We start from the raw sequence: 56,451 nt of genomic DNA on the forward strand, positions 1-56,451 counted from the left end.
AGAAAAACGTAGATCAAGCTGAATACTTGGGGTTATACCATTTGCCATTTTATGGAAATGTAGGAGATTCGCTTCTGTTCCTGACCAGATTCCAAATATGTCATCGATATATCTAACATAAAAAATGTTATATATTTATTTATACTTAAATATGTTTTATTGATTTAATCATACCATAAAGTTCACCATTTCCGTCTTTGTCAAATAAAATAAAAGTAAAATAGCCACTATCCGACAAATCTTGGAAATTGGGCATACAAAATACAACTTTGATAAGACCCCAGGAACAAACCAGGAAGTAAAAGGGTTTTTTATTTGATCATTTGATGCATTTTAGTAATAACTTTTATATGTAGAACAGAAAAAGAAATCCCTAGGGCAGGAGTTAAAAAAAAGGGTAAAATAATGTGCAAAATGAAAATGTGCAAAATTTCAAGCAAAATACCATAGGGTCCTATGTTAAAAATTAATCAACTTTGAGATGACCCCCTAAACAAATAATATGGCAAATGTCTGATTTTTTAACCTTAAAAAAAAATAATCATTTCAGTAGAAATTTATTTTTAAAAAATCATTAAAAAAAATCTAGGGCAGAACTAACCCAGGCCTCGTTAATATAAGTATGATACATAGTATCTAATGCAAATACTAATGCATTGGCAGTCTTCTGGATCCTAGGTTACCCTACATGATCCTCGAAGGCGGCTAAGAGAACTATTCCTTGGTTCCTGACTAAATGTAACTATAATAGCCTATGTTTTAAGCCTGCCTTAACGAGGTTAACTAAAATAAATTGTTAAAAGAAAAGTATATTTTTAAAGGACTAATTTTTGTGGCGGAAGGTTTATAAGAAGAAAATGAACAATTTTCATAACTGAATAGATTAAAGGGGAGTGGTCACGATTTAAGTCAAAAATTACCTTTCCGATTTTAATATTGACAATGCTTCAGTAAAGCAAGGCATTTTGATAGGCAACCAAAATTTGTCATTCGTTGAGTTATAAGCGAGTTACAGAGCTTGAAATTCTTTGTTATGTAAACAAAGCGCTTGTTATATTTACATGTTGTCAATTGGATTGTTGAAGTGAAAATTTCAGGATTAAATCTAATATAAATGTGTTAAACATTAGGAACTGTTTATTTATGCTTAAAATGAATAAAAAGATAGACAAATCAGTTTGAAAATTTATTTTACTGGTATGTTGAATCTATGTGAACATTAAGAGGGCACGAGCCTTGTTTTCATGACAAAGATGTGTGAGCCCTGTATCTTTCTTATAACTCCACAAATGACTCAGTCTCAAATTTAATTTGATCATTAGAAATTCATTTCTTTAGCATTGTGAATAATAATCAAAATCATGAAGTCCTGAAAGCCGGGCTCTTTTGGTGTGTCTTTATGCTTATTGTGTAGTAAAGACCGAAACTCTCTCTCTCTCTCTCTCTCTCTCTCTCTCTCTCTCTCTCTCTCTCTCTCTCTCTCTCTCTCTCTCTCTCTTATGCTTTTAATGTCGGCAAAGCATCAGAGAGCGACCACATTTTGTAAGCGGCTATAAACAAAAATATGTCTGTGTAGTGGAAAAAAAGTTCAACAGTTAAATTGCTGCCTTGAATTTTGCATCAAGCGTTATATATTCAATCCCTATTTCTTCAACGCGCAGCAAAGTAGTTCATGGAAATTCATGCGCATTGTATGTGTCCGAAATGCATAGTCTTGTTTTTAAAACACGTTATTAATTTAAAAAAAACTTAGACAATTCTCTTGAAATTAAAAAAAAAGAAACAAAATGCCAACACTTTTGACAAAACGTGGCTCTGTGTAACTATTTGGTATAGCGGAAGTTTTTACTCTGACGCTGTTCGGTTTTTTGTTTACTTTTTAAGTTGTGCTATTTTTATAGTATCATTGGCCTACAGCCAGGACTCTGCTTTTAGCAGACCCCGGCTAAAAACAGAAAAATACAATTTGACCAAAATCAGGACCTCTATAAGAGTACTGTTATTTTAGCCTTCTACTTTTCAGCGCAGACTAAACTTCCAGATAGTTTGTGTATTATGATACATTCATCCTGTTCTGAAAAACATTTTTTAACAATATTTTAATAATTATCCTATCGAGATATTTTGGTATATGTAGCTTATATTTCATAAAAGTCAAGAAAAAGTTACTTCAAATTTTTCCAAAAATTAGCTTATTTCATTTAATATCTCAATTTTTTTTTTAGATGTGACCCCCTACTTTTTTTTACTATATGAGACAATAAATGTATTTCTGTTTGTATGCAAGGTTTTGGAAAGTTGAAATTACTATTATTTTGTTTTTAATTTGATAGTTTGATTACTCCAAACGTTTTGAACAGTCTTTGCATATGCTGTTGTATTCATTTTATACTGGCATTTGAAGCTATCAGTAAGGCAAGTTTTTTTTTAGACTTTGACTTGGATTTTACTTTTTATAGTCGATCACTTCATGTGTCCAACTTCATACTATATTGAAATCATAACTATTTAATAGTTCAAACTACAAATATTTGTTTTATTTCTTCAAATAATCAATTTCCAAGCCAAATTTAAGCATTAATTTCAGGATAATTATCATTTTTGTTTGGGGCCCCATATTTCCAAAAATGGCACGTGACATAGGTAACAAATAAAAAAAGATGAACATCTTAGCCCCCCCCCCCCCCCAATCTCCAATGTCCAAGATGTTTTGGATGATTGACATTACTAGAAGTATTTCAGGTGCCAACCTCCTTAATTAGTTTCACTAAACTTATTGTTGCATTGTATTTTTTTTATGAAAGCAGAATCAAATTGAAAAGTGGGCTGCCCCTTTACTTCTCTTTGTGCGCATTCGCTCACTTAAAGCAGTTTTTGCATGTAAAATGCTGCACTAATCACACGCTAGAAATTTTGTCTCCCACACATTCATTTATTGTTGTAGAATTTCTTCTTACAGATACCACAAGGAACCTAAAAGCAGAAAAAAGAGAAATATATTCCCGGAAACTTTATTAATTCACTTTCAAAAGTTAAAGTACATGTAGCTGATATTAGAAAAGCAACAGTATACCATATTTACCAGATCACCTCAACGATCATCTACTTTAAATCGACAACAAGGACAACAATCAGCAATGTTCTCTGTATAACAAAAATATTCCTTTACTATCACAGTTTTCATGCTCATTAAATACATACAATGTTAAGAGGAATAAACAATAAAATCAAGTGTATTTTTAATCAAAGTACTGACGGGAGTTGATTTTATCGATTATCATTTATTTTAAAATCAGCGATATGTGATTTTACATGGCAAGTAGTATCAGTAATCGAAATATTTCTGAGAAATTGTATGGATCCAGGCAAGATTGAACTCGAGTTTTGTTCAACCAAACGCTTGACTGTCTCCGTTTATCTTAAAGATATTTTCCACGTTAGGTAAAAATCAAGCTTCTTTGCAAAACCCTCAAATTTCACAAAAATAACTACTTGCAAAAATTAAACGTATAACATGAATTAGTTTAATTGCTGTAAATCAAACAAAAGGGTTAACAAAAATGTCATGAAATTTCTTTGTTTCAACGTAATGCTTTGAGATCTTATTGACTGCTAATAAATGAATAAATTTCTTAATGAAAAACATCATCATATATACACGTACCCTAAAAAATTATTAAAAACAACTTGATAAAGTTTAATAAATTATAAGTACATTTCAATATTCGTCTTCTAAACACTTGTCTGTTATTCTTCGTTTTATTAACTAGTAAGAAGCGGTTTTGTTAAACTTCGTTTTTCAACGAGAAATGAAAACCCTGAATTGTTAATAATTTAAAACATGCAATATGTTCATTTTGTCCATGCATTTGTGTGGGTTTTTTTTTCTGTTGCTTTATATAAGCTGGGTTTGAACACAAGTGTATTTTCAGAGTTAACATGACTCCAAAACTTTAATATGCATGAACAATGTACTGTTGCCCACAGAAGTAGTCTATTTAGAAAAAAAAACAATTTGATTTCACACTAATTAGAAATGCTATCTTAATAAAAGCATGTAATTTGAAATGAATTACTCTATTTAAAAGCTTCCCCAAATTTATAGTAACTGAGATAAATGTACCTTTGCAAGTAGAATATATAAGAGTCAAAATTGTTTCCAGAATTGTGTGATAGAAGCAAAACATTTTCATTCCACATAGCAGAAATTTAAATAAAGTTGAACATTTTTTTCAAGAGGCTTTAACAATATGTTTCCCCCAAATTTTCGTTTGATCCATGGAAGTGCTTTTACTATACATGAACTTAAGATTTTTCAGGGCATTCGTTATTACTTTAATTGTTATGGCAGGAATAATATCATACTTTGTTTATATGTTTTAAAACATGAAATTGCAGGCACGTAGCATCATTTTTGAAAGGGGGGACAGACTCATCGAAAAAATATTGACAAGCAAAAAATAAAAAAAATTTAAAAAAAATAGAAAGGAAATTCCTAAATCCTAATCCTTGGAGGGGAGGGAGGAGGGGGAGCGAGGAGGGGGAGCGTAGTCTAGTTTATCTATAACTTCATTTCTGTCTTTATTTCGTTAATTCATTTCAATTTTTTGCATACTCCCAAAAAAGCGGGGGCCAACTCCATCATAATTCACATCTTTATATGTAAATTTAACAAAAGATCTTTGCTGCGACAAAAAGTGCCCCTCCCCCGATGCTACGTCCCTAAATTGTTTTAAAATATTGGGACAATGTTTCACAGGGACGATCAGAAGCGTTATGTACTTTCTGAATATTGTCCCATTTGTGTAACATTTTCCAAAATGTCCGGGGGATTATTAGGGGTTCATTGTTGTTAATTTTTATATATTGTATGTGTGAATAAGTTTTCTTCCCGTTTACAATGTCTTAATTCTGGTTTTCATCTATGAGTGTAAAATAATTCTTTTATTTAAAATTGAAGAGATTGGTTGAACAATTTTTCAGTAAAAAATGTTGTTTTCATATGAGGTTTGCTTTTGCAATTAAACTACTGTGTTGGAAACAAAAGTCATACGTCTTTTTAACAATTAACGTATTCCTGAAAAATCATCTGAATGTTAGACATACATGTACATGTAAAAATTTGATAAGGCCCAGCGCATGTTGCATGCAATTAATTTTGAAATTCATCACTACAATCTCTAATTGTTTCTCTACACTGTAAATTCATTGTAATTTTAAGTTTTAAATTTTAAATTCATTGTAGGGAAATAAAACCCCCGACAACATTAAACGGGAGACGCGATGTTTTGTTTGATACAAGTAAAATACCAACCAGTCGATTCAGTATCAGAATTGTTTTTCTGACTTAAACATTAAAAAACATGACTGAATCTTGGTTTGTTACAAAGAGAATAACAGAGAGCATTTAGTGAAAGTTAAACAACTGTTACCGATCATATATTTACATGTATGGTGTGCACTTTCAAAATGCGACCACTTAAAAAAGGATCTATTGCATATAGCAAAAGAATTAACCTATTATGGATAGGAATTATATTCAAAATTAAAAACTTTAATTTAATTAAATTTCTTGATGACTTATAATCAAAATTATTCATATTTCAAATACACTTTGACAAATGAATTGAAAACTACAATAATAGAGGAGATGGATTTCCCAGCAAAATATCACTTTTGAAAATCAAAGTTTTTTTGTTATTTTCTATCGTAAATATTTGTAAAATTTTCGAATAAGAAGTAAATAAGCAAAGAACTTATTTATCTGTTTTTGTGATTTTTTTTCTGACCTGATTTTCACCGTCTAATCAAAAAAAAATTGTCAATAAAGATGTTAAACGTCAGATGTTGCTGTGACTTTTGATTTTGCACATTTGCCTTGGGGTACTTAGGTATTAAAACAGTTTTCATATCATAATGGAGACTACTGGTGGATGGATTTGTAACAGAATCTATCAAAATGATAGTTTATGGACAACCCGACAATAAAATATGCTTATCATTTTTAGACTAATCAATGAAAAGATATTTTTTCGTAATCAAATGAATTTCATTTGCTTAGTACTTAGAATAAGATTCTTTTTTCAAAACATTTAATGAAAAATTGTCATGAACATGCTCAAATAAATTTTCATTTAATAATAACAAAAATAATTTCATCTTTTAGGAAAACTAACAACCCCCTACTTTATTTGCAAAAATTAAGCGTAGAACATGCATTTGTTTAATTGTTGTACGTCAAAGAAAGGGTTCATGAAAATTTAACGAAATTCTTCGTTTCAACAAAATGTTTTGAGGTCTTATTGAAATTCTTATAACAGCTGTATAAAGCAATTTAAAACTTGATTGGACACACCGTATTGCTAATCAATAAAAGATTATTACGCATGGGTGAAAATTTAGAATGATATATGAGTTTGGTTGTACATGTATAATAGTTATTGGGCTTGTATAATAGCACTTCCTCCTTAGGGATTACCTCGTCATGAAATTGCCATCAACATATTGTTAAAATTATTTTCCAATGAAATGAAACATTGTTTTAATGGAGTAGTAAAAACAGATGCAAATGCAGCTTCCTCTAACGTGTGGAAATGCTCATACATAAGTATCATATAACATATCCCTGTGTTTATTCGTTTCGAGAAACTTTCCCAATCAACAACGCTGGCAAAATGCAGTCTAAATTCCTCCAGAAAGTAATTGTTTGTATTCTCACTTGTCTCCAACTCTCGCGCAACCAACAGTCTAGATGTACAACCTATACCATGAATAAAAAGTTTATCGGGTCCCTAAGGGAAGATCGAGCAAAGCCTCTCTGGGAAATTGAGAAAGAATCTGTTGATTTGGTCATGCATTCATGTGTCCGTCGATGTGAGAGTGAGCAGCGATGCGTCGGGATCGAGATTTGCACGATACGGTCAGATTTGGCACGAGGCAGGGGATGCTGCGAGTGGTACGTGGAGGACAAAAATGGAGATCTCCCCAGAAACGCTACGGAAGGTTGCAAATATTTTGAGTTGGTATGTACATTTCATAAGTCAGTGCATCAAGCTCTTTAAAGTTAGGAAGGCTGGATGGTCGTGGCCATTTTTGGGCTCTATTAACCTCCTTAAAACAAAGAGCTCTGTATATATAAAGATGCAGGAAAATATTCAAATGTTCAAGCTAAAATACTTGGATTCTTTCTTTGCAAAATGATGGTTTATGGCTGAAAATCTCAAGGTAAATCTAATGAGTATAGATTTATTGACCTGTTTATATATACATGTACACATGTATTACAAATGCAAAATTCACTTTTTGATACAAAAGTTTAAATGCACGTTTTAATTTTGAAATTTAGAAAGGGTTTTATTATATATCCATAGTATATTCTCTCACAATATAATGTACACACGTCTTCAATTATGCATGCATTAATATGAATTATTATACTTTCATGTTAAATACTGTAATCTGATTGGTTAAGACGCAGTTGATAATCCGTTCTATTACCCTCAGCGTTAGCAACACACTTAGCAACGGGTAACACAACGAATTGTTACATGCGCGTACGGTTCGCCGTGAAATTCACGTCATTTCTATATAAAAGCAGTAAAAAAAATCTCTAAAATTAAGACATTCAGTATAATAAAATAAATAGTGCCTGTTTGGGAGGATAACAGTTGAAATTGACAACCCTCGAAAACCATTGTCAACCTCCGCTTCGCGTCGGTTGACAATGGTTTCCTTGGGTGTCAATTTCAACTGTTACCCTCCCAAACAGGCACTATTTATATATTATATATTCTTTATTGAGCGACTGCTTCTTTTTTCGACACTACATACATGTATATATTATCACAGCCTTACAAAAAATTTCAACAAACATATAGTTGTACATAAGTTTCAATATGATTGAACAATAAAATGTGTAAAGGTAGCGACATTGCAAGAAAAATATATAATCCGCGTTGGGTAGTGCATTTTTTTCTGCAATGATCGCTACCATTATAACCCGGATGGATCCTTGAAGAAAGTATTTTATATTGTTTATACTGACATCGTTCCTTTAACAAGTTCGTGATGTTATCGTAAAAAGTAGGTGAAATGTCCTAAAGTATTGTTCATGTACTCAGTACGTTGGATTAACTCGTCTTATATAGGAATTTTAGTCTGACATCATCATGTTTTTTGGTGCAGTCTGTAATTTTTCCTTAGTTGCTGAAGGTTTTGGTTGATCGGTAAACTATAGTGTTAGAACTGAATCGGGCAGATTTTAGCTTTGTCATTATCAACAGTGTTGTGGATGACAATCGGTTTCCTGAGAAATAGAGGAGAAAATACTCGATATATTTAAATATTTAAACAATGAGATGTGTTCTTTAGCGATTCATACAGTATATAAAGGTAGATATATTATAGAAAAGCTCACGTTAGCGGGTTATGTAATTTTTTTTCTGCAATGATCGCTACCATCATAGTCCGGTTGAATCATCAAAATAGCATTTTATTGTTTATATTTATACCTTTTTTATAATAAATTTTGAATTAATCTTAAATAGTACTTTTGATAAAAATCAGTACTTTTGATAAAAGAAATGGCCAAGTCTTCATACATGAGAATTTTAATTTGGCATTATGCCATTATCATAATTATTTCGTGTAGTCCATTTTTTTTAAGGTTGCTAAAGGTTTCGAAAATTTAGACCAAGCGATAAACTGGTTAGAATTTGATCGTGTAGATTTTAGACTTTTCAGTTTCAGCAGCGTTGTGAATTAAAATCGCGGTTTCCTGAACAAATTTAGGAGAAAATACACAGTGATGGTAAATATATACAGAAAACACAATATTGGTACAAGTCGATAATAAAATATGCAACAATTGCACTGATATATTGTACATTATATTGTATATTGATTATAAACAGTCAAACTTTACTTCCACACGGTAATTTGTACTAGGGGCTATCAAAAAGTTCGTGGACTGACGTTAAAAAAGAATATTTTGCAGTTAATATTATAGTGACTTCTGTTACAAATATTTTATACATGTTAGCATTGGAACTTTTTTCAAATTAGTAACCACTTCAGTGAATGTCATGCGACATAATTGCGAAAAGTAATATGATTATACATGTTGAGTTTTCTCTCTTGACATCCAACCATTTCTGATGCCATGAAGCACGGAACAGAATCGATCAAATCGCCACAAATAATTAATCTCTCCCTGTAGTTGTGACAATTAACAATTAGACATAGACGATAAAATGAAACAATAATATTACAATTTAAAATCGAGTTTAATTCAATATATTTATTCTTACCGGGACACAATACAATGTACCTAAAAGTATATCGCTATACAAAATATTGGTCTGACCCGCGTAAGGGTATGGCGTGGAGTGCCAGTCCTGTGTAAAGTTTTGGCGGAGTGCTGAATTAGTCGTGTGAATGAGTTGACGAGTCTCGTCATTGTCCAATTTAAAGATTTTAAACTCTCATACGTAAACAGTTACTCTATACATGTATACAATCGAAAACGCACATGTACGCTAGCGCTGTGATGCACAAATCATATAACTGGTTACATGATTATGCATAAAACATATTGCATGTATATATTGTTGTATGCAACACATTTTTTATATATCCACAGAACAAAGATGATTTGAAAAACAAAGGTACCAAAGGCAAGTCAATAATATGTAAATGCTATATATATATATATATATATATATATATATATATATATATATATATATATATATATATATATATATATATATATATGTATGTATGTATGTGTGTGTGTGTGTGTGTGTGTGTGTGTGTGTGTGTGTGTGTGTGTGTGTGTGTGTGTGTGTGTACATTAATATAAAAAAAAATCAATATAACAATTCAATTGTTATAATAATTGGTAAATAAATATTTGTCACTTTTAAAATTCAGTTTAATAACTTTAAATTGTATATCTTATTTGTAAGTATCTTACTTTTTTTCAGTGAATGTGCAACAAGTTATGGCGAGTTCAGTATTACAAAGTAGATATTTCCCAAACTATACAGTAGACGGTGTGAACGGTGGAAACTGCAATAATCTGAAAAGTATTTTCATCACAAACCAGGAACAAGACCCATGGCTTAGAATTGACTTGTCAAGAAATATCGTGATTTGGAGGATTTTAATCTTTAACCGTTTCGATTGCTGTGGTAAGTAGCTTTGTGAATAGAACTTATTGTTGAGTCGACTTTACAAGGCGTTTTTGAAGAGAGGTATGTTACTCCAGTTGACTCTGTCGTTCCCTAATTTGATTTTTTCTTTTAAAAATCATTTTTTGGGGGGTTTTAAATCCCAAAATCATTTCTGAATTCTAACTGAGATTAACATGTAATAAAGATACACTATAGTGTATTTCTGAAGTGACGTGACTGTCCCTTGCCTGCTGTCAATGTACACAGAAATATTATTATTTAAAAGTAGCCTAGATTTGTTTACAAATACTAAGAGCTAGACCTTGAAAGGACGAGGCCGAAGTTACAATGGTGTTGGGTTCAACAATGAACTTTACACAAAATGGCCAAGTCAAATTTCCCTCTGTACGTAGTCTAGTATTTTCAAAACAAATTTTGATTATCATAATTACTCTCGACAACAAACATAGGTTGCTGTGTGGTCTGATTCAACTAATTATATATAGTAGAAAATATTGTTAATTTCTTGTACACTTTTAGCATTAGTTCATATAAGTTATGCATGAAAATTCTGTTATTACAAATTTCAAAAGTTAATATACATGTATTGTGTATATGGTATATATATGTATATGAGAAGAGTTACATAATCTTAGAGCTTAAAAGTGGTCGAATCGATATTGTTTTGTTTAAGAAAAAATCGAAACAATTTTCATAGAAGAAAATTTTAATGGTAAATTTAGGTACAACCTGGAGTTGGTTTTTTTTTTTTTTTTTTGTAAATAAAGGTTTATATCAACAAGGATTTTATAAATTAGAGCTAATATTTGAATTATATACATGTATGGTCTGTTTTTCCTCCTAATGATTTGCAGATCGACTGTTTTTACGCTTGATAATCCTTTTAGCACGGCGAAATAGGATAAAATGCTTGAACATCAAATCGGGCCATAGAGCATTACGGACCCACTATGCAAAGATGAATATTTTTTTTGACTTAGAGAAATTTATAAGACATTAAGGTGTATGTATATTGAGAGTTTCAGTTCATTCTTAATTCAACATAGGACATGTGCTTTGTTTTATCCAGATAACAACTTTGAAAATATTCAAGGCGACAAAGTATCGATAAATAAATATTTGCTTACTATGTACATATTGAGAAATCACATTCAACTGTTCGTTTTAAATCCCATGATTCTGGAGTAAAGATAATTAGATAATGTGTGTTTGAAATGATCACAAACTAAGTCATATACTATAGATTGCAATTCGTTTTTGTCTTCTTAACTACCGTTAAAACATAAAGACTAGCAGGTAGTGTACAGTTTGTAATATTCTCCTTTACTTTTACAGGCGAACGTTTGGTCAACTTAAACGTCACGTATAGTGACATTGCGGGGGTCAGCAACATCTGTGGTTTTTATCCTGGCATCTCGTCACGTGCCGGGGATCTTATTCTGTTCCAGTGTCCACCAGAAGCTCGAACCACTTCAGTAAAAATCCAAATCGAATCGCAGCCGGGAAGCAATAATGAATTGAGTCTTTGTGAAGTTGAAATTTACGAGAAAAGTTAAGAACACTATTACGCATATCATCTTTTTTCAGGTATTTAGCAATTATACATAGTTTTGTAGTGTTATGATAAATAATGACCTATTCCATAACGCAAGCGTTTTCTACAGAGTGCGCAATTGCATGTACATGTACTAGTATTTACATTCAGTGTATATGTATGCATTTGAAATCTTCTGTAACATTTCAATATGGCTGTTCCATGTATGTTTCGTATCCCTGACTAAGAGCGTGTTTATGGCTTTAAAGCGACGATAGTTCATCAATATTAATACACGTGTAAATATAAGCACTGAATGCTTAGATATATTTCTATGGTGGCATATTTCTGCCCCTACATTTCTGCCCCCTAAATGCAAGATAAATTATGTCAACATGTAAGAAAATTATGTCAACATGCAAGATAATTATGTTGACATGCAAGTTTTTATAATTATATTATCGTATGATAATTTACAATAATCTATGATACAATATCATATCTTTTCATATGATATTTTCAAAATTAGAACATGAATCATGATATATCATATATCAACAATCACATCTATCAAGCAAGTTTAAGTGAGGTTGGACAATGTTTTCTTGGCATCCTTGATAATGGATATCAGGCTCTGCATCTGAACCTAGCCTTATGTTTCAAATCCAAAGTTAATTAAATGAACCATGAAGGTTAGTCAGGAAAGCATGCGCATTTTTACCAACATTCAAACATGTATTGAACTAATAAAAAACTAAAAAAATATGTGATGCGGTATGAACAGATTTCACTTTATTTTGTAACCAGCTCCAAGACCCTAACACAATTTATGCTGTTAAAATGAAAAGAGTCTAGTTTTTGACTTGTTAAAATATCGAAAGGACATTTTCATTAAACGTTTATTTAATTAAGATGAAAGGAAATTAAATGATCACATTTTTCTTTCTTTCTTACTATATACATTTTGGCATAGAAATAGTATGCAAAGTTTAAAATCTTACAAGGACTATATTTTTGGCGGAACACTGCCTGGCGAAGGAAAATGTCACTTGTTTTTTCAATTCAGAATAAAAGTAGATAAATGAACCTTATTAATATTTTCAAAACATTAACGCTGGATTTGTAGATTAATGTGAACTACTACAAAGAGAATTTTTATAATGTGTTTTTAAAAAATGACTTTCTAATCCAATTGCATTTTTATTAGCGCTTTAAAGTTTTCATTATTTAAATATATTTGTACAATAAAAATAACTAAAACCGGATTTTATCTCTTACTTAATGATTAATACATGTACATTAGTTCTTCTGTCAATTTATATTTTTATATCAAAGTCTTCATAATATTAAAAAATCAGAAACATTTCAATATTGGAAGCATAGGAAAATAATCAAAATATCTTCAAAATTTAAAAAAATTAGAGGAAATGCAAACTACATGTATATCAATTTTGGTTTAAACATGTACTTCAATTAAACAGTATAGATTGAAAGACATTATTAAGATATTTTATCATTTCAGGAACTTAGAAACTTCATATCTTATATAGATGTCTACATAACATGTACATCTATTTTTAGCATCATTTAAGTTGAGAAAAAAGATAGTGATCTTGACCTGACATTGGGGTGAAAACAAGATGGTCAAATTTAATTTTACTACTGTGATTCATTCACATAAATAAATTTTCTCTTTATATTCCTATGTAAAACTTGATCCCCCTACTGTGGCCCAACCCTACCCCCGGGGACCATGATTTGCACAAACCAGAATCTACACAATCTGAGGATGCTTTCAATTTAATTTGAGTTTTCCTGGTGTCATAGTTTTGGAGAAGAAAGATTAAAAATTTTCTCTATATATTCCTATGTAAAACTTGATCCCCCTACTGTGGCCCAACCCTACCCCCGGGGACCATGATTTGCACAACCTTTACCTCCTCATGCATCCAAAACCCATGACTCAGATTCAGCATCGGAGCCTTTGGAGTATATAAGTATCACAAGATGCATCATCAATCCAAATTAAGATAGAAGCAATAATAACTTAGATTTGTCTATCAAAAGTCAACTGCTCCACAAATTTAAAACTCCTCCAGCATCCGAAAGCTAGCATCAAAGCCGGTGAAGTGCATCAGTATTGCAAGATGCATCAACTATGCACGTTTAGTGAAAATAGGAACATAATAACGTTATCTTATATAATATAATTATTATATAATATATATTATGCTCTTCACAAGGCACCTGCTCCAAAACTTCAACTTGCTCCAATTCAAGAACAACTTCTTCCAGCATATGAAACCTACTGTTCAGATTCAGCATGACAGTTGTATATGTATCAAACGATGCAGCAGCCATGAAAGTTCGAAGAAGTAAGCACAATTAGTAACTTACATGTAGATATGGTCATCAGAGAGCACCTGCTCCAAAAACATTAACCTGCTCCAAAAACCTTATCCTCCTCCAGCATCTGAAACCTATAGCTCAGATTCAGCGTTAAAGCCCGGCAAGTGCGTCAGTATCGTAAGACGCATCCATCCATGCAAGCTTGATAAGATATATATATAAGGACCTGTGGTAACTTAGATATGTCCATCAAAGGGCACCTGCTCCAAGAACCTTCACCTCCTCCAGCATCTGAAATATATATATGGCTCAGATTCAGCATCCAAGCCTTTTAAGTCCATAAACAGGTCTAGATGTCTAGATGCACCATCCATACAAGTGGTGAAGACAGGACAAATAATTACTTAGATACAGGACCTGCAACAAAAAGTTAAATAAACCAGGTCCGGATGCCAGAGGTAATAGCCTAAACTTCACCAGACTTTGCCTCGGTAAGCAAATGAAAGACTTGTGAAATACTGACTCGTATGCATCTAAATGCCGGGCCCTAATATACCTCGTATGAAATTGAAGTATGCCACTCGATCTGTTTTAAATGTCACCATACAAAATTGTCTTGTATTTGTATTTTAATAGAAATGAAAGGCATTGCAGCTGAAGTCTTTCAAGACCTTCTTCTCAAAAACCGTTCGGCCAGAACAGCTCAAAAATATCTCAAGCTAAAAGCATTAAAATGTGCTTTGAAATGGTTAATGACGATCAAATCTAAGAAAAATGTAGAGAACTTTGGATAGGAGCGGTTTGATTAAAATAGTTCTATTGTTCTATTTTCATTTCTTCGGTAGATTACCTCTGTAACATCAAGGAATACACATTTATTGTTATACATGTAAATGGAGTTAAAAAGAAGACAAATTATGGTTTTGTACTTTTAATAGTTTTTAAGGCAACAATTTGATGACATATAAAACAGTGGATTTCATTGCCACTTATCTTTATATATATATATACAAAGGTTTAACATTGACAAAAGGATATTGTAAATTAGACATGGCCCCTCAATAATTGTAAAGAAAGATATAGACAAAGAGTGTGTTTAGAACACTAAAAATCTCAAACGTTTTTATTCATGGAAATAATGCGTTGGCAAAGATAGTCCTTTATCTGTCTTGAAACATTACTATATAAAACATAATTAATTAGTTAACTTTACTTGATATCGCACCGTTTCAAAACAAGCCTGTAATGTATTGATAGAAGACCCAAAAAGGAAGCAAGAAACCAGCATCATCCATCATATTGCCTAAGAAACCAGACGTACATCCAGTTTATAATGGGTCACAACCAACAAGAGTTTTTCCATGTAAAAATTTTTGATAAAAAAATTCTACTGAATTATACCTTATTGATACTTTTTAATTCTACACAAGTAAATGATGCAATATCACCACTGCAACTATGTAGTACCTAGATTCTCCTAGATTTCTAACAACTTAAATTTTAAAGCAACTTGATTTCCTTTATTGAGACAAAGTCTTAAAATTAATCCTAGAGTACAATACTAAATGTTGTTAAAAAATAAAATACAATTTTGGATAATTTTCTTTATCCTACTGAACTTCCCTAAATAAAATCTAAAACTTTTCCTAGTGTTTGAATGTTCTGTAGACTTAGAAAAGTTATCCTCGTAGTAAAAAGAATGCATATAAAAATATAGATAAAATAATCATACCTACTTATAATAACATATATAACTTGAATGCGGAATGTTTAATGTAAACAATATTATTTGCACACTCATGAATATTAATAAAAAGACACCAACATAAGCTCTTGAAATTCATTTTCTGTCTAATAAGAGTATAGTTATAAAATAATTCATTTCTTTTATGATAAATTAAACAAATTTCTGAATATCTGGCAAATTATGTAATGATATTTGTACCCTCATATGCATATGCTAAAAATAATTGGAAGTTATTTGCATATCTTGAATAAATTAGCATAAAATCTGCATAAACATGAAGTGATTGTATGACATCTGCATAATAATCTGGCTCTTTGTTGTGGTCCACATGTAAATGATAAATATGGTAATTATCACATACGGTGCTTGTAACTCTTTGTGGTATCCTTGTCTGAATAAGCAGGAATATGAATGAAATGAGGATGAAGCATGTTCATTAAACATATCAAGCAGACACACAGTTGTATGAATCGTATGGCTGCTGTCGAATATTCATATAATCCTTGAGGCTATGCTGCTTTTCTGTAGCAGCATAACCACCCCCTTGCCGTTCAGTCATCCATAACAAAGAAGAGAATCTCATGGCCTTGATTTCATAATCTCCGCAAAAAAGAGAAAAGATTTGATGGATCTGGGCAGCTCCATGGATTTCTGGCAGTAGACAAATATATAATTTATCACAACACTGGAGAGCTTCTTTCACATCATCCAAAAACAGTACTAGCATATCTCCCGAACACTTCACTGTTGTCTTCAGCCATTCCTCTTATAAAACATATATTTTTTGTCTTCAAACAGAACAAACACTGTTGTCTTCATGACACAACCATGTTCTGTATCAACACCAAGAACAAACCGCACAACCACAGGGTCCAATGAGTTAATCAAAGTCCCAGTTATTTGGGGGGTGGGGTGTCAGACTTTGGCTGAACCAGGCTGTGAGGACAGAGACTGTACAGAACGTTTACCCGCCATGGAAGGATAGATGGGGTCCCTGTAAGCAAAGATGGGGTCCCCATACTGGGGTCCCGGGCCAGGAGGAGCCTGGGGATGGGGGTAATGTTTCATCATTGCTGGGGCACTCTCTGTGTTCTGCCAGTGTTCCTTGGGGGTGTAGGGGCGGGGCTGTAGAGGGGGGCGTCGGGAGTAGAATTCCTGGGTGTGCTGCTCCGATAGATCACTGTTCTGTCTGTGGTGCTGGAAGTGTTCGATGGCCTGCTGGCGCGGAGGAATGTACTCATTACTACGCTGACGTTGATGAATGATGTTGTCATGGTAATGGTAGTTATGGTGATAGGATGATGGCTCCTGATAGGCTGGTCTGCTGTGTGGTCTAAAAAGCAAAGAAATCATTGAGGATGTTTGATGTATTTGATATAAATAAATGATCCCAAATGGTTTTTGATGGTCTTAAGTTTTTTAATTAAGGAGTTGTCTCTCCCTGAGCATTGGCAAAGTTTAGAAAACATACAACTTTTTGGATGAAAATCATTTAACAAATCACTGGGGATTCTGTTAATGAAATGTTTTAACTCTGACTTTATCTATTAATCCTTCATTTTTAAGCCCATATGAGATACAAAATATGCTATTTAATCCACTACATATAAATGGTTAGGCATGAAACAGTTGATAGCCATTTTGAACAACTGTATTATATAATGATTATGTACAATTATAATTGATTTTGAGCATTTCCAAGTGTACGTATTCATCAACGTACAGTTGTATATGCAGGCATTGCCCATGTAAATTCATGATTATAATAATATCGGAGGAGGGGGCGGTTGGGTCGTGTCATAATTTGTTCACTTACCTCTCAGGATAGGAATGTCCCGTGCTTTGTGTCCTGTTTCCCTGGTATCCATGGTAACTGCTGTCGGGGACAACAGAGCTGGGTGGATGATGTGGATACAGGATGTTTTCTGGTATTGCACTTTTCCCATACCGCTACAACGATAAAACAATAAAATCTGTTACAACATGGAAATTTTACATGCTAGTTTGAAAATTTGATATTTAATTTTAGAAAATTTTTCTTTAATTTCATTTTTTAAACTGAAGACTCTTTACACAGATTAAGGATTTTTTTCTTTTCTTATAAATATAAATACATTTTATAAGTTAAATTAAAGTTTGCTAATATTTTTTGTATTATATTTACAAGAAATTAAATGCATTTAGAAATCAGGCTTCTAGCAGCAGGAGATGGAATATATTTCTCATATAAAAAGAATTTGAATTCATTAATTTGGATGCAGCATGTTTTGTGAACAGGTGTGAAAAAATTTGGTCAAATTATAAATGTAAAATCTCATTTCTTAAATCGTACAAAATGGTAAAAGTGAAGAAAAAAACACCTGTCTCTATCCATCATATTTTAAAAGATGCTTAATATACAATATACTGTTTGTGAGTATTTCAAGTACATGATATATATACTATACATGTATCGGATAATATTTCAGTTAATCAATGTTTAATATATGTATAATTAGACATACATGTTGAGTTAGTACCAATACTATTAAATATAACATACTAATAGGGTCCTAAGAGTGTGTATTTCAGTAATTGATTACATGCATACCCTAAACATACTACCATTATATAATGCAATAAGTAATTATCATAATTTTAAATCACTTATTAAAGCTGTGGCATTTAACTGAGTTTTTTATGATATTTTGATGAACTTTTTTGTAACCATCAGTTAACTATAATTCTGACAATACTTCTGTCCATGTCATTTTATTCATTCCACTGACAGGTGAAAAAATTCCTTAGCCTCATTTGTCAGATCTCTGTAAGATTACTCAATATTGAATAAACACAATTCTAAGTCTTCAGAGGTAAAAGGGTTTAAATATATGTGTGTATATATACAGACCATACATAAGGATAGCTGAGACATATTTGTGTATGTTTGGGAAAAAAATGAGGCATTGGAAATTATAGTAAGGTGAAAAGCAAGAAAAGTATATATACTTCACAATTTATGCTGAATGAATAATTTAGCTGCAAGATTCGAGATGCATTCACTGTGTCTTACATATTTCAAAGATTACCTGTCAACCAGATTCTTGTTTGTATTAGAGCTTTTCCAAAAATGGAAACTGATCAGTTATTGTATTTTAGTTCAAATCTTATCCTCAAACAGAAATTAAATCAACTTTGCAATGTTTAAAGGATGAGCAAAATTCATTTCTTCAAAAGAGAGTTATCTTTCTTATTAATGGGACAAATTACTCCAGTATATTTAATAATAGCTATTTTTTTTCATAAGTTTTACTTTCCTAGGGTAAAAAATCCCAATAATCTATGATTATGCATGAATATAATTGCAGCTAAATAGAAAGAAAAAGGGCACTTCATTTGAAACCAAACATGTTTTTGAAACAGAAACGAAGCAAGCACTTAAAACACCAGAGTGTGAGCTAAACAGAATTGTTCATGGCATTTGGTTTGATGATTCAGCACTTTGATTTTATGCAGTCTACAAAGAAAGCACTGAAAAAAGCTACTTCTTAATGCCTAAATGGAGTCCACAACATTCCTCTGCAAGATATTTCCTAATAAACATAATTTCTGTTGACAGTAAAAATGTCTTTACTAGTTAAATCAAGATCCCAATGCCCCCCCCCCCCCCTTAATTTTCAAAAGCTTGCAGATGTACCTGTATACAGTTAATAAACCTCTGTATTCCAAGTTTCACAGGGCTGTTAAAAACTTTGGGTCAATATTATAAAAAGGCATAGATGTTATATATAAACTGTTGTTTGCCCTGTTATCGTCTTATTTTACACTTCAGTGTGTAATTCTAGAGGTAAGAGTTTAGGGGTTTTATTAAGTCCTCTTTTGAAAACTACATACTTTTAACTGACAAAAACTATCCAGAAAATTGGACATTAATTTCACAATCTATAGATCTCTTGCTTGGAGGCCTTAACACTGTTGTAAGGATTTCTGATGTTGAGTATCCCTACACTATGTAAATGACAAATTAAGAAGTAATTGCAGTGATAATGACAAAGACTGAACCACAATATATAAATATTTTATAATTTATTCTTATAATAGTTATTTAGAGAAAACACTAAATGATAAGAATATCATTTGATAAAGTTAAAAATCAAAGTGAGTTTAAAGGTAGTTGGTTCCTGCACCTATCACTAACAACTCAAAGATTCAGTAATGCTTCCATCAAAACACTCCCAAAATGAGAAGAGCCCACAATCTAAGTGATTCTCAAAAAATCACTTTCACATTAAATTAATTTCTTCCCCATCCCACAATTCCCTTATCACAAATGAAGTGAACTTTTTGTGGAGGGTTATATATAAAAGCCATCTAACCTCGTTAGCGCTGTGCCTGGCATTCTGCCAGGCCAAGTCCCTGGCATCTTGCCAAGGAGTCCCTACCCTGGTCTCGTCTGCCTGGATCTCCTTCTCGTATCTCTCCTCCCTGTCATCGAGAGGATAATGCCCCTCCCTCTCCTGATGCCGACGCTGGTGTTCACGCCTCAGATGCTGGATCCACTCTGCACGAGACATGGATTCCGAATCCACGATGGATCTAGAGGGTTGGGGGTGGCCGGCAAACTGTGACTGGTAATCGTTGTAAGATGAAGGATTTTTATCCGTCAACCTTGATGAGCTTTCTGTGTAGTGTGAGGAGTGATCAGTGAAGCGTGAGGATGAATTATTTGAGGTTTGGGAGTGATCCTCCATGATTATGGAACTGCCCTGGATTTGAGGCGAGTGGAGAGAGAATTGAGGAGCACCATCAGAGTATTTCTGCTCAAGTTTCATGAACTCTGCGTTGGATTTTTGATCCTGTAACTGTCGGACTTGCTCATGAATTCTGTGAATGAAAAAAAAATAGAACTCGGCTAGAATTGAATTATCTTATACGTCCAATTCCTAAATTATCTAAAACAGACTCTGATTTTAAAATTTTTTCTTTTATCTTCCTGGATATGGCAAGATTACTGAGAATGGCAAATTTAAAGTGTAAATAAAATATATTAATGCCTATTATAGAAATCATTCAAATCTTGAGCAATCAGTTTGTCACTGATTTTAAGGATGTCAACTTTCAGATAGTTACTAGCAAATACAAACATTGTTTTTATTCAAACATTGTAATGAGAAATGTCAAGATTTCTGTATAATTTACCATGACTTAGGTGTTGATTGTTAATTTAATTTCTGTGATGGGGATACAAAAGGAAAATGAAGGGATGTAATGGGATTTCAAGATTCAAATTATTGGATAAATAACTACAGTAAAACCTATTTACAACCAATTCCTATGGACCATTGGATTTACTTTGCTCTGTCGTTATGTCTGTATAACGAATTCGTAATAATAAGAATAGCATATTTGTTATATATAGATGTTCCCTTCGAACTGGCTACCATTTGTGTTTACTGAGCATTTAATGAAAATATACCTTCTTTTATAAATACAAAAATCAAATTGTTTAATGTTTAATTGAAATATGTGTGGGAAAAAAAACATTAAAACAATAGACAGTGTTATTTGATATTGCTTACGTTGAGCACTATAAAAGAGTTTGTTGTAAAATATGTAAATTTCATTGTTTCCATTTTTTCTGGTTGCTAGCTACTGTACATCTTATAAGAAAGTTCATTTAAATCGTAAACTTTCACTAAGATTTGTTAAGATTTTTGCTTGTGACTCCACAAAACTTCGCTATATCTGAGATTTTGCTATACCCAAGTTCCTTTCAAATGAGTTTTACTGTAGATGGTTGTCATGGATACACAATTTTAAAAAAAGATAACATTTGTACAACAAGTTAAATTCCATCACCTCATAGCAACAGAAATAATTAACTGGGGTAAAAATTGACATAATTCAATTCTCTGGCAATATCGGGATTAAAAAGGATGACCTTTACTTTCAGTTCACTGCTGTATTAGCATCAAATAAGTTCAAAACAAAACATCAGCCCTTAGATACTATTATCACAAAGTAAAAGAATTAGTTTTTAATCTTTAATGCAGTACCTGACCACAAAAACAATGTTCTGGTAATTCCCCATGTCCAAAAAATAAAAATAAAAACACACAGTGCTGCCTCCTAGTCCCTACCTATAAGTTTTTTTTAAAAATCCGATACCAAGTCAAACTCTTCATTCAAATTTATTACAAAAGACCATAAACAGCTTGATCAAACAATTTGTGCAATGGGAGAGGTTCATGAATCTGTTGGGATTCTTAATAGGGTTCTTCACTTGCAGCTTTTCTGACTATATGTGAATTATGGGGGAAAAGTTTGTGAACAATCAGTGAAAATGTTTACCTCTCAAACTCAGTTTCTTCAAATAAATTCTTAAAACTGCCAAGGCAATAAAGTGTACATGAGTTTTTACGGTTTATAATACAAGATTTTACAAGTTTCCCACAGCAATCAAAAAATACATATTTTTGAATTGTTCACATAAAAAATCATGATTCTAGAATCTTACATTCAAACCTTTTTTACATCCCCTTTAACCCAACCCTTTTCCCCCTTAATACAATCATTCAACTAGCCCGTCCTTAACTCTCTATTCTCTTATGGTTACATGTCTCAGTTTCAATTTCGATTGCTTTTTTTAGTTTTCTTTTGTTGACAAATCTTTCTTCTTCTTTTATCTTGATCCTTCCCCTTCCTCTTAGACCACCTCTTTAGGCTACTTGTCCTGTCATCAGGCTGTCAAGCTGTCGCCCTCTTCTCCCCTGTAGGATCTCCCCTAACTGCACCAACACACCTAACCTGACCCCCTCCCCCCCCTCCCCTTTTCTCTCTGTAAACTGGCTCTGAAGTTTGCTTCACCTATCTTAACCCCTTTAATGTCTAGCTTGACCCCACCTCACCTGGTACAGTGGTAACAACGTTATTGTTGACAAGCCAATCGTGTTAAATCGTTCGTGTAATGTGGGTGATCGTTTGTGTAACGTGCGGGATCGTGCGTGTATCAGGAAAATTGGTTTGCGTTTTTTACCGTGCGTGTTCGTGCGTGATCGTGCGGTTTTTTCGTTTTGTAACTTTTTTTACGGAATGCCAGGATTTATTCTTAAAACAAAGACTAGTCGTTTTTGTAAAACAATGTGAATTTAAAACTTTTTATTATATAAAAACATTGACAGTTGTTAACATTCATTCTCTCTTTCGTCCTTAAATACATTTTTTTTATTTCTATAGCTCATTCAATCCTTTGTTCGGTCGAGTTAGTTTTGCTTAATTTTACAATCAGCCTATATCAAGCATCAATTGTGTCTTGACAAATAATTTCAATCACATTAGCAAAAGCGACACGTTGAATGAAAGCGGCTAAGCTTACCAATTCCCCGTTTTAAACTAAACGATTATTCCCAACGTTTTTCTTTCAAATTAGAAAACCATACGCATTATTAGTAGATTGTATACAAATTTGTTTGAAACAAAATTTATTTAGATGCTTTAAAATTTAGAATAATTAGAAATAAATCAATGATTTACTGTACATTATGAAAATATTGGATGTGAAAAATCGAAATTCTATGGAACAAGGTAACAAATTTACTTGTATCACGCATAATTAAATCGTACGTAAGAGAATTAAATTACATAAACAGTCAACTTGTATGTAAATAATTTCGTGTATTTTATGCATGTCTTCATTTCAATTACACGTAATTTTCTTTAACTTATGATCGAAGTTAATATTTGTTATGGAGACAAAATATTAATTTGTGTGTGAATCCTTTATATTTGTGTATGGATGTGTAGAAGTGTTAACTCGTAAAATACAAAACAGCGCATGACTAAAGTACATGCCGCTTTTCAATAACACACAAACATAAAGCAATACAAATTAAAGTAATACGTTTCCTTAATTCTAATCTTAAAAATTAATTTTGATTTTGCGTGTTTAATGGTGTAGAATCGTTCGGTTGCGTGTTTTATCGTTTTTGTTCGTGTAACGTGAAGATTCAATAAGTTAGTGATCGTCCGTGTATCGTGCGTGATCGTTCGTGTATCGTGCGTGATCGTTCGTGTATCGTGCGTGATCGTTCGTGTATCAGAATCGTGCGTGTCGTTTGTCAACAATAACGTTGCTACCACTGTAGCTATAGGCTCTCTATTTGCTATACTTGTCTTGACCAGTAATCTCCTTCCCCCATAGCCTGACCCCTGGGGATTATTACCTGTCCTTCCAGAGGTCAGTCCCATTAGGTTGCTTTACCTGTACTGATTAAACTGCTCTGACCCCCCCCCCCTTGCCTTGCCCCCTTAGTTGTATTAAACCATCTCTCTTTTAAGAAGATGTCCCCTTCGATTGCTTTACCTGTCATGACCTTTCTCTACAGGCTCTGCCTGTCTGTCTGTCTCCTCAGCTGCTTTTGTCTCGTCTCGTTTGTTCTTGTTACTTCTCCTACAATATGGACCATAAATTTTAACATTCACAAAAATATTTATGTCACAAGCAATAGAATTATTTGTGCAAGGTCTTCTATGTCTGATAAGCAAGCCTTTTCATAAATGAAGTTGCTCTTTTGATGAGCAAAAATGAGAGGAAGCTCATTTATGCAGTAAAGAACACTTAGTCTGCTGATACATTCCATAATACAACACCCGTACATGATTCATGATGACTGCAAACATGACAACAGAGCAACTGCAGTTAAAACTATACCTGTTCAATAATGAATACACTATACAACATAACACTGAAGGTACCTTAAGACTTAATTGTTCTCAGAGATTTATGAATGTAAAAGGGGTTTTTAAAATACAAAGAGCTTGGGTGCAGTAAGTATTGTACACATTATAGCAATAAGGCTTTTAAAAGTGTTTTTCATTTCAAACCTTAGAAAGTCTTTAGCCCATTCTGTACTTCATCCCCCCCCCCCACTTTACAAAACTTTTTGACATTCCTACATTCCTAACATACAATAATCTTTGGTTCATTCTTTACCTGTCATTCCTCCCTCCTCTTACCTCAGCAAGCCTTTAAATATGCCGCCCGGGCCTTTTTTCTCCTTGGTCTGTTTCTTCTTGGATTTTTTGGCCTCCTCTGCCTCGCTGCTCATGGAGGAATGTCCGGAGTTATTGATGGCCGCCTGTGTTACGGACCCTCCCTCACTGCTCTCCTCCTCCACTGTAACCAGGGAAACAACAACCGTTACCATATATACGTTTACTGTTACCATAGAAACAATGTTGTCTTAGAAACAACTAAAGTAACCACAAATTCACATACTTAACGAATGATGCATAGAAACATCAATTATCACATTTTCACATTAATACTATAACAGCTATCATTAGAAGCATGTCTATCAAAGTACACATTTGTATCTTGAAAGATGTCATTTTGTCAAGTTGTTGATGAATAATGTTTAAAAGGCATGCAAATTACAAACACTACAGTAACTGACTATATACTTTATGGAAAGTGTTAAGTTTAACATATACAATGATTATTATATTCTAAAGTGAACACAGAGAAACATAACGATAAATAATTTCTATTACAACATCCTGTGTGTGGGGAACTCTAAAACAATAGGAGCTATCCATCAAACCAGGCCCTACCTTCACCAACTTTCCTCTAAAGTCAAAGGTCAGCCAAAGTATTTAAGTATTGGGCTCAAGTTTAGATACTTTTCTTTTAACAATTTGAGCTGAAAATCGAGTTGAGTAATTTTTAAAATGTTGGTGAAAGTTGGGCGAGTTGGACAATAGCAGCTTTTCTGTATTCAATTTTCACTAAAACACTATCAAGATGTTTGGTATGTCATGTAAAAATGATGTTCTTACACTATAGCAAGAAATCATCTGCTAAGACTGTGCATGAGAATATTTAACAATAAAGCAGAAACTTGAAAATGAGGCTTTCTTATGAGAATGGTTATATTTCAAGGTTTAAAGACAATACATCTAAGTTTTTTATTAAACAAACTGGTAAAAATGTTATTTTTTAATATTCTAGTTCCTTTTAAGTCATAGATAAAGGAATCTTTAATAAAGTACACCAATATTGGTAATCCTGAGTATGGAACAATTATTACTGAGTCCACTGAATACTTTCCTGCAACATGAAAGCAAGTGGAACTCAATAAACAATGTAAGATCACACAACACTTCTTATAAGTCAATGCCTGTTTGCCTTTAAACTCTGAGTCTTTTGGTATGGAAATTATTTTTTTTTAAAAATGCCTAAAAATTAAAATGAAATTTTTTGCAAACAACTGAATTTCAACCAAATAAAATCTTCTCTTAAAATCAGATTTTATTACATGTAATTAGAAACATCCTGAGTCTGGATATTTTTCATCAATTGGTCTGGTGAGGGCAAACAAACAAACGATTTTTTAAAGTTGTTCTGTGCTGTATGTACTGTGTACATAAAACAGCTAGAAAACCAGGCATCATGCAACATCACACATAACTCGCACAATACTGATGTGTGTACATTGTCACACAACACCTAGAATACCAGGCATCATGCAACAACATACAATTGCAACATACACATAAAGCAATACAACAAACATGGGACAACAACTGGAATACCAAACATCATGCAATAACATACAACATACACTTAAAGCAATACTGTACTACAAACAGAGGACAACTGGAATACCAAACATCATGACAACATACCATCATACCAGACAACATTCAATTGATACAATACAACAAACATAGGACAACTTGAATACCAGACATCATGCAATGACAAACAACATACACTTAAAACAATACTACGAACATAAGACAACAACTGCAATTCTAGAAAACAACATGAAACAATGCACAACATTTGTAAATCATTCATTATGTAAACGAATAACACAAAACAAAAAGTAATTGAATGAAACAACAAAGCATTCAGAATATCAAGAGATGGTGGAGTCTGCAGTTGGTCAACAGAGTCTATAGTCAAAGAGAGAACGTACTGTAAAGGAATCTACTAGTATACAGATAGCAGGCCTGTTCCCCCTCTTTGAATTCACGTAGTATATTTCAAATTTGATAAACCAGAAATTATATTTCAAATTATCAAAGTTACACTGAAAATGTTCTAGCAATCAATTTATTTTTACAGTGGCATAAAAAAATTATTCTGTGACACATAAGTTGTGTTTATGCCATAAACTGATGACTGTGGTGACATTAAGTTGTGTTTATGCAAAAAAAGGTATGATCGGGTGACATACAAGAGAAATCATGCAAATTTCTAACTTTGATAGGTAATTTTACAAAAGTCATAAAGATACAACAAAACAATCATGCCCAAAAACTCATATCGTGCAACAACAAAAAAACTAACCATGCTGTAAACTCAAAAGTGGAGTGAAATGATAATCATTCAAAACTCAGTGAAATGACACAATAGCATATAAATCATGCCATGGCACAAACAAGGTGGCACAACAATCTCAGTGAAGAAACAACTCATGCCAAAAATATTAAAGGTCAAATGTTCCCAAAATAAAGTGGATAACACAGACAGCACATCATACAAATGACCTTGACCTCCAACCTTTGACCTCTACAACCAATACTCTCTGCCTTCCAGCTCCTTTACAACCACCTATATGTAGTTCTCTCCCTTTATTCTTCACTAACTAATTATGTAACATTGCCCACTTGGATAAATAAAATTCTATTACATTTACAAGTAATTAAAACCTAGCGAGTTTTTCAGTATCAAAATTGCTAAGGTACTTCAATTTGCAGATAGATAAAACTTATGATTAAAAATACCATATTTATATGAAGCTTTTCTTTTCACTGTATAAATATAGATGTGACTGTGTTTTAGTAATGTTAGTTCAAAATCATACCACTCAGTAATATATCAAACTCGTCTGATAAAAAAAGATCTGTAGCTTTCTATTAATACTTGAAGCACAAAAATCTGCTTTTTTGAAACCTGCTCAATCTACAAAAAATTAATCTACAAATTAAAGTTTCTTTCCTGTAATGATTTTCTGTTTGAAGCAATCAACATTATGCAGGCTAATAACATAAGGTGGAGCTAAGTTAGCTGGTTAAGAGAATCAGATTGGTTGAAGGTTTTTGGTTGTCACGGTAACCATTCATAACTTGGATGTACCATGTTCTCCTACAGTGAAGCCACCACTGGATTCCAGAATTCCTTCCTGATTCTCATTTTGGACTTCTATATGACACAAAAAATGTTGTACATCAATTGATGAGAGGCTCTTATTAAATTATCCATCCAGAAACTAAATGATTAAGTTCAATGAATGGGAGAAAGTCTGAATAAATGAGGGCAGTAAAAACACATGAATATGAAAATATGTAAGTTGGAGTCCTGCAAAACTTCACAATGTGGTGATTATGAATAGATCCAAGTCAAGTTATATACTGTACTGCCATGTAAATCTAGGCTGGAAACATTGCACTTCACACAAATGACTTTAACTTTCGGATATTTTGGGGGGGAATGGGTTTGTTATTTATTTTTTAAGGGAAGATTTTAATATCTTAGGATTGAGCTTGAAATCTGATTCTTCTGGAGGGGGGTTTTGATACCTTTTTGATATTGAATATGATTCTGTTTTAGCGTTGGAGCTTTATGGGATTAGGGCAGGAGGGTATTGATAGATGTGTTATACACTTACGGGGATCCATAGTACTGAGTTCCTGAGGCACTGGGTCGTACGATCGGTCCACGGCGGCCCGGAAACTAAGATTACAGCCCCGCCCCCGTCCCAGCTTGACTCCGCCCCTCTGTGAGTCATCATGGCTCTCCTGAGATGCGTTCAAGCTTTCCCTACTCTCGTCTGTGTCCCCAGGGGTCATCTGGGCCAGATTCTCCAGGGAGCTGAATCGCTTGAGGTTGGACTGTGGAGGCTCTACTGCCCGCCGGTCAGCTGTGGGGGAGGAAAAATTGACAGGTTATGGACAGTTCATGTACATGTACTAGTCAATGTAAACCACACTTCAGGCTTATTGATAAACTGTCAAAAACTGACAGGTTTATGGACAGTTGACACAAAGAATTAGTCTTGGCAACACTTGGGTTTAATGTTATAGAGTAAAAAAACCTGACTGCTTAAGGGCAGGTTATATATAGAATATGAGTCTATATAGGTAAACTTCAGGCTTACTGTTAAACAGTTTTTAAAGTCATTTGTAGTTGGAGCAAAACTGAGTAAAATTTGTTAGTATTGGCTACGTTAAAAGACTATGTATTAGTTTCTTAATTTCAACATGATCTTGTTAGCTAGCACATGTGTTATAAAATGATTAACTGATTATAAAACTGAAAAAGGTTGGTTATCATGAGTAATGTAATCTTGATAACAGTAATGTAGCTACATTTATATAAAGTATATAAAAACAATTAGTATGTTGCACTTAGTCCACTATATTATTCAAACTATAAATAGTATTTACCTTGACCCCTATTTATTATACACATAACCTTGACCTTTGACATAAGACTGAACCTGGAGTTCTCAGTCTTCCTTAATATTCTAATGTTACCTTGAAATAATTGACCTTTTTTTTTTATAATATATAATTGACCTTAACATTATCAGTATTGAAGGAGTATTTAGGAAAGAGAATTTCCTGTTGGCTTTTATTACTCTTCTACTTTATGAGAATTGTAAGAATTAAATTCAATAGAAATGATCTATTAAGTAAGGTCAATAATTTTGTTTAGTGTGACTTAGTTTTAATTTGTGGGTCACATGTACATATGCTAGAGTCAAACAACTATTGTATTAAACTGCACAAACGTTACTGTAAGAAACAAAGGGAAGTCAGTCATCACCAAATGAGCAGAAGGACATCAAAAAGATTTGTTAAAAATGTAGCAGGACAAATTTCCTCGCAAAACATTTTTTCTTCATTGGTTAATTAAAACCGAAAATTACCATCTGATAAATTGTTTTCGAGGACAACACTAGCTTGATACATTGTACCATGCATCAACTAGCTTATCAACTAATAAACCATAAAATGATGAAAGATCCACATAAAAAAGCTTGGAATTCAAATTCATAAAACAGTTGGTCTTTATTGGTCTTAAAACTTGCTCTTCATTTTCAAAATTAAAACATGAAATCCTTGCACCTAGCTTTTTTTTAAAATGATTACCATGAACAAACCAAACTGCAATCCTCCCCACCCGCCCCAAAATCCTTGTCTCTTGATGATGACTGACAAATATAGGGATCTCGGACTGATACATACTAATGCGCTGGCCATGCACGGGTAAGGGGGGTAACCGAGAAGTTCGGGGGCGATTCCTAGAGTTCCGACTCAGGAGAGATTCCGCTGATCCGACCCGCTTCAGACTTCCCATGGCGCCACCTAGTGTAAACATAGGGACTATAGAGGGCTCTACACAAACCACTTCCTGTGACCTTTGTCCTTCAAAGGATAATTGTCACATACAGATGACACTTGGTCACCAATACTTCACTACTCACATGCATACTATGAATTAGTTTTTTGACTGTTGGGTATTTCATTCAGTGAAAAATGTTTTTAGAAACTTAGAACCATTTTCAAAAGACCTTGGACTTTCAGTAGGACGTAGCTATCTAATTCTTGCGTCTAAGCAAGTTAAAAATGATGTGGTTTCAAGCAAAATATGCACCGATTGCGTAGTCATAGTTCAAAAGCCAGACAAATCTTGTTGATTTCAGAGAGCCGTGGCTGACTGGCCAACAATGAAATAGACAGGCCTACGTCATAATCTGTTTGACACAACCACCCAAAGTCCAAGCTCTTGTTAAAATGTTTCTAATGACAACCCTAACACTGAAATACCGAGTACTAACAAAAAGAATTTATTTTGACAAAATGGATGATGAAATTATAATTGATGGAGGGAGGGGAATGAAATGACAGAAGACAAAGCAATGTAGTAAATAGTCATACATTGTTTTCCTAACTAGCATTAGTTATGCTGCATAGAGGTAGGAAAAATGTACTGAGCTTTACTCAATCATTACTTCTGCAGATTTTTAGAGCTATCTCAATACATTATACAAAATACTGAAGGTATATGGTTGCTGTCACTCATATGCAATGGCTATATAGATAAATATTCAATATCTGTGACACTGATATATGTAATTCTACACTTAGCTTGTTAAGAGTTTTACACAGTGGACTATAACCTATATGTCATCGAAATTGTACAAAATGATAACATTTACACACATCCTGGTGCAGAAGAATACATTTTAAGCTAGCTACAACTGAGCAGGAAATAGGTCATCCAGGTCACCTTGACCTTTGTTACATTTTTCGGGTCATTAAGCTCCCGTGTTCATAATTTTTTCCACCAAAATTAAATATTTCCAATTTAAAGCAATTTCACATTCAAAGTGCATGACACAATATTCTACTTCCAGAGACACTGGACAATTTGACATAAGCATATCATTAAAATATAACAGCTTTCTTGCTCCAGATTACACAGAATTAGACAGGGCTATATATTTGTGCGTTCTGTGGCTGAATTGTTCACCCGTACTGATTATTTTCACCATCCTGGTTACATTAAATGCTCCTAGTTATACAGTACACATAATATATAAGGCAGTGCTGAGAATCTTGTTCCTATAACCAAGAAAAAAAAAGAACACCTACCCTACCCCCATAATAAAAGCTTAATGTAATTAACTACAGGATTAACTCAAAATCTGATAACTTTCTTCATCTATATAACTTCAGATGTTTTAATTTCAAATTAATTAACTTTTATTGCTTTCTTTTTCAATTTTTCCCCCCTTTTCTGTCACTCCCATCACAGCAAAATTATTTCAACGAAATCTTACCTAATTAAAAGCATTAATTACTAATAACTAGATTGAGTTAAAAGTTAGAATAAGTATGTAAAATGAATAATCTACATTACTCTCAAATGAAAAGGAAAATAGAATGTATTGAGGCCTTCAACTTGAATATTATTCTATCCAACATGTTACCAATGACATAATCTCTAACTATAGAGCCAAGTGGAGGCTTAATCTGCTCAATGTGGTTCATTGTTACTTGTTTAGAAATGAAAGTAAAATTGTTAGACGACGGATTCATGATCTAATCTGAAGTAGGAAAAAAGCCCCTGGTTATTTTTTAAACAAATAAAAATAAAATTATGCTCAAAGTTCCCACAAATGAAGAGATGCAACAAGATTCTGCAATTCTGTTCTAAGAGTGTTGTTATTTTTTTTTTTTTTACCCGTGACATGAAAAGATGCCGCTCTTCGACCCTCTCCAAATCCTGAAAACCAATTGTCAATCAGTAACGTAATAAATAAACCAATCATCCATAAGTAGTGTAATAAATAAACCAATCAACAATCAGTAGCGTAATAAATAAACCAATCAACAATCAGTTTCATATGAATTAACCAATCGTAAATCAGGAACATATGAATAAACCAATAGTCAATCGATAGCATTGTCACTCAAGCCAATAACATAATGATAATGTTTGGAGATATCAGTCAGTTTCTTGAGCATTGCACCATTAGGTCAAATGCTACTATTTAAAACTGATAATTTTATTGTCGTATTTGAAAATAAATACAACTCAGTTTAAAAAGTGAATTTATCCAAACATGAATATGTAAATGTTATTTTGCAGCCATAAAAATATTTGGATATTAAAAGGATAAGCATAGATTGCAGCAAAATAGAAAACATACCTCGTTGCCGACTTGATTTGACACGTTGATAAACCTCACTGCGACTTGGATCAATATGACCTTTTCGTTTTTCGGACATGCTCTGTCGACCAAAGCCTTCGCGCTTGAACTCTCCTAGAGGACTGGTTGGGGACCTGTTTTTTGTACAATTCAACATCATGATAATTTCTCAAACCAAAAGCCTAATAACAACTCATTATGTATGTTTAAATTATTTAGGATTCAATGGTTCAACATCACGCCAGTTTCTAAAACTAAAACCTAAATTATTTAATTCTTGTTTCCAACACAAAGATAAGCTAGATTTCTACATTGACTGCATAGTACAATTACATCAAAATTGACTGTCAGACTCAAGAGGCTAAGTTCAATTATTGCTTGCCACAAGAAATTTAAGCAAGGCAGTCAACTCTTATGACCATGTAATTGATGTGAGGCACTGTGACAGGAAATTCATGTTCTAATAAGCCCTTCAGTCTGTAAAATTCATGGGGGGGGGGGGGGGGGGGGCCTTATTGCTTGTCACATAACATTCCTGTGGAGCTTTACTGTGATACTTACAGCTCCTCTCCCCCTGGACTCCCCGGGGGTCCCCAGTCTCCACCCTGGAGCCACACAGGCTGCTGGTTTAGGTCCTCGGAGCTTGAGCTGTTAGAGTGGTTGTGATGGAGAAAGCCGATGGTGGAGTGGGGCCGCATCCTCTGGCGGCTCTCCTGCAACATAGTAAGGATTAATACAGTTATCAACATAGTTAGGGTCAACATAGAAACTGTCAACACAGTATACATCAAGATAGTTCAACACAGATGGTGAAGTAGGGTCGCTTCCTTTGACGTCTCTCATGTAACATAGACAATGACAGTAAACATTGTTGGTGATATATGAGTTGACATAGAAACAATCAACAAAGTAGGTGACATATCGAAATCCATCAAAATAGTAACAGTCAATATAGTAAATAAAATATAAGTCAACGTAGTAGGTGTTAACTAGTAATGGTCAACATAGTTACATGCAATGTAGTTATGCTGAACATAGTACAGTACAGTCAAAACAGGTACCATAAAAGTCAGCATAGTAACAGCAGTCCTAATATTGTACATGTATTACAGTCAACATAAAATGTGTGCTTATCTATTTCAAGAAAACTTAAACTAATTTAATGTCTATTAGATGGAGACTTGCATATACATGTGTTTTTTCCATACTTATGTATGAAACATAAAGTAAACAATGGAGATATGATTTAACCCTTACCATCTCCTCGTCATCATTCTCAATCATGACATTGGGGTCCACAAAGGGGGTACTTTTCTGCATGGGTTTAAATGGCGAAGTCCCCGGAGACAAGATATTGCCACTGCCCCGCAGGGCTAGATTGTAGGACTGATTACGGAATCCATCGTCCTGGTCATGTGACATAGCACTATCATCCAACTCGTCTCGAGTCGCCTTGGTGTAGGATTCGTTCCGTAGTCCCCCGTTAGTCAGGCGATCTATCAAGAAATTCCTCGCCTTCCCGGAACCCCCGTCCATGTAGTCCAGTCGGGGTGATTCAACCATATCAGCATCCTTCATAAGAGAATGTTTTGCATGGTCGGTCTCGCGAACCATTCTATTATTAGCACCAAACACAAAAGCATCGGGGGAGGCTTCCTGAGTGAAGGGGGAGGGGGAGGGTGCCCCAATTTTACGGGCGACCACCAGGTGGATGTGTCCTGGAATGGGACCGTCCAGCTGCATCGCGCGGCGTAACATCTCCATGGCGTCTGTGTTGGACAGCCCCATCAGCTTCTCACTGTTGACCTCAATCAGCTGGTCATTGACCGCCAGACGTCCGTCCTTCAATGTAAGTCATAATTCACTGATTTACAGGCAGATATCATACAACTTTATGGGTCACAGTGTATTTCTAACAGTATGTAATCAATTGTTAGTATCAATTTAATACAAAAGATATTAATCATACAACTTGATAAGTCACAGTGTAAATACATTCAATAATATAGAAATTGTTATGCCTTTCAAATTTAAATTGCCTTATTTTCAACACTTTCAATTCAAAGTTTGTGCCAGAACCTGTGGGCAGATTTAAAATATATATTTCACTATGTCACCCTAACAATAATACTAACATCAACTCTACAGAAACATCCCCTACCTTGCTTCTAAATGAAAACTTACAAAGAAATACAAATATACAGTATATATGAAAATAATCATGTACCCTACCTTGCTAGCTGCCCCTCCATGAATCACAGATTTGACAAAAATTCCCAGGTCCCGCGTGCCTCTGTCAGTTGTCATAGTTTTGCCCTTGACACTGACCCCCAGGCCAGCTGAGCCTGACTCGGACAGGGGAATGTCCAGGCGAAGGATCTCCTTGTTCCGATTGGCCGTCAGCAGTCCGTCGGTGTCCCCAGTTTTTTCTGGCGGCTGTAAGACAGGACGGGTTTCTGAGACGGAATCGTCTCGCTGAAATCGGGAGGGCCCAGTGAGTGCACAACATTAATACACACGCCAATCAAAACTCTAGAGGGGCTCCAAATGCCTTCAAGTTTTTCTTTTTAAGATCTCAAAATGTTTATTTTCAGCGAAATGCTTTATTAAAATTTAAAAGAAATTGATAATAAGGCATGTACATTTCAGCAAAATTGTTAGATCTTTACATAATTTTGTGAATATTCCACATTTGGAGCCATTTCTAACAATACACATGATTATACATTGTCAGTACGGATGCAATCAGTGTGTGCTCTGGATTTTAGTCAATGCTTCAAATGAATCAAATAAAATCATTAAACTTGTTTTGCTGGACAAAAACAATTTAGTGAAAAAAAGACTAGAAAGAAAAAAAAATATTATCTAGATCTACACTAATTAGATCTACAATTGACTTGTTACAAATATTTCACAAAAAAGGACAAAAGTTAATTGATATAAAAAATGAGGTTTAGTTTGACACACTGATTTTAGTGCAGTCAAGACCCATGTATGAATTAATCCTTGGTAACGGCATACTTGAAACCAATCATCAAATCATTCTATACCTCCAAATTCACGTACCCCCTCCCTTTATCCTTGCCTAAATACCTATCAATCTCCCTCCCAACCTTACTTACCTACCAACATACCCTAAAAGCCACCAATCAAAATTTTGCGATACTCTTTTTTAATTTTTTATAAATTGAAAAAAAAAAAATAAACAGTAGATCAACAAAACTTCCTAATCCCCTTTCATTCCCCATGCTCCATAAAATTCATACAATGATGGGTCTTGACTTCTAGATCTTCTACATGTACTGTCAATCTCTACTTGTACAATTATCTAGCAAGACATCTATGTCATATAGAGACACTAAATTAACTACAACATATAGTATCTATGAAACATAGGAAATAAGATATTCATTGATTATTAAATCGTAGTGAAAGAGAATATTAAGAGAGTGAGAGAGAGAGTGTGAGAGAGAGCAATAAAAAAACAGTTTGTTCATAGCATAATGTAATGTAGACAATTGAGATACAGATTAAGCCTATGAAACCCAGCCTTATTTTTGTCACAATAAAAGAATTTATTAAATTAAAAAATAAATAAATAATAAATAAATAAAATTTGAGAGGGGGGGGGGGGGGGGGGGGGGTTGAGAGAGAGAGAGAGAGAGAGAGAGCATAATTGACTGAATCTTACTATGTTATTAATAGACAGTTTTTGATATACAGATAGTAAGAAAAATAATCAAATCTAAAGCAAAATATTTGAATAAAAGATTATGTATCATAAATGATCAAAATAACAAAGCCCATTATGTTGTGAATATACATAAAGAACATACTATCTCTTAATATTGAGACCAGAAAGGAAGAAAGGAAGAAACTTATACAATATTATCTCTGCAGACAGAATAGCAATTCAGATCACAGAAAAGCATTGCCTCACACCCATGGCAAGCCTCACAAATGCAAATATATAACAAAATAGGCCAATATATCATGCAATAAGTTAAAAATTAAATTGGTTGACTGTCTATGTTTTGCCTTGGTCTAAAATTACTCTATGTCAATGGATAATAAGCTTTTTGCCGTCTTAACATGTGTATATAAAGCAGTATAAAAATTATGTACAAAAGGTCTTTTACAAGAAAAAAAGTCTCCAAAAATTGTTGGACTATTAAAGTTAATATAAGCCTCTCCTTTTATGGAATTCATTCAATTAAACAACCCTACAAATTTCCATAGACAGTCATTAACAAACCAAAAATGTAATAGTGAGGGCATGGATTTCTGTGAGCTACCATAATAGATAATAATTGAATAGATAAGATAATGGTAAATGTAAATTAGCCACTCAAAAGAAGACTATTAGAGGAATGTTAATTAGCCAATCAGACGTTAAGATTCACACAGACAGAAACACACATCACTGGGTTCCCAGGCACAGAGGACCAGTCTATAAAAACATCTAGATCGACCAATCAGAAAATAGAGCAATTACATGTGAAGATATAGGAGAGATCTCCACAACATTATTTATTCGTTACAGGCTTAGAGTAGGCAAAATGGAAAGTCAATTTTAACATTCATTAAGTCTCTCTACTTTGATATCATATTTAAAAGAAAACTCTGATTTTGCTTAACATTACAAAGCTCTACATTAGAGAAAGTTATAACTTTGCTTATATTGACACAGGTATTAAAACTTCTACAATCTTATTTTGCTAATAAAGTTGACACATATCTAAGTTTTTAACAGTACGGTGTTAATTAAGTGGAAGGTATTTTTGACATTTCACAAAATACTAACCATGGTATCCCACAATTCCACCTGACCGTATGGTCACTATGACAACTATTGACCTACCAGCTCTCTTGGCACCTGGAACTTCTCGTCAATCACTTCCTGCCTGGAGATGACCAGTCGAACGGAGCTTCCCATTGGAGCGTTCCGGAGAAGGGATACCACGTCAGCCTGGGTCTTACCGGTCAGGTCCTCTCCGTTAACCTAAAATCACCACAAGCAGACATATTCTATTACAGTAAAACATGGTTAAAATTTAATTAATTAAATGTTGTTCAGTTGATTCAAAAGAGATGCATTTGTTATTTTCACCTTAAAATGGAAATGATAAATGGTATATGATAAATTCGTAACAGTAACTTAATGCGAAAAGCCAGATCACGTTTTGCTTCCAGTGGTGTATCATTATCAAACCTGAAAGTTTCTCGTCTTGTTTGATCTGATAATCAGCACCTAGCTGCTTGACGCGATCCAACTATTCAAATCAAGTTACTGTTACAATAATACAAATAAATCAATGAGAGAATTAACAGAGAGTTTGACTACCACCCTGAGTTGTTGACAATTTGTCAGTCATCCTACCTCCAGCAGTCGGTCTCCTGCCTTCAACCTGCCGTCTGTGATGGCTGCACCTCTGGGCAAGATGTTCTTAATATAGATCGGGGAATCCCCTCCTGCCGGGTTATCCCTGGTGGTCACACTAAAACCGAGGCTAACTGGACCTACAACACATATTTATATAAATCATATATATTATTCTCCTTAATCACTTGACTTCTGCTATTTCAACCAAGTTAATCAGTGCATCCTCAATGGTTTCATACTATTACTTTTCTTAAATTATAACTTTTACTTTAATTTTTAGCCAAGAAGAATTTGACATGGGGTATAATCATTTTAAAATCAACTTAAATCAAATTTAAATAAAAATTTAGCAATTTTGTTTCATTGATATTGTGCCGAGGCAGATACAGCTGAGCACAGTTAAACTCAAACATAAAACAAATTTAGGCATACAGTCAAGTCAGTTTCATTCCATCAATCTTCAAATTATATAACATCATCAGATATGATGAACTTCATTTATACATGTATCTATAATCAAAATAGCTTGTCCCTGGGGCTATGCAATTACTGTATTATTAGATAATCACCTTTGACTAATGTGATCTCCATCTTCTTGCCAATTTTCTTGGTGTTGGTGGGGGCCACCAGTTTATTGCGTTCCTTGGTCGCATTGCCCGTTGATAGAGTCGTGTCCGGATTCCGGGTCGGGATGGCAGGGGGGACCTTCTTTGTGGGTGAGGTTGGTTTGGCGGGTATGACTGGCTTAATGGGGGACGGGATAAGTCCTTCTATACTGCTACTGCTGCAGGAAAAAACACACAATCATTATTTTAATATATGAATGGTAAAAACAAATAGAAACTTGAACAAGGTTTTATAATATTACTTTTGTTAATTTATTTTATTCTTCAATAAATCGTCGACCCCTGGTGACTGACCACTCACCTACTGTTCTGTACAGACACTATGGGGGTACTGGTCTGTTCTGGACCGGTCGGACTGGACAGGTCTGATTCATTCAACCGTGGCGGGGGCAGGGTAAGGGGAGAGGGTTTAGCTGGGGTGTGGTTCTTGGGTTTTGGCATTATGGGGGGTGGGGGCTGTTTGGGAAGAGGGGGAGGGGCTTGTTTTTTGATGATTCTCAGTCGTATGTTGTTGTCTTTCATGGCTGAGCGGAAAATGTCTTGAGCTCTACAACAAACAGAGAAAAACTACATTCACACAAACAGAGACAGATAACATTAAACTCTTAATCATACAACAAACAGTAAAATTACAGCATCATGAAACAACACACAGAAAACACACCAACGTAATTAAACCACATTATCTCATTTCCATTTTTATTCCCCTTCTTTTCAAAGTCTCCTGAGCAACAAGTTAATCACTGAGATATCAGTCAATTAACTAACATTAATTACTAAAACAATTCTTACACTAGAGAGCAGATTATCCGGTTTCAAGCAAGTAATTGTTTGGCTGCGGATCTGTAGCCTAATCTAAGGAAAATTAAGATGGCCACAGATGTAGAGCTAAAGTTCTTGACATTTGAAAACCATGCCAGAATGTTTGACTGATTAGCCTAATTCAATAATTAGGAAACTGGATTAATCAGTCCAAAACTTGCACAAGTTTTTTTCATATGAGAGAAGCTGTAACATTACAGCATGTGGGCCCAAAAATTCCCATAGAGTCAAAAACTTGCAGCTAATAATTGTTCTGTTGTTTTAAAACTGTAGATTCCCTTGATCAAAACAAGACAAGCTCAATCTTACTTGGAGAAGGTGACTCCCATGAGTGTCTGTCCGTTGATATCAATGATGCGGTCATTTTCTCGTAGTCTGCCATCTTTAAACACCCTCCCTCCTTCCTCTACACCTTGCACCAGCAGCCCAAGTTCTCTGTTAAATCAAAATCAAACATCTCATTGAAGACTACTGAAAAATTTCTAGTCAAAACAAGTACAATCAAACAGTATTTCTATCAAATAATTACAACATGATTGTGGAGCCTAAAAAACTCTTCATACACATAATGTGGAATCATTTTTATTTGTGAGGATCAATGGTCGCGGGTAACCAAATTTTCCCTAGTTCTTGGGGACATAATTTCGTTGGTAGAATTAAAGTTCGGGATAATTTTAATAAATATTAAACATATGCTTGCATATACATTTGTGGTGATGTAAATTCATGGGCAAGGGTTACCCACAAAAGCCACAAACATTGGTCCTCCATGAACAATGATGATTCCACAATTCATCAATTCTTTAATAAGACAACCACAATATCATGTCAAGACCAGCAAAAAGTTCAGAAAATTTCATGACATTTACAAGAACTTTGTCATCACAAAATATTTCTCACCAGTCCTCCCAAGTCTCTAATATTTATTTGAGATTTATATTAATGTAGATTCAGTACAGCAAATAAGTGTTTAAAAACCAGTTAATCACTGGTAAATGGTGAAAAAAAGTTGTTGCAAGTAGCAAAATGAGATTGTATTATTAAACAAATATTGGAGATTCAAAAAATAAGTCATCACGGGCTAACTTCACGGTTTATAAAGCGTAAACTGCCCTATCGTATAAAACAAATAAATATTTAATTCATTCCTTAAAGAATACCATCACAACAGTGATATTTACCATAGTGATATATATAATTTACTATATTAAATTGATCACAGTAGTTACAATAGTGTTACAGTAGGTGGTACTCACTTTCCCGAGTCATCATAGTCTGGCACCACATGAATCCCAAGGGGACCACCGTCATTAGGCAGATGAATCAAAATGCCACTGTGTAACAAAAATTAAAATGAATTCACGCTTAGGGTCAAAACAATTTCATTAACACCAAGTTTTAAAATGTACTTAAAGTTCTTTTTTTTTTTTTTTATCAAAATTGGTTGCCCTAGGACTTTGTTTTTTATAACCAATATTTTTCTAGATGAAATTGTTTCTAAATTTAAAAAGTAACAAAGAAATGTATGGTACAGTCTTACTTACATTTAAACCTGACCATCTTATATATACTCGTACTCACAATAACCCATACATCTTAGCAGAAAGGCCAGAAAATGAAATCACATTAATGTTTCCTCAGGACATAACTTTGTACATATTCTGACATAAAATTGAATCAATTGTTTACCATTTTCCCTATAAATGCTACAAAAAAATATATGGTGCAGTATATGCAATACAAACCCCCTCTAACCCAGTACATACCTGTGTGTGTGGTGGTCCACTCTTGAGTCGGTCCCTGGTTCTGTACTGACTCCACCTACTGGTTCACGTCTTTCCATCTGAAAAAAACAAGTTCATTACAGTAAAGACAATTTATCCTTTACTTTTAAACTTTATTTAATACAATTTCTTTTGATCCACTAATTTTTAGATCCACTTCTCCTGTGACCTTAGCCAAGTCTTTAGATCCTTTCCCATGACCATGCTATAGAATCATTAATTTTCATGGGGGCCAAAGTTCGTGGATGGTCAATGTACCAATCCTCATTTCACAAAAGTTATATCCCTTTGACACCATTTTTGCAGAAAAAAACAAATTTCTCATGGTATAACCTTTGAAGTTTTAGGTTTGAGACTTTGTCATTTGACATTAAAGTCTGTTCCCACCTTGTATTTCAATTGCACCAGTATGGGGCTACCCACAGTTTAAATCCGGAGATATTTCATCACAGGATGCCAAAATATTTGATTGCATTAAGAAGGGGAATTCTGTTTTTTTCCCTTTTGACCTTTGGGTTGAAATCTCAATCCACTTTCTACAAATGTGGATTGATCCATTACAGGCTCTTAAGAATATTATTTTTTTGGTTAAATGGAGTGATGAATGACTTAATACTGCGTTTACCTAATTCGTTGAGGAAATTTATAAATTTGAAAACAAAGGAGACTGAACAAAAAATTCAACCACTACGAGTTTGAACAATCGTACTGTATTTACCGGATGTATGGGTCCTTCCATCCGCTCCTGCTGCCTCTCCTGAGCCTCCAGCCATTTGTACATGTCAGGACGGTTGCCCAGGGACTGTCGCCATGTGTCCCGAGAAAATCGGCTGATCGGAGCCTTCCCCTTGTCACCAGATGGCGCCATCTCTTTCTCCACTTCCAAGTCCTCCGAATCTGATGGCTCTTCCACCTGCAAAATTAAAGTATAAACAAAGCATTATAACATTTGCTACATGTAAAGAATTATATTATAACAGGGTTTTTTTCTGAGGAGTGATATTTTTTGGTAAAATATTGAAATGCAGTAAGTTTGCACACAAAGAAAATAAAGTTAACAGTAAATGAATTTCTGAAGATGGACTGGACATTGTGCAAAAAAAGACATAAAAACTTTTTTATTTAGATTATTGTCTAGATTAATTCATAATTTTCCTAAATTCTGATATTTCATACAATAAAAAAATAATGATATTTGACATTAGTGAAATGATATGGGTTATTTTACATGTACCAGCATATAAGAATTACCACTGTATTTAAAAATGATTAACTTTCGTATCTGATTATAATATTTACAAGCAATAAATATATCTGTAGTACAAATACCCCTGAAACCAAATATTGTAAAATCTCTGTTTAGCATTCATACACTAGTTGAACAAGTGTCTGATAGATTACTCCCACAAGGAAGGAGCAAAACCTAAATCTATTACAGAAGCCATATGTTCCAAACTGTCTATTGACATTGGAATGAATGTATCATTTTATGATACTAAGAATGGGATTATAACCCAATTCACCAAGGCATACCAAGATATTTCACCCTATGATTATAAATTCTAAATACACATCTCAACATGGTATGCAAAAATGCACAAAAGACCTTATTAACAATATCAACATTTGTGTTATAATATATGTACATGACTGTATTTCGTGATGGTTTTCATGAACATTTTACGTCTCTAGTAATTTGAATATAAACATGGCAAATTATTTGTGTCTAAGGGTTAGGGGTGATAGGTTCTGGCTCTTCTCCCCCACCCCATATCCCCCTACCCCCATCAAACATAAAATGTGTATACCAGTACCATACTAGTCGGGTAGTACCCACTGTCATCCAGTGGTGTCCATGATAGTACATGGACTCCAGATTTAAAGTCATCCATCATTCCATCAATCTGTTTATCCTTACAATGACAGACAGACAGACAAAGTGCATGATGTCACTAAAGCACAGATTGCCATGTTGTCAATGCAGTAGGTGTTGCCTCATTTGTAACCTTCTGGAGTATAGATTCCTGCATTACAGAGTCCTCCTACTGATGGATAAAAACTGAACCTACTCCGTCTTGATTACAAAACGTGAAGAATCCATCCATATGATAGATCGAGAGCCAATTTCTGTTTTCTTCCTCTAGGTCTGATTTAAACCTCAAATCAGGCCAAGTGATGAATTATATCCAACAATTGTTCTCATTCAGGTATTCCAAGTACTGGTAATTGAATTGCATAACATTTGCCTTGAACACATGCATTCAGTGCAATCAAATCTTTATTTAACAAGCCTCAAGATAACAATAATTTTTTTCTCCAAAAACCACAAATCCTGATAGAACAGCCTTTTAAATTCCACACATCCCGATAAATAAAATGAATCTGAAAGGTGCCCGCCTCCTGTGACTGTGGAATTGTTTGGGAGACCCTGATGTTGACATAACAAGGGCATAGGGAGAACACAGACTGTGAAACCAGTGCAGTGTCTCACTGTCCTCCATTGTATTCCAAACAATCAAAATCCGGATTCACTGTGAACAGCTGAAGTGATCTTTGTTGCAATATTTTAAAATCCAAACAAAATTAACAACAGGTATGAGTACACTTTTGTTATATGCTTCCTGCTTGGAAACTTTCCAAGGTACTTATACAATTTAAAATTTTCTTCACTATTTTTACAAAGTTACTTCCCTTGTTATGTCATATATTCAAGTACATCAACAAAACAACATATAATATACACTTCCAGCAGTGTGACTTTCCAAAGTATATTCCATTAGTCGAATAAGAACTATAGGTTTTCTAGTCTGGATTCTTCAATATTTCTTCACTATTTTTGAATGCACATGCAAATCTTCCCAACACTCCTTCACTCTTCCTTAACTGAGACTTAGTTTTCAGTACTATAGGTACTATTCCCTTTAATACCACTGAATGGTTCCACTCCTGTTCCATCCACACATAACTAGGGTAAATAAGAGCGAGAGCTGGCACAGATCCTACACAGACTGTGGCACTGTGAACAAAGTCCGTGCACCTCAGTGCCAAAAAAACAAAACGTCAGATATTTAAACCCGTGCACCGAGTGTTTTAATTCAATCAAGTTCTCTTTGCTTTTCCTTCTTAACCCTTCTAACTAATGATCTTTAAGGCAGAATCTATTTACTACACAATCAACTAGGACTTTAATTAGAAGATGGATAAGCGAATTACTAGAAATCCGACCAATTGTATGTGAAATTGTACCATTTCTCTGGCATGACTGTGGACATATATATAGATCTAATATACAAACTTTCTACCAAAGCATATGCATCTTCCATCGAATAGAAGTATCTATAATTGATGCAAGCAATCCAATACCTCCTTCCATAGATCTTTTTAACATATGCTTGGTGTTTTTATGTTATAACCCACATTTCATGTTGTGTCTCATAATATACACTCTTGCATATGGCTTTTTTTTTCTTCTGAATTTCATCCAGATAATTTTTTTTCACATGCATTTTACATTATTAAAATCACAATGCACAGGTAAATAAGGTCAAGAAAGGACAAGGTTTGTGTCTGTGGATAAGAATTACGTCCAAACATAACAAATCAGGAGATACTTTTTTCTCCACATTTGCTGAAACATCAGTTCACTGGAAAGTATAATCTATGTGATAATTTTGATTCCACACTCTTCATACCTTAAATAGGATATGGTAAGCCAATTAAGCTAAAATACAAAACCCATATGAAAATCAGTTTCTCTAGCCACTCAGAGAAAATCTCATGAGTTCAACACAACATCTTCAGTTAGGAAAAAATCTGTGTAAATTAAATTGCAATGCGTTTATATTCCAGCTCCTGAATATACAGGTAATTAGGTAAGATATACAAAGAAAGATGATTCTTTTTTCCAACCTCTAAAAGAAACACCCATGATAAGAAATAACACCATTTTAATTAGTACATGTACATGTTTTCCGCCTACAGTGTATATAATACAGTATAAAGGGTGTCGTATGAATATGTGTGGTTAATGATTCAGTAAGGGGAGTTATAGTTCTGATCAAGTTCTCTTTTACTTTACCACTGAAATCAAAGTGAGAGTGGACAGCTGCAAAAGTCATTTTAAACTGATCATAATTGTAATCATTACCAATGTAATATTTACTTTCACTTTCAGCATGCTGACTCTTGAAAGGTTTTACATACGTGTACATTTATACTTTACTTTCAACAATACTTTTAAAATTTCACTAGTTTAATACATTTTTACTTTTCAAGATCTTTAAATGATCATATTTGCTTAAACTGACAAATATTTCTGCATCGATTGGTATTTGCTGTTTGTTTTACTTTTTTTTACTTTAATTTTACCTTACTTTTACTTTTCACTTTAGTTATCTTTACTTTACTTTCACTTTTCACAGGGACTTACTGCTTTGATGTCTTTTTTATATGGTTTATCCCCATCCAGGATGTTGAGTGCTGGTTCACTTCCATGTCTGACTGTCAAAAGGGACCCTGCCAAAACACACAGGAATCATATCACCATGATCAACAGAAATATATTATATAAAAAAATTTACTTCCCTTCCTCCCCCCTCCCCACTCCTTTGATGATTTGTTACTTGAAATATTTTTTTCACAAACTCTTTCAGGAAAAAATTTCTTTTTTAAAAGATTCTTCCAGAGTTCCTATGCTGCGTCGAATTGTACATGCCTATTATTTCTTACATGCACTATATCAATAATTTCCGCTTATAAAATGTAGTTTCTGTCAAGGTATATACTGACCATGTGTTTCGATGTCTTTAGAGGTGACCACCACATCGTGTTCATTGCTGGGCTGGTACACAGAGATGGTTTTGGTGGACGGGAATGGACTGCTGCTCTCTCCGCTCCCCTGGAAGATGTCCGGACTGGCTGTTCCTGCAGAGCTCTGGCTCGCCCCATCACCATTGTGGGGCTGATACGTTTGACCCCCCTGTTCCTCGTAATCTGCTATCAGCTGTTAAAACAAAGGTTCGAACTTCATTAGAAAAATGAAATATCATTAACAACATTTCATGATAATTGATGTATCAATAGATTTATTTTCTTCACTAGCTTTGACAAGAGACAGTCTTCGTCAGGTAAATTAAAAGTTGAAAAATATTAAACTTGCTCAACCAATCATCAATTCTGTTACATTTTTTTTTTTATTTCAATCTGTAAGTTGTTCTTTCTTATGTACACATTATTTGTCTTTTCCAATTTTTAAACAAAGATTCATTATCTGAAAAAATTCACAGTTAAAGTCTGGATCTGCATGACTGACAAAGGAACAAAATTTTAATGTATATATAAACAGGATGGTAATGCAGCAGACGTAAAATCTTTGTCAAGGCTCGGAGGATGTATTTCAAACAGATTACAAAGGTCCTAGTGGTGTACTTTAGAGTTCATGAAATGTATTGTTCGTACACGTATATAAATATAATATCTCGGATCCTTTTCACATATGCATATCTTTCATTTTCAGAATAAAAACAACCATTAATGGGTGTGAAATGTTAACCTGTTCTCGATCGTCTACGACATCGTTGAGTTGATCGTCTGGGTCTAAGATTCCACCATCGTTGATGGTACGTAGATTGTGAACAGACACCCAGTGATCGTTGGACTGAAATGAAGAAAAAAAAAAAAAATTAGTTTTATATGAGAAAAATGCCCGATTACAAATGTATTTATAATTCATCGATACTTTTACAAAGTGCTTTTTATGTAAACTTTAGCCTCTAACATTGAAACAGGGAAATCTGAATGTTTTACTTATGTGTAATATGTTAATATCCCTGCGCAATATGACTGACTGTTCTTATAAGTAATGGAAACCTTGCTGTCGTGCATGCGCTGCCAATTAATGGCAGGTCTGAATTATCTTTTACTTAGTTCTCAAGGAGTGACTGGTATTTCATTCTTTAGATTACATTCACAACATTGAGACCCACAGCACTGCTCATAGGAAAGAGTTGACATTCCTTTAAAATCATTCTCATTTCTTGATATCAAAATATTAAACGGCTGCCAGCGCTAATTTGAACGGATTTTAATCTGGACTCACAACAAGCAGTTTACTTCGAGAGCCACTTAACTGTGTATTTGTACCTGTAACTTTTTTTTTTCTCAGCTGCGATAAAATTACCTGGCCTGAACTGGGTCAGAGACTAACAAATTAACACAGGTGCTCCTGACTGAATCAGGTCAAAGGTAAATCTACCTGTATGTATATATACAACAGCTGATACGCATAACAGACAATGTATACACTGAACATGTGTGCATACAGCGACATCATTCATCAAATCACTCACTTTTTTTTTTTTTTCAGTGTAATACAAGTAATACAAGCAGGCTGTGATCTAGGAAGTGTGTTACTTTGGTGTGTAAATGTAATGGTTAAAGGCTGTGATCTAGGAAGCGCGTTACTTTGATATATATAAATATAATGGTTAAAGTCTAGCATGGTACATGTACATGTAATTATGCATTAGTTTTCTCATCATGACCAATTAGAACTTGGCTCCTTTTCCTTCCATCTATGAGACTGCATGTATGTGAGACTCTCAAATTGTCTTTTTCCTCTCCTCACCTATCTCTCTCCTCTCTTTCTCTCTCTACTGTCTTTCTCTTTTTCTCTCTATCTCTCATTAACTGTCTTCCTCATCTTTCACTCATTGGTCTCCTTTCCACTAATCTCTGACTCTATTATATTTCTGTCTCTGTCCTTTTTTTTTTTTTACAGAGAAACTAAAAGGGTCACCTGTAAACCAGTGAAGCTAATCTGACAACAACTGAACTTTTGGAGGTACACTGTGCGTAATTATAAAATGGTGAACATCTGTCCACTATAAAAGACATGAAGAAGTCACCCACCTTGGTTGCCATGACAATGAATACAGACATTCCCTCATTAGAAAAAACTTTTTTTAAATTCCGAATTTTGCGTCTCACAATTAACGTCCTTATGCCAGCAGGTAACGCAGAGTAAATATCTTATATATAAAAAACTCCACCTCACCCACTAAATACATGTAGGTTTTTCATATCTCGCCTAGGAAAAATGATAGCGACTTTAAATAATGCAGCGTGTTGAAATAGGAGAGAGCCGATTTCAGTGTAACATATATAAAGTGTCAAAGTTACAGAGGACAGAGATTGCATGGGCCAACAATTAACTGATAAATGGTTCGTTAGTCTCCGAGTCATATGAATTTGGTATTTTTTTTTTTGTTCGGACTATACTGATTTAATCATGTCCACCAACAGGAAGAAAAAATGTCAAAAAAGTAGCATGATTCATAAATCAATTGTCTATATACAGTGTGACAAATGATTACAATATCATAATCTATCAAATGCTTGTTTTAAGGGTTTTTTATTTTAAAGTGATAATTAAACTTCCTTTCTACATCAAATAGAGAGAAAATATAAACTTCATTTGAACATTTTGCTGCTGTGCTGATCAAGACTGGATTCGTTTCAACATAACAGAGAGGAGTCAGAATTCTTTTCTATTCGTGAAAAATTTGACTTTTAACAAACGGAACATACTTCTGCAATTTGCAAGATTATGATTGCATCAGCAGCATGCAATTAAGCAAACAATTTTATGATTTCAGCCATATATACTGTACAGTTTGGGCTATCAGATGTTAAATTGGTGTTTAATGTAATTAACCACCCTCTTTAATCAAACAACTAACATGTTACTAAATTACTTGCCTATTTTATTTAATAAAATTCATATATTTTTTTAAAAATTGGCTTGTTAAAGTTTTCTAACTAAAGGTTAAATTTTGAATAAGGAAAGGGATGTTTAACTGTAAAAGAACTAAACTCATACAGCCTAGCTAAAAGAACCATCTGTAATGTTGGCATCAACATCCACAATCTTATTCCTAGCTCTTAACTTTTTATCACAGCTGTATTCTCAATAAAGAAACAAAACCCCCATCACTGTTACAAACTGAAGCAATTTTGTTTCTTTTTTTTCTATGCATGTTCACTCATCAACTCACTCAGTATAACTTAAATTCTCATTTCTGTACAAGTAAAGAAAATGCTTGAAATATTTGAGTGCTATCTTATATATTTCAATGGTTATATATTTCATTATATTCCTGTTGAAAATACCCTAATTGAAATGAGTTAGAATTATATCTGCAACAGGTATTTTAATGGTTACCTTATCATATCCCTATAGATAGAAAATGCCTGAAATGAATTGAGGTTATAAATATTACTGATATTTTAATGGTCACCTCAATGTATTCTTGTAGAAAATATCCCACTTAAAAAGAATTGTTGCTGAAGCAGATATGTTAATGGTCAATGTTATTTTTGAAAGAAATCTTAAAATTAAACTATTACCATGATCACAGTTACTGCATGTCCCTGTCAATGTACATGATTGTATTTTTTTCATGATCACTTCATTATATTCCTATGAAAATGCTTCAACTGAGGTGAGAATTATTATAACTGGTATTTCAGGGGTCATTTTCCTAATATATTCATAATATTGCTGAACAAAAGTGAGAATAAATTCATAAGCACAGGTATTTTAACATAAACAATCACTTCATTTTCTGTTCAGGGACTATGTAGCGAGGGATGCTTATTCGCACTTTAGTCTTGTGTACATAAAGCTAAGTGGTCTCAACTTTATCACATTCTAAGCATTAAAACACACATCGTTTTGATGTATTTTTATTGTTGTTTACAGAGCTGTTGACACTCCTAAACAAACCAAGCAGGAAAGATTAGCTAAATCATAAACTTATTGCTCCAGCCATAAATTGAAATCAGATTAAAACAATCTATTAGGACCACATTTCTTGAAAGATGTTTCAATTATCACAGCATTCCCTCTGTTACACAAATAACTTCATCCAATAACAAGTCACCTTCTTAGTGCACTAATCCCTCAGTAATCCTATGGGATTATCCTTTCTAATCCCATTACTCCAGTGATCTCCTACAGATCCATACACTAATCCTATTTAAGAATGTTACTAAAGGGGGAATAACTTTACCTATTCCCATCCAAATATCTGTAACTCATTGAAACCTGTCTGAAACTCATTAAACCAAACTTTTATTTTTTTACCTATTCATATTAATTTTAAAAACAGACTGTGAGACTGAGGATTCATCAGAAGAACCATTATAAGGCTTGGCTGAGTGTTTTACAAATCCTTAAGATAATAAAAAAACAACCACAACCTCTCATTTTTCCTTATACATGTAGCATGCAATATTGACATTTGGCCTGCATACTGAAAAAAAAAGATAATTTATTTGACATTTTACACCATTCACAACTTCTATAAGTTTCATTTTTACTTGAGAGTGCATGACCATAAAAAATAATACAAACAGGGGTCAATCTGACCATATAACTATTAACCCCCCCTCCCCCAACAGGATACTCAGGTTTATAGTTTACCTTAATGAGCTAGCCACCTTCATATTGTCAAATAAACATTAAACACTATTGACAATGTAGTATAACATTATATAAGCTGGGGTCATTAAGGGTCAGCGTTAGAAGCTGATCGACACAACAGCTTTTATAATACCCCTACCTCCATCCATGCTGAAGGAAGGGTTCAAATCTTTTAATTAAAATAAATGGACTAATATGTATAGTACAATACAATAACATTGTAATAGAGGTCAGAATGGGTCACCATTCATAAAAGGCCAAGTACAATATACAAGTTTAACCCTAGCTTCATCCACAAAGAAGGATGGTTTAAAACTGAATAAATTAAATAGACTGACTCAGGCACGGTACAGTCCATTAGGCACACCTTTATGTGAGGGTCCCTCTTTGTGTATCAAACTGTCTTTGATTGGATGAGTTGGGCCATTACAATGGATTGACTCAGGCCACACTCCATTAGACACAGCCAACTCCTTTCGCAGTGAAACTCGCTCTCTTTACGTATTAATTTTAGTTCATTTCTTTGTTACGATTATTTCATTTATTCCCAGAACCAGAATAAAATGTAATTTGAAACCAGGCAATGTGTGTTAATTTGGTGGATACCCAACATTAAAACTGGTCTACATCAGTTGTACTATTTTATTTAAAAAAAAATTTTTGTAAAAAAATATCCTGTGATTTGAACCTGTCTGTGTGTAAATGTAAGCATGTGTGTACATTTACTGGCGGAACTAAAGGCCATAAAAGTTTTTTTTAAAAGTCTTTAAAACTGGACCATTCTGTACAGACCAGAAACTGATGAAGGGTCAATATTGGACCATTGTGTGGCCCAGCTGATGAACACAAAGTCAACAACACAATGGCACCAAGTCCGGGCCGGACCACTAGAGTCAACAGAGACTGCAGACTTCTGTGTGTACACGTAAAACACAAGACTCAGCCTTCTTCATGTTCATTGCCACAGTCCGACATCGCATCCAGCAGGTTAAACAACTGTCACACAACAAGACACAAACTAGAGTCATCTTGCAGCCACCCAATACAGATCTATTTCACTACACTGTAAACATTCATCACTTGATACCCATAGTTTACTCGACCGAAAATTTTTATTTTGGGGGGCATAGTTTAAAACTCAGATCAGCCATGAATATATCATAATGTGTATGCTATAAGCTATGCATAAGATGAGAATTTTTTCATTCAAATGTTATGTATTGAAAAGTGAAAAACAATCTCTCTCTCTCTCTCTCTCTCTCTCTCTCTCTCTCTCTCTCTCTCTCTCTCTCTCTCTCGCTCTCTCTCTCTCTCTCTCTCCCTCCCTTGTGAGTCATGTAATTCACTACACACTAGTATAGTATGCATGCTCACGGAATCCTGAATGCCCTCACACTGGCCCTGACAGATCAAAGTGACCCTGTCCCCCAGAGAATTCATTCATTTCATCTATCCTTAATCAATAATCAGCCAGCTTTTGGTGCTGCTCTTTCATCACCCATAATGAATACACATTCTAGGCAGGCAAAAGCCATGCATTCTGTCATACCATAATTTTTACTGACTCCATAACTTTAAAAGCTTCTAGATTCCTAAACTTTAGCTGCAGCTAAAGAATACAATCAAGACAAAGGGAATTTATGGGGAAGAGGGTTCATCCTGTCTCTTCAATATCAGTTCCAAAGGCTTCGATCTGTACCTGATAATTGATATCTAATGTATTTCATCAAACCATAGTAGACGGTAAGTATATATGGTAAGAAACTAGCTTGTTCAGTGGAGGTTAACCTACTAAATTCAGAACTGCATTTTGCATCTTTACATTAATTAAACATTCCTGCATTCTCTCTTGCTTTCTATCTCTTGAAAATTTTCAAAAGAACCTCAAAACATTGGCTAGGTACAAAATGTAATTAACGAAATGGGAACTTTTAATTAAGTTGCAGAGAAAAGGCTGTTGAATAATCTTCATGCCTGTTCTCTTCACAAAAGATCCCTTGCACTTTGTGATAGATATAAACACATGGCCACTAAACCTGGCAATAATTTCATGGTCTGAGGCAAAACTCCCAAACTTGAACATGTTTAATGCACCTGAAAATTCAAATCAGTTTAATTACACATTCTGAAAAGGGGCCCTGAATCAAGACTTGAGTTTCCAAGGACAAAGACTGAAGCAATGGGATAGCCATCTAAAGAGGAGGGGGAAATGTCTCTATCTGTACACACCTGGATTAATCATCACTCGGACTTCTAAAGGTGTGGGACAGGCATTAGGGTGTAAATTTGTCCCAGAATTCAGTGGGGATGGGGTACAGAAATTAAACTTGGAAATGGTTTGGGAAAAAACGGGTTGTAGATTGATAAAAAGAAATATACATGTAAAATGGGGTTGAGGAGGGTTAAAACTTATATAAGTGGGGACTAAGAAAGAGAGATAGCAATAGGAGTTTATATGAGAGAGAGAGAGAGAGAGAGGAGAGAGAGCACACTTAAAAATTTCAAACACCTTGGATAAGAAACATACTCAGGCTCTTCACTTTGGAATGGTGTGTAATTTGATTACTATGAGGCAGACAAAATAAAGAAAGGGGGAACAACAGATTTCAGCTTTAAAGATAATAAACTTTACATCTCAGAATGCCTGCTCTCCAATCAATGCATACAACTGGATAAATAATATGTATTCATTGTGAACAGCACTTGTTTAGTTTTGTCCATCGCAGACAGCTGTGTATCCTACAGAGGAGACAAGCTCTGATATTGCAGTGTAACAGTAGTGTCAACAAACTTCCACCAAAATCCTTGTTCAATATAAACAATTTAAAGTCTGCACATGCACTCTATGTACACAAATATGTAGATCACTGCTTATTCTATACAAATAAATAAGACGCAACAAATTGAAAAAAAAATCAGATCTCAATTCCCAGAGAAAGAATCTACCATTGATTTATATAAAAATATTTTTTCTTTTTTAATACTGCAATTTTTGCATATAACAAAAGAAACTGTTTCTTTTAGAGCACATGTTCATCTGCAATGTACCTTTCTCATAACCTGATTGACAGTTAGATAAGGTGAATATTTCTTTACAGGTATACATATAATTAAGTAAATTTGAGTCTCCACAAGTTGTTGAAACTTGCATTGTGCCCTTTATCAGTGTAACAGAATGATATGTATGCATTGTCTGGTAAAACCTTTGCTATCAGTCTCTCCCTACAAAATCTCACTCAAATCAAAATACTCATCCCAAACACATCTCAACTGATAGCAAATTTATAATGAATTATAAATACAGAGATTTGGATGTTAAAAGTTTGAAGTTCTGATCCGATCATCCGAGTACACGAAATCGTTACATAACATCATCATCATGATTTGATTTCCTATATATGCACATGTACACAGTGCATGTACAATCTTTGCCCTTATAATTAACAGGATTTTGATTTCTTGGTTATAAAGTACACAAACACACACACTTTCAACAAATAAGCAATGCAAAATTGATCTTACGACTAGTCAGAATGTAAACCAAACCAGTTTCATTAGGCTTAATACTTAAACATTCTGGTGTTAAATTAATGAGGAAATTAACATATATTCTGCATATCAAAGCAGTAGCGCACTCTGCACTAGTTATTGACTTCGAACTCTGAAGGAAGTCGTCAAAATTTTGCTAATTAAAATATTATTTTGTGGTGGAATCAATTATTATGATAGTTAAATTCTTTTATATACACCTTTTATAAATACATGTATTCTTTGACTAGGTTTATTTATATAGACAACTGTCCTTACGCTGATGTGAGGTTCCTCATAGAGCAGTGTAATATGACAATATTGTTTAATTTTCATCAACTTCGATTTTCTTCTGCAAAATCAATGTCACATACGGTAGAGAGTGGGGGTGTTCATTTTTATGTACAGGGGGACTCACGTGTCAAACAATACAATTACCGGTACACTATTGAGTATGAGTGAAGTCCTGACCAAAGTTCAGGGGTAAATTCTAACTTCCCTGTTTTTCTGGTACTTGTAAACTATATTTTGAACAGAAATGTTTCTAAGGTCCAGCCAGGTTTATTACCTAAGTAAACAATGTTTAGTGTACACTATTTTTACTTCTGCAATATCTATACAGACCTAAATTTAAATCTTTTTAGTATTCAAGGTATGTCAATCTAGTCATAAATTGTATGTTTCATACTTTCGGTATGGTTCAGACAGGTGTATTTACATAATTTTCCTTTCTTGATAGTCAAGGTTATGTGTTACATAAATAGGAGGTATAAATTTGTATCCTCACCTTTCCTGTGGCTTTCTTGTATCGTAATATTGCTTTCTCTGTCAGTTCCTTTACTAGAAGGTCCCCGTCCCCGCACGGTACTATCACTCGAACTCGATCGAAACACACCGTCACTTTCATTGGCATGACTTTACATTGTCGGCCAGTTTCTGGTTCTTCATGGTCATCTACAATACAATAACTATATGTCAAAACAGTCACCAACTTTTATGAATGAGCTAGCCTTATTGAACAGCATCATCAATTGTCAGTATTATAATGGGAGGGGAGAAATAATTGCAGACCAGACCGGGATTCGAACCAGGACTCCCTGAATCTCTAGTCAGGTGCTCTACCAATGGAGCTTAATTGTTTTAAAATTAAGGAGTTTCATTTTGACTGGCTAGAATAGGTCCTACGACAGTAGTATTGTGTGTAAACTTAGTAAACTATGATTTTAGGCTTATTCTAAATCAGAAAGGGGAACAATAGAAGATATAAGTGAATCATATAGAAAGGTGTACTCCAGAAAGCATGGTCACCATTTGTTACCAATCAATGTATTCTTAAACGCTGTTTTAGCATCTTACAACTTTTAAAATCAGGTGACATGAAGTATAAAAAAAAAAAATTCAGGCAAAATTAGCAGGTTCTTGCACCAACAGTCAAACACACACAAAATTTCTGTCCCTGTGTTAAAAAATAGAATTCCATAAATGTGATTGATGGGGTTTTTTTTCTTACTTACATATAAGATAAATCATCTTATTATCAGGTGGTTCAACATTTAAAAATTTGTGCCCCCGGGTATACAGCGGTACATCAAAATTTCAAATACGTATGCAAACAATAACTTTCTCTTGTTCAGACATCCATTTCTTCTGGTTTCAGATTGAAGTATTTCAAAGTTTTCTGAGACACACGGAGGACTGTTTTGAAGATGAAGCGATAACTTAAGACATCAAAGGTTTCACCTGTCCTGATATGTGAAAGGTGTTACAAAAATTTGGAAACTTTTTACTTACCGATGACAAACCATTTTGAGTTTCATTAAAAATTTCAAGAACGTAAATAAATTATCCTCATATGAATTTAATCCTGTGAGGGGAATTCACCAAATCTTGATTCACACAAAAATTATATGAACTTCACAACACCGATAGTTCCCCATACCCATACAATCATATTTACAATATACACAGCCTCGTTTCGGATGACAACTTCCGCTGAAATATTGAGGCACCCGAGGGGGCGGAATTATTAGGTCGGTGACAAAATGACTCGTTCTGTCGTTCTGTGCTATGACCAGTGTCTATAGATCAAATTGCATTTCATATGTGAATAATGTGTTAGATATTGGCACAACACGTTTTACACACTAACCCTGCGTATCAATAATTTTTCCATTGACTGGAATGCGACAAACTTCAATTTGACCCGGGGTTTATCTGCATGCTCCTCCCCCCTCCCCCACGGATTAGGATTTTTAGGATTTTGAAAAGTAATCTTTTATTTATTTGCTT

The 56,451-nt window shown here is 34.0% G+C and overlaps 1 protein-coding gene across 13 annotated transcripts; it reads right to left on the reverse strand.

Moving 5' to 3' along the window:
- Positions 1 to 14,994: 14,994 nt before the first annotated feature.
- On the reverse strand, positions 14,995 to 56,161 carry LOC105328967 (partitioning defective 3 homolog). 13 transcript variants are annotated; one of them, XM_066073935.1, is made up of 28 exons: positions 55,954 to 56,158; positions 54,950 to 55,116; positions 46,702 to 46,806; positions 45,939 to 46,152; positions 45,580 to 45,665; positions 45,229 to 45,255; positions 41,869 to 42,063; positions 41,133 to 41,209; positions 40,623 to 40,700; positions 39,676 to 39,801; positions 38,846 to 39,091; positions 38,488 to 38,699; positions 37,916 to 38,055; positions 37,397 to 37,537; positions 34,768 to 35,010; positions 33,793 to 34,377; positions 33,097 to 33,248; positions 32,536 to 32,669; positions 32,067 to 32,108; positions 30,065 to 30,184; positions 28,483 to 28,734; positions 27,951 to 28,016; positions 24,821 to 24,980; positions 24,168 to 24,254; positions 22,157 to 22,192; positions 20,182 to 20,689; positions 17,643 to 17,776; positions 14,995 to 17,159 (listed from the first exon to the last, which is right to left on the reverse strand). In XM_066073935.1, exons 2-28 carry the CDS (start codon positions 55,073 to 55,075, stop codon positions 16,742 to 16,744), a joined length of 4,710 nt encoding a protein of 1,569 aa, XP_065930007.1. In that variant the 5' UTR covers positions 55,076 to 55,116; positions 55,954 to 56,158; the 3' UTR covers positions 14,995 to 16,741. The 13 variants fall into 13 exon arrangements, with proteins under 13 accessions (XP_065930007.1, XP_065930010.1, XP_065930013.1 ...); XM_066073938.1 differs by having other exon boundaries at positions 34,768 to 34,971; positions 38,488 to 38,702; XM_066073941.1 differs by having other exon boundaries at positions 20,248 to 20,689; positions 38,488 to 38,702.
- Positions 56,162 to 56,451: the final 290 nt, after the last annotated feature.

This window comes from Magallana gigas, chromosome 10 (assembly GCF_963853765.1).
Source record: "Magallana gigas chromosome 10, xbMagGiga1.1, whole genome shotgun sequence".
In the NCBI taxonomy this organism is placed as follows: Eukaryota; Metazoa; Mollusca; class Bivalvia; order Ostreida; family Ostreidae; genus Magallana; species Magallana gigas.

What these genes read in the sequence shown, in the direction of transcription:
- LOC105328967 (XM_066073934.1), bottom strand. Translation starts at nt 55,075, where the DNA reads ATGCCAATGAAAGTGACGGTGTGTTTCGATCGAGTTCGAGTGATAGTA. An exon ending in GTGTCTGTACAGAACAGTAG is followed by an intron (nt 38,703 to 38,845) that starts GTGAGTGGTCAG and finishes TTTTTCCTGCAG; the next exon opens with CAGTAGCAGTATAGAAGGAC. An exon ending in GGAGATCACATTAGTCAAAG is followed by an intron (nt 38,056 to 38,487) that starts GTGATTATCTAA and finishes TATGTGTTGTAG; the next exon opens with GTCCAGTTAGCCTCGGTTTT.